Here is a 60,948-nt window from a genome sequence, read left to right as displayed (position 1 = left end):
CAGAAAAATGCACTGCAAAAATGGTTTGACTAATCCCTATTACGAAAATAGAAACGCAAGGTACCTGCTAAATTTTGAACCTGCCTCATTCATTTATTCATACCATTTTTGTCAGGTTCTACCCAAAATTAAATAAAAACTGATTTTCTTCTAAAAATAAATTCTACCCCTTCATAGCATCTAATTCCTTTCCCCCACCATAATAAAATCTCTTAAGGCGTCACATATTTTTTTTGCAACAAAATAGGCCTCTAGTTTATGTTTTTTTTTTTTCTTGCATTTACATATGGGATTGTAGGCAAAAACTAAAATTGTTAGTCTTCAGGTTTACCTGAACATTCTTAGTGACATTCATATATTATCCGTAGCAGTTTTCCTCAAGCTATTTACAATTTCATTTAAAAAATTATATACATTAGGCATAATATGAGGGAGAAAATGGACATTAAAGCTTAAAATCAAATAGAACGCAAACCAAACATGTTTACATCTATGAAATGGAAGTTTAAATTCTACACACTATACAAGAAAATCAGTCTCCTTATTTTATGGTTAGGAATCATATGTTAATATATTTCCCAACAAAAACAGTTAACTAAGTAGGAAGGCTACACCAGTCATGTGTTCATCCTAAAAATACTTCACCAATCAAGTCCCACTTTATAAAGTGAATGTTTCTTTCCTAGGCCCTTTTCAAATATCTTGTAAAAATTCTAACTGCTAACTTAAACTTTCATAGTATAACCATGAGCAACAGCAATATTGTGTGATACAGTGAAACAAGTCGAAAATTTAGCAAAGTAAACTGTCCCACAAAATGGATCAGTATTTGTAGATTTTCCTCACAGGCTCACAAGACACGATCTCCCAGCCTAAGGCTAAAGCTCTGCTCGAACCTTATGTTCTTTTGCTGCTTCAAAACCAAATCTTTCTCGCACAAAACTATCATATATTGACTGTGTGCATACCACACTCCAACACTCAAAAAAGGAGGCAAACATTTTCAGGCGTGTTAATGCTTTAAGATCACCATTAGTTCATCAAAAGAAGATAATTGAGATTGGGAGGTCTAACCACTGAGTTCAAAATAACACCAAGATGTGACTCTGGCTGCAATACTCAAGTGAAATAAGTGGGATTAGTGTTAATTATTTCTCATCTGGACAAATAGGTAAATGTCCATCTTCCAGGCTAACCAGGGGAAGTGAAAACCTGAGACTATGACTCAAAGTTATTTTATGTTTTACGTTTTCCCATCTGTTCCATTTAGTTCTCAATTTGGGTACCCAATTAAGCACTTGTGCAGGTTCCTTGCAGAATTTCTTTGTATGTACATTAAAATGGTATATAGAGTTGATACAGTAAGTGTAATAATTTGCTTTGAATATCCCATTTAAGTTGACTGAATTAATTATAATGGCATGTATAATTTGAATTACAAAGCAACCAGAAAACAAAAGCCAACACAAACAGCAAAATATCTTGAAAAACAAAACTAAAAACTTTATATCCTTTTTGAAAAACAAATCCCTATCTGAAATTTAAGAATTTCTTGAATACTAGGGCCTCCTGGAAACCCTGGTAGCATAGTGGTTAAGTGCTGGAAGTTCAAATCTACCAGGAGCTCCTTGAAAACTCTGGGTGGCAGTTCTACTCTGTCCTATAGAGTTGCTTTGAGTCAGAATCAACTCAACGGCAATGTTTTTTTTTTTCCTGGTATGTTCTCCTACCCAGTTTTCAACACTCGACCAAAAAAGCGGTGGACACCTCTATTTCTCTAGTTCTGGTGTATTCAAGGGAACCACTGGTGGCATAGTGGTTAAAGTGTTACGGCTGCTAACCAAAAGGTCAGCAGTTCAAATCCACCAGGCGCTCCTTGGAAACTCTATGGGGCAGTTCCCCTCTGTCCTATAGGGTCACTATGAGTCGGAATCAACTCGATGGCACCGGGTTTGGATTTTTTTTTTTTTTTTTTTTAGTGTATTCAGAACAGAACAGGCAGCCTCCCAATCAGTTTCAAAGAAACAGAGAACAGAGATGGTAAGGGAATCCAGGGACAGCATTAGCAATAATTGTGGTATATGAGAGATTTGGAATTCTTTACACAAATGTCAGGAAGCTGGAAATTTCCGTGTATTGATCATAGAAAATGATAGCTTTTTAAAAATTTTTTTAGTTGACTCTGAATGAGATATTAGTTAATCTTATGTGACTCAACGTCATAGAACCAATCTTCACCTTCTCCAATGAGACTCTAAGCTGACTTTAATGTTGGCATAAGTCATTATTAGGCTAGGAACATCTTCAAACTTACTAAATACAAGGTTTTGTCTTTTTTTTTTAATAGAAGTGCTTGGTCAAGGGCTCTTGTTTTAATTTTAGCACCACTACAATAACTGGGATTCACTGACAATGCATTTTTGAATGGCTGTTTTGGGGTTCTTTGTTGTTGTTAGGTGTCATCCAGTCAGTTCCAACTCATAGCGACCCTATGCACAACAGAATGAAACACTGCTTGGTCCTATACCATCCTCACAATTGTTGCTATGCTTGAGCCCACTGTTGCAGACACAACCTACAGTTGTGTCAATCCATCTCTTTTTCACTGACTCTCTACGAAGCATGATGTCCTTCTCCAGGGACTGATCCCTCCTGATAAAATGTCGAAAATATGTGAGACATAGTCTTGCCGTCCTTGCTTCTAAAGAGAATTCTGGCCGTACTTCTTCCAAGACAGATTTGTTCCTTCTTTTGGCAGTCCAAAATATTCAATATTTTTCAATATTCAATATTCTTTCCCAACACAATCCAAAGGCATCAATTTTTCTTCAGTCTTCCTTATTCACCAACCAGCTTTCGCATGCATATGAGGTGACTGAAAAAACCATGGCTTGGGTCGAGCGTACCATAGTCCTCAAGGTGACATCTTTGCTCTTCAACACTTTAAAGAGGCCTTTCAGCAGATTTTCCCAATGCCATGTGTCTTTTGATTTCTTGACTGCTACTTCTAAGGGTGTTGATTGTGGATCCAAGTAAAATGAAATCCTTGACAACCTCAATCTTTTCTTCATTTATCATGATGTTGCTTATTGGTCCAGTTGTGAGGCTTTTTGTTTTATGTTGAGGCGTAATCCACACTGAAAGGTGTGGTCTTTGATCTTCAGTAAGTGCTTCAAGTCTTCTTCACTTTCAGCAAGCAAGGTTGTGTCATCTGCATAACGCAGGTTGTTAATGAGTCTTCCTCCAATCCTGATGCCCTGCCCTTCATGCAGTCCTACTTCTTGGATTATTTGCTCAGCATACAGATTGAATAGGTATGGTGAAAGGAAACAACCCTGATGCATGCCTTTCTGACTTCAAACCATGCAATATCCCCTCGTTCTGTTCGAATGACTGCTTCTTGACCCATGTACAGATTCCTCATGAGCACAATTAAGTGTTCCATAACTCCCATTCTCCACAATGTTATCCATAATTTGTTATGCTCCACAGTCGAATGTCTTAGCATAGTCAATAAAACACAGGTAAACATCTTTCTGGTATTCTCTGCTTTCAGCCAGGATCCATCTGACATCAGCAATGATATCCCTCATTCCACATCCTCTTCTAAATCCAGGTTGAATTTCTGGGAGTTCCCTGTCGATGTACTGCTGCTGCCGCTTTTGAAAGATCTTCAAAAAATTTTGCTTGCATGTGATATTAATGATAATGTTCAGTAATTTCCACATTCAGTGGGATCACCTTTCTCGGGAATAGGCATAAATATGCATCTCTTCCAGTTGGTTGGCCAGGTAGCTGTCTTCCAAATTTCTTGGCATAGACAAGTGAGTACTTCCTGTGCTGCATTTGTTTGTTGAAACATCTCATTTGGTATTCCATCAATTCCTGGAGCCTTGTTTCTCGCCAATGCCTTCAGTGCAGCTTGGACTTCTTCAGTACCATCGGTTCCTGATCACATGCTACCTCCTGAAATGGTTGAATATCCACCAATTCTTTTCAGTATAGTGACTCTATGTATTTTGGGTTCTTAGGTTTTAAAATTCTTATCACAAATCTTGCCAATTTTTGTTTCTTTAATTAAATCTGCCCATACAACTAGGATTCATTATCAATAGAAAAGGACAAATAAAAGTCACCTACCAGATTTACTGGATCTCTCAATCAACACTACAGTCTTAAGCTTTGGCTCTTAGTGCTGCACTTAAGGAAATCCCTCAAAATATTTAATATGTAATCACATCCCTGTCAAATACTCCACAGATGAGAATTGCTTACATATGGTGATTACTTTGTAAGTACTTCTATATCCAGTAAACAATTTTTAAAATTTTGGATTAGAAGAGACAGCAGCACATCATTAGTCCTAGCAGCACAGAAAACCAAATGTTGAGGAAAACTGTCAAATGTCAGCCTAATCAAAGCAACATACTGAAAAGAAAAAAAGAAAAGAAAAAACCCTTTGCCGTCAATTCCAACTCACATCGACCCTATAGGACAAAGCAGAACTGCCCCATAAGGTTTCCAAGGGGTGGCTGGTGGATTTTTAACTGCTGACCTTTTGGTTAGCAGCCGAACTCTTAACCACTGTACCACCAGGGGTAAGTATTCAATAAATTGTTGGCCTAGAAAGGCTCCAAGAGGTCCCCAAGACTAATTCATTGATTTTACGTGACTATTCAACTATCCTTAACCTATAAAGCTTTAAAAGCCTCCAGAGAAGAATCTACCATCTCCTTCCCTTAACAATGCCTTATCTGACCATCTCCAACAAAGTTCATCCAAAATTATGCCCTTCATAAATACATTTCTTATGCCACTACTATTCACCTTAAAATCTGTGGATGGGTAAGGAATAATTCTGCCAGTTCTTCAGTTAAAAGGTATTTTCAGATTTTAAAAAATCAGTATGGGACTTAAGAAGAAGTTTTTGTTGTACTTTTGTGACAAGATAGGCAATTTGTCACTCAGATACAGCCAAAAGTTCTCAAACAATCTTGTCCTTGCTATACGGTTTTTTTCTTAACAGGACACTTACACTTTTAAGAATTGTCATTTGATTATTAAAATTACACCCACTCCTCACTCATTGATGTGGTTAGCTGCCAAAGACCAGCCCGTTATGTGTAAATCAGCATTATGCAAAAATGGCAGATGACCACATCAGACCACAAATGGAGAGTGATTACATCATTACAACTGCCAAATTACATCATTACATAACTGCCAAACCACTGAGAATCATGGTCCAGCCAGGTTGACACATAACCTTCACAGCCAGTGTTACTCTTGCCTTGCACCTTGGCACAAAATAGTCAGATAGTACATTTTTTACTATTGTCGTAAATGTGAAATGTTGTATAATGAGACTGTTGGTAAGTGAGGAGTAGGTGTATTCACCTTTTGTGCTATTAAGAATGAAGATGAATAGAAGTTACTTCATAATCCTCCAAATTAAATTTTTGATGGGAAGAAGCAGCAGCACAGCATTAGTCCTGGCTGAGAAGAGCCAAATGTAGATGAATAGCAACTGCCAAATGTCAGCCTCATCAAGGCAAGGCAACACTGGGAAGGGGCATGCAAGAGGCATATTCCTGGCTCATGGGCTGATTTTTTACCATAGGCTTCATTCTATTTTCTCCTGCAAAAAGGCCAAGAGGGGACCTAGAAAATTTAATACTATAATATCAAAAATATCCTTTAAAGACACTGGAAAGAATATTAGAAAATTCAGATATTAAGCTATCTTCTGGGCTTGTATCTTCAATTCCAGGTAGGAAAAAAAGGATCCACGCTCCCAAATTGCAAAGTGCATTTAGAAATGCATGAACAAATTATTTTAGAAGAGAAGCATTTGTTTAAAATTAGAAACACAAGTATTTTTTTTTCTTCATTACATGTAATGCTAAAATACTTAAATTTAGGAAAATTTTGCTCAAAATTGTCATTAATTTTTCTTGAAAAGGGAAAGGCCACTAAAGTCAGACATAATGTGTAGTATGAATTTTGGTACCCAATCTTTAATATATTACTGTCAAAGATGAATAAAAATCACAGAACAGCAACATACTAGACTTATTGTCTATTATGAAGTCAAGTAAATTATATGCTCAATGAATCCCAACTTTTAATTATTAAAATCTAAGTAGCAGATTTTGTAATTCAGAAAAGAGTACTTAAGGATCTACTCAGTCCCTGTATCTTTAGATATTAATGTGAAGCTTCTCCTGGACACCACTAATCTACACCCTTTGCTAGAAGATCTCAGCATCTGAAGAGATCACATATAAAAAAGAAAACCAAACTCACTGCCATCAAGTCATCCGACTCATAGCCACCCTACAGGACAGAGTAGGACTGCCACATAGAGTTTCCAAAGAGCACCTGGCAGATTCAAACTGCCGACCCTTTTGTTAGCAGCTGTAGGACCTAGAAAAGTCTACAATGGCATGCAAGTCATATGATAAATTTCAAGTTAGGGACACAGATCAAATTACTTCTGGAGATTAATATAAATGGTAATTATAAGGGTAAATTGTATTGTCTGGAGATCACATAAGCTCAATGATCTAGATTCCGGGTAGCATTTATAATATAAAAATTGCAAATTATGTATTAAAAGAAACATTTATTTTTTCAAATGTCCTAAACATTTGGCACAATGCATAGTTTGCCTTATTTAGAAGCTACTTGATAAAAGTAATGAATTTTTAAAACTGTTTTTAAAAAGTTATCAGGTTGTAAATTCTTATATCTGACTTCTACACTATTCGTACTTTCCTTCCCTATTTCCCCAATTTTATCTTTTCTCCCTGAAAATCTAAAAGTTAAATATCCTTCTTATTTTAATGCCAAATTAAAAGTACTCCACTTATATGGCTAATATTAAGAGATTTCAATTTAGCTGTAACAGTCATGGCTTTAGGGCATTCTCAGGAGATACCCCAGAATAAAACAAATTGAAACACCCATATTTCATATGCTTTTTTAAGATTATTGCTTACTCAGATTGTGTAACATACATTTTTTAAAATACTCTTCCTATGTAATCACAAGGAAACCCGGGTGGCGTAGCTGTTAATAGCTACAGCTGCTAACCAAAAGATCGGCAGTTCGAATCCACCAGGCGCCCCTTGGAAACCCTATGGGGCCGTTCTACTCTGTCCTATAGGGTAGCTACGCGTTGGAATCAACTTGACAGCAGGTTTTTGTTTTTATGTAATCGCAAAGCAAAACAAGCAGACTACCCATTACAGAAACAATGATTGTGTACTTTTAACATAATATTCAGGTATTTTTTAATGCCTACTTAAACGAATTTTTAATTATATATGTTACACTCAACAGCTGAAAAAAATATTGGGCTTACCTACCTACTACTTTTACTACAAAACATGGTAACTGTGTCTTCTTCCTAATAGCACAATGATAAGGATAACAACATAAAAGATATATATCAGGTTGGTGAAATAGCAGAAAAATTTCTTCAGCCTTGATTTAATGTCTTTTTATTTTCCTTTGTATATACACTGTAATTGATTGGTCCTCTTACATTATCCTTTCACCCTATTCCTAGTCAGAGGGCTTTTGGGCATCAGGGCAATGACAGATAAACCATATTATCTACTGATGCTACTGAATTGGCCTAAATCATAGGTAAAAAAAAAGAATGAAATGCTTGAGGTTAAGAAAGATACACAGAAATTGAGACAGAGTAAAAAAAAAATATATATATATATATATATATATATATATGATGTACGAAGAGTGGTTGTAGTCTACCTATAATTTTCAGGGAAATCTGAAACAGAGGTTTCTATCTGTACTTTATACCATTAAAATAGGGTCAAAAATCAAGTTTGCAGCTCACTATCAGGCTTTATGACTTTATTTTTTGGAATAAAGTTCAATTTTATCTCTAACTAGGTTTAGACACCATATGTAATTCCAGTAGAGAACTTATTTACTATCTACAGCAGTAAGACTGGCAAAACTTTCTTTACTCCCTCATAAAGAGCCAGGACTGGGTCGGGGCAGGGGGACAAAAACAAAGTTTCCTGTGTCTACACCCATGATTCCCACTGCCTCCGCAACCCCCACCCCCTCCCCGTAAACGCTAGCTTCACAGAGAACCAAGAGATACAGAATACAGACATGCACTGCATAACGTCCATTTGGGCAACATCCAACTGTGTATGCCTGTGGTCCCATAAGGCTTTCTTTTTTTAAACTGAAAGCTGCTCTCCTTTTGTTATTTCCCCCTAACAGTTTTAAAGACAACCCCAAAACCCCACAGTGAGTAAGCAGTGGGGCTCCAGGGTGCATTCCAATCCCTGCAGCATCTCTCCTCCTCCTCCTCACTTCATTCACCTGCCCAGCAGCCATGCAGCCATTCACTCCCTGCACATGGGCTTCCAGCTCCAGGTGGCTGCACATGATCAGGACGTGGCTTTATCAACAGGGCTGCATCAACAGGACGGTGGCAGCCCAGCTGCACTCCCAGCACCCGCACACCACCTGGTCCCCGCCCTGCACCTGGAGGTGCAAGGTGTGCAAAGCCCGGCCACCAAGTGCATACCCGGCAAGGCTGGCTGCCTGTATCTGGTGAACACAGCTCAGGAACAGGCAGGGCTGCGGGGCCTGGGCTGCTCTCGCTCCTCAGGGTAGTGAAACAGTGGGTGAGGCTGAGTACATAACCCGGGGACTACGTGTATACAATTTGGTGTTCACACAGCGTCCAGATGGCATAACGTCCTATTACACAGAACATATCGTGGACTTTACGAGACACGTAACCATACAGTCATCCCATAAAAAGGCAATTTCAACTTATCTCCTGACTCTTCCTCCACTCACCTTCCTCAAACACACAGAACAGAGAAATCAGTGTGTTGTTTGGCAAGGAAAATAATTAAAGAAGGTAAAATGAAGGGTCACAGAACACTTAATATTTTTAAGTCAAAATTCTAACATCATAGCATCAGGGTGTCAATTCATTCAAATTTTAACCTATTTGAGAATGTTGAAGCTATTATTTAAAAATATGATAGTACTTTTTCATTAACTTTAACCTTATACCCTCTTAATTGCTCATGCTAACAGCTTTATTGCATACTACTGCTTCTTGTAAGAAGTAAATCCATGGACCATTCCACTTTATCTTAGACATAACATTTACTAGTTTTCCAAGCATGACAGAATGGAAAAATATATATATTAGAACAAGAACAATTTATGTTAGTTTCCACAATCTGTGTTCCTTCTGTGAGCAGTGCCTAATTCTATTAAAATTAACAAATTTAAGTTCAGTTCTATGCTTGAAAAAAACCTAATGAGGGACTAATTTACAAAGTATACAAGAATATAATTTTATAGTAAATCTTTCCAGTGTTTGCTATAACTGCATTACATGAAATATTTCCCTTCACAAAAACACAGAAGGATAGCTCTTATAAAATGAAACGAAACTTTCTGCGTCCATCTCTGGCAAGCAATGAACAAATACAATTTGCTCACAAAAGAATCTAAAAGTGCTGCCTCAGGAGCATACACTATCACTAGCATGCTGTACGAATGAGCCTTGGTGAGTGGCTTCTATGTAGGAGCTCTTTCTCTCACACCAGTGAACCCATTTCATATAAAGCCGAAGAGAAAACTAAAGCCATTGCAGATGTGAAACTCAGCATGCTCCACTCAAATACTTCTAAAGTAACCATCCTAAAACAAAATTGGCAGGTGTCATCTCTTACCAAAAAACAAAATAAAAAACACAAACCCAAAGGCAAATGCTGCTGTTCAATAATCAGATGGACTTACAGAGGCAAAAAAATGTGACAACAGCAGTAGTTCAAGTAAAGTGTGTGTGAAAATTTAAACACGCCCACTTTCAAGTTAAGACAAAAGTGAAGGGGAGCTATGATCTTTGTATCAGATAGAGTGAAAAAGCTTAGGCATTATCACCAAATGTTAATTCACTTTACAGTCATCAATGAGACTAGTGTATATATTTTTGCACCTTGCGCTTGTAAAAGCAGATAAAGTATTTAATATGTAATTTACAATGTATTTTACCAGCTCAGCATAAAGGATGTATATAGATTATATCAAAGTAGTAGACAGTTAGGGGCCTGTGCAAACCCTGCAAAAATAGTACTTCAGGTATCTGCTAATTAAAAAAACAAAAACAAAAAGTTTGCTGTTCAGAAGTGATACAATTCAAACTACCACAAAATACAAAGGGCTGCAAAAATGTATATCATTCCAACAACATATATAAGTTATTAAATAAAGATCTGATTTAAAAGAATATAAATGAAGCCTTTAAGTAGGTCTTTTCTACATGCATATTATTCCTCATTAAAGAAAAAAATATGTAAAAAGGCCATCGGTAATTGCTTTGTTAACATTTGTAGAAAATGCCAATTCTCTGGTCACAAATTTTCACTAAGTTTAGCACTTAAGGTCTCTGCAGTGTTATAAACGTAATTTAAAATACTGTTAATTCTGTAACTCCATTGGTAAAATAACATGACTTGGAATATGGCAGTCTTCATGTTGAGGGCAATGATCCACAGTGTGTGTGTGTGTGTGTGTGTGTGTGGTGTGTGTGTGTGTGTGTGGTGTGTGTTTCAATTTCTCATGTGTGAACAGTTATCCAGAAGAACAGCACCCTCCACCACCGCTCTGGGCTTGAGGCTCATCGTCGATAATCTGTACGCCTCGCCTTGTGGTTCCTGGCTGACTGGAGCCATTCCCTTTTGCTCTCTCGTCCACTTGTGCTGTTTCTATCATCCCTAAGAAAGAGAAAAAGCAGAAATTATTAGAGCTGTAATCTTTGAATTTTCTGTTTCTATAATTTCAGTATAAAAAGTATGATAGATATTTCTGACTTTCAACCAACAAGGAAACTAAATGTAGTAAAGGTTTTGTCAGGTCACTAAATAGCTTTACCTGAAAGCTTTTAAAAAATTAGTATCATGCAGCAAGTGTATTTGTCCAATGGTATGATCACAGTGACATCAATACAGAAGAAAATTTTTTGCTATGAACAAAGGACAATGTACAAGTATTATCCTTAAGATTTTCCAAACATACTTTGAAACATGTCTAAGTTCAAATCATTGTAAGCAGAACAGATTTTAAGGTACAGGATTTATTCTACTAGAAATGTAACACTCTCAAGAAAATGCTATTAGAAAAGAACAAGTTTTGGATGAGAAAGAAAAAACAAAGCTGGAGGAATCTATCTGATTTAAAAACTTAGTATAAAACTGCATTAGTCAAGATTTTGATATTGGTGGTGGGAGACACACAGAGATCAATGGAACAGGAAACAGAGTCCAGAAATAAACCCATGTATATAGTGGCTTGATTTTTGATACACATGCCAAGGTTATTTAATGGAAAAAGGATCATCTTTTCAAGAAACAGTATATGTCAAACATAAACCTCAACCCATACCTCAAACCACACACAAAAATCAACCAGAAATGAATTACAGACCTAAACGTAACACCTAAAACATAAGATTCATAGAAGAAAACATAGGAAAAAAAATTTTGTGACTTTGGGTTAGGCAAAGATTTCTCAGATAAGACACAAAAACATAAATCATAAAAGAAAATTTGATAAAATGGACCTCACCAAAATTTAAAACTTCTGCTTTTTCAGACATACTGTTCAGAAAAATGAAAATACAATACATAGACAGACAAAAAATATTTGCAAAGTACCTATCTGATAAGGAAGTAACTGAAGGAGCCCTTAAAACAAAACAAGAGTTCTTAAATTTTGGGTCCAGAGACTGTCTCCAACAATGGTTTTCAAATTGAGGTGTAGAAGGCAATCCACTGAGACGAAATAAGAAAATATTACAAATTCTATTTCTACTTATTTTTCCTTAACTTTTCAAAATTTCTATTTTTATGTTATGTTTTATAATGTATAAAGTATACTAATACTTGTACGTGGCATATAATTTTTAAATGGGAGTACTCAATTTTTTTTTTTTATGAAGATGTGAGATTTATAACAATTGTAAACCACCAATTGAGAGTCATGCTACTTAAAGTATGGTCCAAGGACCTGCATCATGACTACCTGGGAGCTTGCCAGAAATGAAAATCTCAGGCCCAGACTGGATCTACTAAATCAAAACATGTACTTTAAACAAGATCTCCAAGTAATGTATATGCCCACATTAAGGTTTGAAAAGCACCAATCTATAGCAGTGGTTCTCAAAATTTAGGGTGCATCAGAATCATATGAAGGGTCTGTTAAAACAGATTCTGGGTACCAGCCCCCAGAAATTCTGATCCAGTAGAAGTTTGGGGTAGGGTCCAAGAATTTGCATTTCTAACATGTTCTCAAGTGATGATGCTGCTGCTGGTCAGGGACCTGACTTTGAGAAACACTGATATAGAATGATCCTCAGGGATTCATAAAACTCCTGAAATTTACCTAAAAGTTTGTGTACATGTACATTTTTCAGGACAGAAAACCAGTGTTTCATCAAATTCTCAGAAGTATCTGAAGTCTATAAATTCAATGATTATAATGTGACAAAGCCATTTTAATCCATTATTCCATACACTAGAGTTTCCCTAAATATAGTATTCTGTTGGTGATATGAGAGGTAACTTTCAGGTTGTATGTAAAAAAAAAAGGAAAGAAAGAAAAAAACAAAGTTAATGTCCTTTCTCTTTTTAAAAAACTTTTTAACATGGAAAATTTCAAACATGTATAGAAGTGGAAAGAATAGCATAATGAAAACCCACATGTCTATCACCCAATTTCATCTATGTTGCTGTTAGTTTCTGTCCAGTCAATTCCAACTCATGGCAAGTCCATATGTGCAGAGTAGAACTGCTCCACAGAGTTTTCAAGGCTGTGACCCTTCAGAAGCAGACCGTCAGGCCTGTCTTCCAAGGTGCCTCTAAAAACCAAACAGTTGCCATCAAGTTGATTCCGACTCATAGCGACCTTATAGGATAGACTAGAGCTGCCCCATAGAATTTCCTAGGAGCGCCTGGTGGATCTGAACTGCCAGCTTCTTGGTGAGCAGCCACAGTTCTTAACCACTATACCACCAGGGTTTCTGAGGCGCCTCTGGGTAGGTTCAAACCACCAAACTTTAGGCCAGTAGTCAAGCACTTAACCATTTGTGCCACCGAGGGACTCTATAAAAAAAGAAAACCTAAACCCGTTGCTGCCATTCCAACTCATAGCAACCCCACAGGACAGAGTGGAGCTGCACCATAGGGTTTCTAAGGAGTCGTTGGTAGATTCAAACCGCTGACCTTTGTGTTAGCAGCCAAGCTCTTAACCACTGCACCACCAGGGCTCCATAGCCCCATATATTCCCGTCGTTATTTTCAAGTAAATCCCAAATACATATAATTTTATTTGTAAATTATTTTAATATGTTTCTATAAAAGATAAAAACTCTTTGTTTAAGCATAATTACAATACCATAATCATACCTAAAAAATAAACAATAGTTTCTTAAAATCAAGTGTTCATAATTCCTAATTGTTTTATAAATGTTCTTTTTCTCGTTTGTCAAATCAAGATCCAGATAAGGCACATTCACTGCAACAGGTTGTGATATTTCTTAAATTTGTCTTTATATATCCCACCACCTCCATTTTTACTTTCGACAGTGATGCATTTATTTTAATGCATTTAGTGAATATACACACGATTTCAATGCCATTAATTACTGCTTGAAACATGGCTAACATAGATATTTAAGCTTTAAAAAGTGAATTAATGTAAAGAAAAAATATTAAGTAAATAATAGCACCAATAAACATGAAAAGTTTTCAATGTGGTCATTAACAGAGGTTGGTAAAACACCACTTTAGGAATACTACCAACATTTTTAAAACACATTAAACCTAAAAATACCTACTTTTACAAAGGTCAAGAAAGAGTTCTTCGATTCCTTTGTTCTGTTTGGCTGAAGTGTGATAATGTTTTGCTCCTACAGATTCTGCATACCTAAAACAAAAAGGTAACTTTAGTGACTGATGTAAGTTTTTTCATGTTTTTGTCATGACTGCGGTTTAAATATTTTACAGTAGCAATGTTCAGAGAAATAAGATTAGACAGTTGTGTAACATATTTCTATACATTGAATCAAATTTTACGTAAGAGTACAAATCTAACAAGATTTGAAATTTTTATAGATTAGTTTGGAGCCCAAACACTTTAGAAGTTTTTGTGACTCACTACCTATTTGATCATGATGGCTTTCTTTTACATCACTCTTGTGTTTTTTTTTTTTTTACTGAAATAAAACAGGAAAGAGTGGAAAGTCTTTAAAATAATGCCAAAAGCTCAGAAATTACCAAGGTAAACATGCTTTCCTGAATCCAACAGATCAGTCTACATTAAGAGGTTTGAGACTACCTAAATGGTAAAGCACGATGTATAACAAGGAAGATCCCAACGTCTACCAGGGAGTGATGGGGGCGTAACACTTACGATTCTGCTTCTTGAATGGAAACATGTCTCTCCCTTTCCAAATCTATTTTATTACCTAATTGGGGTAAAAAAAAAAAAATCAATCTTTAATGCTGTTTGATTTTTATAATGAAAAATAAAATTAAGCCAACTCATAATACATAATGGCCATTTTGATCACCTGTAAAAATGATACAAATCCCCAATGTGACTTCTAAATATCCTATAACTGTAAAGTTAATCCTGTGTGGGTTGATCATGGCTGTCAAGATAAATGCCTTATCTTCCTTCAAAGGGTTCAATCGTCTCTCTCCTGAAAGGTACGCCCTCTGTCAAAGGAAACAACTTTTCCAAAGAGAGGAGCACTCTTCTTTGATTTAGGGTACACGATGAACTAAGACTTCACAGGAAAACTAGTGGATAAATCTATGATTCTTAGCCAAGTGCAAATGGTAAAAAAAGAATTTTCTATAGTCCTCAATCAACTTAAAAACCCATTGCTCTTGAGTTGATCCTGACTCACTGCAACCATATACGACAGAGAACTGCCCCATAGGGTTTCCAAGGAGAGCTGGTAGATTCAAACTGCTAACCTTTTGGTTAGCAGCAGTAGTTCTTAACCACTGCACCACCAGGGCTCCCATCAACCTAGAGACAGTAAATAATTATGGAAGGTTTGTCTTACAGGTTACGAAAATATACTAGGTTAGCATCTTGGTTCCTAAGAGTACTTTGTTTTCCTGGCTGATATAAACTGGTTAAAATAAGAATTAAAATGTATGGATTTTTAAGCACTCCATCACCATGATGGGAAAAGACACTTTTTTTGCTGAAAAGACACTAGACAACTTAAGATGTGTATTATCATGGACATTGAAAATTGCTGAAAACAAGTTTAACTTTCCCTAAACAATGGCACCAAACTGAGACTACAAAAAGCCAGCAGAACAATGAGGAAGATTTCAGGTGCTATAATAATGTTTCTTTATCTTGATACTGGTCAGACAGGTATATTTAGTTCATCAATTAAATTTATAGATTAAAAAAAGCCAAGAGACAAAAATGAAGGAACTATAAAATGCTGAATCCTTACTGCATAGCAGATAGAAGTTAAGCTGAGTTGGTTAAAAATACAGGTTATGAAAGGTATTAGAAATAACAGATAGGAATGGGGAAAATATCCTAAAGAAGGCCACTTAAAAAAATATTTTCATTTTTTCTATTAAGATTTCTAGGAGGAAAAAAGGAAACACTATAAATGAGGTTACTTTTTCTTGGGGCGTTAAAAAGTCTAAAAGACAATTTCAGATATCAATATTTCCCGAACATTGAAGGATTCAATAAACAATGCAATACCTAGAATGAAATGTTCAAGCCCAGGCGTCCCATGAAAGACCTGAAATAATTTAAGCATCTAATTGCTAGCAGGCACAGGAACTATCTGAAACCCAGAGCCTCAGGTTGCAAGGAAGGGAAGTAGGCTGTATATACTAAAGCTCAACTGGTACCAATGAATTCAGTAATGATTTCTTCCTTCTTTGAAGGGTTATCTGTCTACCTCTGCAAGAAGTGCCATATTAGTTCTGATGTCCTACACTTTTTTTTTTGTCAGTAAAACTTTAATTTGCTAAATATTATAGCCAAGTTCTTTGTTTTGTGCTACAAGAATGCAAAATGCACCACCTAGTGGCCGGTGGCTCAAGCAAACAGAGGCACAAGATTCTTTCACTCTAAAGAGGTAAACAGAATTGTTCCCCTTTAGATGGCAAGGAGGCTTTTGCTCAAATTAACTAAAAGTGTTTTTTTTTTTTTTAGATCTCTAATACCTCTTGTTCCAAATTCCACTTAAAAAAAAAACAAACCCGCTGCCATCGAGTCAATTCCGACTTGTAAGGACCCTATAGGACAGAGTAGAACCGCCCCATAGAGTTTCCAAGAAGCACCTGGTGGATTCGAACTGCCGACCTTTTGGTTAGCAGCCATAGATAGCACTTTACCACTACACCACCAGGGTTTCCCCAAATTCCACTAGAATCACCAAACCTATAAAAAGAATAAGGATAGGGAAAGTAGACAATCACCTTACTGCCTCAAATGAACACTTGGGAGAAGTTATTCAGATACTGCTTTATTATTTAACAGTATTTTAAACTATTTTAATAAGTTGGTAGGTTATTATCAAAAGAATTAACTGTTTTCATAACAAGTATTATTTTAAACTTAATCTGTTAGTGAATGTCTTTCCAAAACTCAAAAATCTTTTCAGCTTTCATATCCTTTGAAAACAGCTAAGGGATTAAGGCTCACACTTGTTTCAATACTAGAGTACAGCTAAGACGGTGCTGGGATGAGAAAGAAGCATGTGTGGAACTTCATTTTGTGAAAATGTATTTTGCAGCTAAGATTTGTGTACTTTTTTACATATACAGCTTACATAAAAAGTTCTAAGTAAAGGTCACATGGAGTTTGATTTCAGCCTAAATGTGAGAAAAACACATCAAAATTAGTAAAAACGTAGCTGCCTTTCTGAAAAGAGGATTGAGTCATCACCAAAAGCCTTCATGCAACAGTAACATGACTATCTACATGAGACTGTGGCATCACATGAAACTAGTAAGTTGTTCCCGACACCTGTGTATGGAGAGGCTAAATCAGTATTACAGCACAGAGCCTGGCACAAAGGAGCCACTCAAAAATATCTGTGGAAGAAAAGAAGGTGGGTTGAAAGAGAAAACTAATTAATTCCTAATCCCATCCACAGAGGTTCTGATTCAGAATGTCTGGGATGAGGCCTGGGAGACTGTTCTTTCTAAAGTTTCCCAGGTTATCCTGATGATAAGCCAATTTTGAGAACAAGGGACTAAGTGGGCTTTTAAATATCTTCCTACTCTGAATTCCAACAAAATTCCATGTCACACTTGCCAACAGGAAAAAAAAGAGGCAGAGAGAGCTTTTTATACTCCATATTAATCATTAATAAACTAATAATTATTAATTTAAATAAAATTAAATGAAGACTATTTGACTGTACTTGAGGTAATAAGCTACTAGATCCAACATTTCTAAACTTTCTTGTAATATGAAAATAAAGAATATGAAGTTTAAATGAATGATCTGTTGAACTCAGGTAACTCAGCTAATTTTTTATTAATGTTACTTTGTGACCTTGGTCAAGTAACAGGCTTCTTCAACTTTCTCAAGCATATATTAGTTGTTTCTCATCTCTCTTCTGAGAGATGGCCAGAATCCCAAATAATCAAATCTTCAGTCATTCACCTACTATGGTCACACTCCTCCCAGCAAGTCCAATATACCAGACAAACCCAGGCAAAACTTACTAATGACTAGCTGAAGTTTTGGCCCCAAACTTCAATGTAATCTCCTACCCCAGAAATTACTCTCACCATCTAGTCTAACATATAGCATCTAGACTAAGAAAAAATATATATATAGAGAGAAGCAGGCCAAATCATTCACCTTCTTGGCCTTTTCACCCAAGACTTGTACCCCGATCTGTGACTGTTACATTTACCAATCTAAGGATGACAAGACACCAGAAAAGTAAACTTAAGTTTAAAAAAAAAGTTCTCAGAATTTTCCCAAGCTGACCATTCTTTTCTTTCATTTCCACAAATTTGTCTGCCCTCCACTAAAACTACTCTGGTTTCTTCCAAGCCATTGCTATTACACCAGCCATTTAAAAAGGAAGAAAGAAAACGGAAAGTGGTTATACATCATAAGGGTTAACAGCTTAAGCAGAGGGACAGAGACTGACTCCAATTCAGCTTCCATCTCTGAGAGCTGGCTGATATTGGGCAAGTTATTAAGTATTTACAAGCGTCAGTTTAGCTTCCTCTATAAAGTCCTCATAGGATTATGAGGATCACACGAAATAATGTGTAATGAGTAAACAGCATAGCATATGGTATACTTTTCCTACTCAATAATTTTTATGTCATAAAAATAATAATCTAAAGACAAAAGGAACCAGAAATTTCAAAAATGAGTTCTAGAGTTCCTTTATTCCTCCCATTAAGAATATTCTCCACCTAGAATGAAGAACACCAAGGACACAAGGTAATTACAAACCCAAGAGACAGAAAGGGCCACATGAACCAGAGACTACATCATCCTGACACCAGAAGAACTAGATGGTGCCCAGCTACAACCGATGACTGCCCTGACAGGGAACGCAACAGAGAACCCCTGAGGGAGCAGGAAAACATTAGGATGCAGACCCCAAATTCTCATAAAAAGACCAGGCTTAATGGTCTGACTGAGACTGGAAGGGTCCAGTGGTCATGGCCCCCAGGCCTTCTGTTGGCCCAGGACAGAAACCATTCCCAAAGCCAACTCCTCAGACAGGGATTGGACTTGAGGTAATAAGTTCAATGGGTTGGAAAGGGATGCTGGTGAGGAGTGAGCTTTTTGGATCGGGTGGACACTTGAGACTATGTTGGCATCTTCTGGCTGGAGGGAAAATGAGAGGGTAGAGGGGGTTAGAAACTGGTGAAATGGACACGAAAAGAGAGAGTGGAGGGAGAGACTGGGCTGTCTCACTGGGGGGAGAGCAATTGGGAGTATGCAGTAAGGTGTATATGGGTTTTTGTGTGAGAGACTGACTTGATTTGTAAACTTTCGCTTAAAGCACAATAAAACTTATAAAAAAAAAAAAAAAAAAAGAGTGTTCTCCACCTTAGCATCATGATCTAATTGTATCCTTGGAGTAAAATTTGTCTTTGACTCAAAAATATGTATAGTCAAATATATAAAACAAGAAAACTGGCTTAAGTCACTGAATTTAATTTAAATATAGTTCCTGCGCTGTTTATTTCTAAGCAAAATCTTATGGTAAAAAAGTAAAGGTCTAATTGAAGCAAGGCTGAAGGACTTGAAGCCTCATATTTTTAGCTTCTCCCTTGCTCTCCAGGGCAACCCTTTAAGTACCGACTTTGAATCTCCTGGAAGATAACATTCAAATCCTGAAGTATTCTAAAATATTAAATATTAAATGCTGCAATTTTTCCTTTCTCATATAACATTAAAATGAGAACTACTTGTTTACTATTTCTTTAGGAAAATATTAAGGAAACAAATGACATATTTTTAAAAAGTAATGATGCTTACCAACTATACATAAACAGATTTCATTTCCCAACATTTTCCGTAATTCTTTGACCCAGTTTTTTACCTGTGTATACAAAAAAGCAGATATGAAAACAAATCCTGTTACAGCAACTACCATTAACAACACCCCAAAACTCAACACTGTCAGAAAATTTCAGAATTTTATCCCACAGCCATATATTTAGTTACTACATGGAATAATTCACTGTAGAATCATTTATTACCAGCTTATGTTGTAAACCACACACACACACACAATATGAGTATTTTTCCATACATCTATATGTGGATACATACAGAAGCACCTCTAATTAAAATTTTTCATAAATCTTCCAGAGATCCAAGTAAATCTATTCACCAGAGCAAAATCTTATCAACTCCGGCCTCTGCAGACACTTGGAAAAGACACTTTGGACTTAGGAATAATACATGGCTTAAAGCAGCCTTTTGAACCATAATTTGTTCCTAAATAGCAGGTCTAGGAGCGTCTGTGTTACACACTTAAAAAAAAAAATGTTTATGGGCACCAAAATAAAAAGTGTGGCAAATAAATTTTCATCATTGAGCATATAACAGGGTTGCTCAACTGTAACATCACTGACATTTTGGGTCAGATAAGTTCTTTGTTTTGGGGGCTGTCCTATGTATGTGATGTATGATGTTTAGCAACATCCCTGGCCTCTATCCACTAGCAGCCAGTACCACTTCTCCAATAGTGAAAACCGAAAATGTCTCCAGACATTGTCCCCTGGCAAGCAAAATCAACCCTGGTTGAGAACCACTGGTATACAGTATCTCCAGTAACAAACTAATTCCCACTATGGCTCAAGCATAGCAGAAGGTAGAGCTGGAATAAACTAGAATTAGGTAAATCAATTTTTTGACTAATGACTTTAAATATTGTGATTATAATAAAATTCCAGGATAAAGAACTCTGACACTTTTCATTTTTTATAATAGAATTTAATCTATATGTAATCAAATCAGAAAGAATTTACACACCTTCCTAAAAAAAATACACATGCATCTATAAATACAACACTACACTACATCTGTGGTAAGCACTTACTGGGCATCTGGTTCTATGGTACGAACGTGACAGTTTCACACTCCTATGCTCTGCAAGAATGCAGAGGAATCCTTATAAATCCTTATAAAAGCAAAGGTAATCAATATCACCGTTTTGTCTTTCTAACAGCAATGAACCAATTTTCTAGTGCAGCCTCATCTTTTTGTTTCACTCACATTTATATACAAAGTTCTCAGCAAACCATTTAAGTACCATCTTAGTTGGTGGTACTGGTATAAACTGTATATCCTCATTACCTCAAAAGAAATAAGCCCAAATCCTATGATGTTATTACTCTACTCTCTGTACATATAATACCAATTTACTAATCTAACCAAGTTTTTAAAAATTTCTTATGCATCTCTAATTAGATCCTACCTATTCATTATACCCATACATTCCATGGTGATTTAAAGATGGCCACAAATTCTTTACCACTCCTGAATCTGAGCTAGCCTTGTAATCTATTCTGACCAAGAGAATGTGGCAGAAACGATCCTGTGCAGTTCTAGACCTAAGCCTAAGAAGCAGCTTCTGCTTTCACTCTTGGGATCTAGCTGTCATGTAAGAAGCCTGGGCTGGAATACAGAATAATGAGAGCAAATGTGGAAAGAATCCCTGGAGAATGAGAAACCCATGGATGTGAGGCCACATGGATGAGAACTAGGCCTTCTTAGATGGTCCAGCCACAGCCAAGCTCTCAGTTTACTTGTAGCTGCATGAGTGACCCCACTGAGACCACATGAAGCAGAGAAACTGCCCAGTCAGCCCATAGAATAGTGAGAAATAATAGATTGTTGTTTTAATGCAGCAAGTTTTGGGGAATTTGTTATATAGCAGTAAGTAACTTTTCAACCTAAAAGACTCATCCTCTTAATAAAATAAACCATTTCTTTTCATGCATAAAGTCAGGAAGGAATCACAAATAGCACCAAACAACAGCTCCAAAATAATTTTAAAGATCATTAGATCTGCAAGCTACTTGTTTCATTTTTCTACTCCTTGTACTAAGTTTTTCTACTCATCAATAATAATCCAAGGACTAACTTGTATGTCTGCTCCACCAGATTCAACTGGAAAAACAAACAAACTAGAAAGGCAATCAATTGCAGCATGAACAAACCATAACTCAAGGTTAGAAAAGCTTTTGCCTTGGAAATTACCCTCTTTAGTTATACATCCCTGACTAATTTATTCAAAGAGGGATTTTAGGAGAAAAGGTCAAATAAGTAACCCATCCTGACTGTGAGGAGAATTCAGAGATAAGTTTACTGGCAACTCATTTTTGATCTCCACTTTACAAGTCCTGTATTTGAAGTGTACTTGGAAGATAGGTGAAAGAAATAGAGGAGCTTTAAGACAAACAATACCCAGCCTGTTCCTGTAAAATTTTATTACAGTCTCCAGGATTTTTAAGGAGGAGAAAGAGCTTAAACTTGACTCAGTTCCTCCCTTTTCCTCTTCACAGTAAGAGAGCCTGTGCAACCACACGAAGTTTTCAGGTGCCCAGCGGGTGTATAACAAAGAAATATTTATGATTTTTCTTTAATGGGGAGGAAAAAAGTCCCTATATTTTTCTGAAGCTCTATTCCTAAATATGATAATTTCACTTTTCCTAATTTCTGAAAAAGTGTGTATTAACTGTAATATGAATTTTAAAATATGAATGGTCACCATTTATGTATAAACTATATACTTTACCTTTAAAACCAAGACTAATCACATGAACAAGGTATGCTAATGGAGACTGGAAAAATCAGTGCTGTTCTTCTGATTAAGTCATCTACCCATAAGTAAATAGAATACCTTCTGAAAAGAATCTTCATCTGTTATGTCATAAACTAAAATAGCTCCATTTGAATCTCGGTAGTAAATTGGACCCAATGCATGAAATCTCTCTTGACCTGCTGTATCCTAAATAAAGCAACAAACACTTATTAGATCAGAAGAAAAAATATATACATTGGGTATATTTCAACTATGGTGAACTTATGTCTAATTGGGAAGTGGGGCATGGAGTCACAGAAAACCCCTATTAAAAAAAACAAGGTACAAAAAAATTTTAAGAGCCAAATTATAGCCCAATATTTAATGCTTTACTGTTTTACAAATGTCATTTTCCCCCTCCCAACCCAATTCCTCCTCAGCAATCTCCCCAGCCCCACTGAAAAACCAGTTCAGATGCCAGAGAAGCAGAATGGCCGCACTATAAGCCAGCTACCATGGAATAGGCCCTGCCCTAAACCCAGATTCCCTGAAGATGAGGGGGATAAGGACAGGCAGGCTGTTGGCCCACTTCGTCTTCTATCTGAAGTGGAAGCCCTTTGACTTGACCCTTCCCAGATGAAAAGTTATGATACCAATATTCAAATATTAAATTCTTTTCAACATATAATTCTTAACCAGATTTTAGAAAAAAATGGGTTTTTTACCCCCAACCCCCCACCAAAACAAAAGAACAAACAAAATTTTTGGCTAACCTTCAGTTAACAATAACGACCACAACAAAATAAAATCCAAAAATTAAAATTCCTATTCTCCGAGCCAATTAAGTTATTAGAGTACAAAGAACAGGCAGAAACCTTCACACATAAAGTTGAAAAGATTAACTTACCCATATGGCAAGGTTTACTCTTTTTCCACCAATATTTAACTTCTTTGTTAAGAAAGATGCCTAAGAAAAAAGAAAGATATGTTAAACAATGTTTCATATAAAATAATGTTTCTAATCTTGACAACTATATATGAATAATCACACCAATGTGAAACTCAAGCTATCTGGGAGAAAAAGTGATCACTGAGTTTTTATTAATGACCAAACATTTTCAGTGAAGACAAATTATTGACATTCTTATCTAAGAAAAAGATATTTTAGTTCATGAACTCAAATCATAAAAATACACAGAAAAATGTAATTAAGTACTTTTTATTAGTTTTTCCCCTATATATACAGAACAAAATTTTTCTTAGAGCATTTAATTTGATGCCACCTTACCTACTGAATATAGAGTCTAATCTTAAGATATATAAGTAATGTTTATTGGTGGTTTATTTAACCATATGAATGCCAATATAATTCAAAATGTTTCTGCAATTATTTAATAATTCAATTATTTAACATATACAGTATTTAATAATTGTCACAGGTACTGATAGCACAGATATGAAAGGACATAATTCCAGGTTTCTAAATTCTAAAATTTTTTTTTAAAAATTCAATACCGTGTGATAAATGCTAAAATGAAGAGTCTTGCCAAGTATATTCTAAGGAGAGTGCTGAAAAAGGAAACGCAAAGCCTGCCTGGGTGAGTCTAAGGAACCTTCAAAGAGAAGGTGGTGATGGCTCCTTTTGTGGCAGGTCAGATGGGTGAAGCCACAGAAGCCGACACAGGATCCCACGCCTTCCACCATACAGGGAACTCCAAGTTGGTAAGGTCAGGACCAGAGACGAGTCCGCAAAAATGTGCAAACGCTGAATCAAAAAAGGTCCTAGAATTCCATGTCTAGAAGCAGAGACTTTAGCTTATGGTTCTTAACAAATATGTCTTGAAACATTAAACATATACCAAGAAAAAAAAAACTGTACGGTCAGGTATATTTGCCAAATGCTGCATATTGTCCTGTGTCCCCTTTGTAGATTGACATGCACATTAATACATGGAAGCTGGCTAACTGCATCTATCCCAGCATTTCTCAAACTCATTTGACCACAGTCTCTTTTTCCCTGGAGAAATATCTATTGCATCCTAAGGAACAGCTGTTAAGAAACAGTACTGTTGACAATCAAGAATAATGAAGGGTTTTAAGGAGCAGGGAAATAAAAGATTTGTATTTTAGGAGACAACTCTGGGATAGGAGTGGAGATTAGACGATAAAGGATAGGACTAGTCCTGGGAGACAGAAGGCTATTACAAAATTAGAGAGAAAAACAAAAACGGGCCACAACTAAGACCATGAAGAAAGAAGAGAATCAAGAATTAATGAAAAGAAAATGTTCTCAGAATCCAGAGAGTGAGCTGACATACTTAAAAAGAAATAGAGAGCAGAGTTCAGAGATGTATATAGATACATTTGGGTGTTATCTATTAGCAGAAAAAGGAGTCCTGGTGATGCAATGATTAAGCATTTGGCTGCTAACCCAAAGGTTGGTAGTTCAAACCTACTCAGCGGCTCCATGGGAAAAAAGACTTGGTGATCTGCTCTGTAAAGATTACAGCCTAGAAAACTCTATGGGGACAGTTCTACTGTCACACTGGGTCACTACAAGTCAATGGCACCTAACAACAACATTAGCAGAAAGTACAGAGAAGGAAGACAGATAAAAAGTTAGGCTAGTGAGTTACTGCTGAAGTAGCAGGAACCTAGATTTCAGGAAGGCCTTTTTGCTATCAGCACACCAAGGAAAATTACAACAAAGAAAAAGTCACTGGATTGGGTGATTAACTAGAGTCTACAGATAGATAAAAATGGCAGAGCTGAGACCAAATCAGGGAAGTCTACCTTCAAGGCCCAAGATATACTACTCAATATGCAATGAAACAAAAAACTATACAGGAAAGGGTAAAAAAATATATAGCAAAAGAAACAACTTGGAAAATAAGAAGACCAAATATAAGTAATAATAAACGCAAACAAGGACTTCTCTCACTCATGTAACGTATGGGCTAAGGATATGAACTTTGGAGGAGACAGACCTGGAATTGAATCTCAACTTTGCCACTTAGTAGCTGTGTAATTTATTTTACCTCAAGCATTTTCATAATTTCAGTATCAATGCTATGCAGACGAAGCTCAAAATCTGAATCCTATCCAAATACTTAACGGATAGGCCAATTTAGATGTCTGTCTTCTTTCAGACATATTTAAAACTGAACTGATCTCTCCAACATTGGCTTCCCATTCTGACTTCAGTACTTTGATCATATCCTTCAAGTCACTGAGGTTTAAAATCAGAATTATTAAGTTTTTTCCTCCCTTGCCATTCCGTATCTCCCTATTTCCTCTGGGGCTCTACTACCACCCATCTCATATTATGCCATAATGTAAAAACCTCTGGTCTTCCTTCACACTCTGCTCTGCCCCTGCCCCGCATGCCAGATTATCTTAACAAAGTCTCCCTGACTAAGAGAAAAAAAAAATATATATATATATATATATATATATATATATATACACACATAAACTCATAGATGGGTTCCCTAATAAGTTTTCATTCTTAAACTATCATTTAACCATCTTTTTACACTCTATCCCTAGTGGCAGCTACCAGTATAATAAACTTTTTGTCATAGAGTTTTGTGGGGATTTTTCAACAGAGGGAAATGCATTACAGCTGGTAAAGCTCCTTTATTTCCTTTCTACTATCCCCTCTGAAACTTGCCACCACCCTCCCACGAATTTAAGGCATAGTATAAAGAAAGTCTCTCCTAAGGAACCATGAACATACAAAATAATTTTACTGAAAGGTTACTCAACACAGTGTAGACTATAACAAAAATAAATGTAAATAACCTACATGTCCATTAATAGGAAATTAATTAAAAAATACACACATGGCTCATCCACACAGTGAACCACTACACAGCCATTATTCTATCACTACTGCTAATCCCAGCTAACAATTATTGCAGCTTACTTTCTGCCAGGCACTTTTTACAAAATATTCATAAGCTTTTCTTTAAGGGAGTAAAAACTGGAGAGCCCTAACCTAAAAAGTCTTAAAACCTTTGTATCCAAGGACCTCCACAATTTGGTCACATCTATCTTCCTAAAATAATTTCTACTATTTTTCTACTTACTCTCCAACTTATATGGTTGATTCACATTCCCTCTAATTCTGTTCATAAAATTCCCCTCTAACTAGCCCCATTCTTTTTTTCTCTCTCTGAACTCCACCTACCCAAGTCCAGTGCATGACCTCTTCTTCTTGAACCTTTTAAGTTTTCTTATACTACCCACGAAATCCACACTGAATTTCTCTATCCTGAAGAATTTTAAGGAAACTAATCTTGTAATATATAGCATACATTAACTTGTACAATGAGTTATCTTTTCATGGGTAAAACTCTTCTATTCAACTGGATTTCATACTTTTATATATTTAACACTTTCATAGTGCTTACAATGAACCAGACAGTGTTCTAAGAGCTTATCATTTAATTCTTCTAACACCCGTGAGGCAGATATAATTACTCCAATATTATAGGCGTGAAAACTGAGACACAGGCAGTTAAGTATCTTGCCCAACATCACACAGGAAGTAATGGAACGAGACTTAGAATCCAGGCAGTCTGGTTCCAGATGTAACTGATAACTGCCAAACTATAGTACCTTCCAGACTGAGGTCTCTCTATTACTTCTCCTCCAGTAAAGGGCAGAGAGCCATAAGGTCCCTGCCACAGGAAGCACCCAAATATTGTTATTGCAGATAAACATGACTACACCACGTGCCTAGGTAGATCAATGAAGGCATAACTCAATTTACGTAAGAGATGTGCTGCTATAAATTTCCTTACACACTAAATTATTTCAACTCAAATATCTGAAAACACTAGCAATACACACTATCAAAGGATCCCTAGTTAATATCCCCCCTCCCAATAATGAAAAACTTATGCCTGACCCTATGGAAAGATTCCTTCTGTAATATAAATCATCTCATTTTATATATATCTTAAATTTTTAATATGTTATAAATATCTTAAAGAACAAGTACCTTCTGTTTAAGAAATATTACTATATTTGAGAATAGAACTGAAAGACTTTATGTAATATCAAGATAGCAGCAGCCAAATGGCTGAAATTTATCTTTACTTTAATCACCTTTATGAGGCATACTTAATTTGGCCAGACTACTGAGATATCATTTCAGTTTATAATACTCTTACTCAGTGGCTATGTGGCAGTATGATGGGGGGCGGGGGGAGGGTGATTACGGACTTCTTTCAGAATCTGATGAAAGCTATGAAACCACTGACTCCAAAGAAAACTGCTCATATGCATATACCAAAAACAATTTGCACACATATCCAATAGATTAAAAAATCCCTGGCATCCCTGTGAAAAACTCCCAATCTAGAAAGGGGAGGGGGAAAATGGCATTAAACCCTATCAATGCAAAGGCTCTGGGAACATAGGAAGAAAAAATAGTACATATTATGTGTCAAGCACTGTGTTTAGGGCTTTCTCACTTAATCTTTACAACTCCGTGAAATGGGTAATTAGCCTCATTTTACACTTGTGAACCTGCGACTTAAAGAAATACAGGGACTCACCCAAGGTCAGACAGCTCAGTCAGTGCAGTGGGTGGAAGCCTGTCTGACTTCACAGCGCCTTTTCCCACAGCTGCCTCTTCTAGGACATACACATACATTTCCTAACCTAGGACTTCTCCACTTAGACGCTAAGAGTTCCTGGACACCAACTTATCTCCCAAAACATTCTCAAAGTAAGGAGGAACAAGGTAATGGTACATTTCCCACCCTACTGGCATAAACTGAGATACAGCACCATCACCCCTTCTAATCCAAATCATTTCATCTTCCATACTTTGAGTATTAAAAAAATAATAATAACAATAATAACCTCATTTGTCATTTGCACCTGATGCTTTACCAAACATCTTATCTCAAATCATATCAGATGACTTAAAAAAAGAGAGAGAGAGAAATAATAGGAACAAATTATATCTGCCAAATAAAAGTCTTTTTAATCATTTTTTTGGTTAGCAGGATCACTTACTGTGTTTACGGACTATTGGCAAAACAAAATATCTAAAGTAGCATTGTGTAACTGTAAGGAACTTGTTGAAAACAACATAGTAACTAAATTGTGAACAATTCAAATAATTCTCTGTCTTCATCTAATATCTACTAAGTTCAACAGACTTTCAATAATAGGTAGGGGTATATGTGAGTATGTGTATAATAGTTAAAATATTTTTGCAAGAGTCACTAAAACTATTTCAGGCTTAAGTATTTAAAGTATCTATTACCATTTCTAGACTTAAAGACACCAGAGGATTCAGGCAGATAATTTATAAAAATTAGTTCTCTGTAACAAGGCAATAAAAATTAGCTATCAGAAAACTAAGTTGGTGCTTCAGTACTTCTGTATTTAACTTTAGGTACTAAAAAAGGGTTAATAATCAGCTTAGAGTCAAGTGAAAAACTTTTGAAAGGACAGCTGAAATCACTTCTAAGGAGTAGCTCAGAGTCCCTGAGTGGTACAAACGGTTCACATACTTCGGTGCTAACCAGAAGATTCAAAGTTTAAATCCACCCAGAGATGCCTCAGAAGAAAGGCCTGACTAACAATTTACTTCCAAAAAATCAGCCACTGAAAACCTCATGGAGCACAGCTCTACACTGACATACATGGGGCCTCCATGAGTCGGAATCGACTTGACAGCAATCGGTATGGTATGGTAAGGAGTTGCTGGGAGCACAAAGCAGAAAATGGCAGTAAAATATGAAATGCTAATATATTAAAGATTCATAGCCACAATTCAGAAAACCTGTCTTAAAAAACCAAATCACCCAACCCTCTACAGTCCACATATACGTAGTAAAATACTGAGGGAAGAAAAAGACATCACCTATTCTATTTTATAAAGATATTATAATGAATTGCCTGAATCAACACTGATGTGGCTTTCAGAGCTACTTAGAAGTTATTTCAGATTTTTAAAATATTAAGCTTACTAACAAGGAAACCAAGATTTCCAGGCCAGAGACTATGATACAAACTGTAAAACCAACTCCTAGGACTTGAATGCCAGGTTTTCCTCAGGAAGATTAAAAAAAAAAAGGGCAGTAGACTTAGCTTAAGATAAAGTTCTACACCATTACTATTTGTGTGACCTCAGAAATTTAATCTAAGTTTTAGGTTCCTCATTTGCCAAACCATCAGGATACTACCTACTCCAGCAACCTAACAGCACTGCTTTGCTAGTCAAATGGCATGCACCTATCCTAGACCTCAGGAGGCAGACAGGTGGAATTCCACTAACAGAACTCTAAAAGGAAAGATGACTATACGTTTTCTGACTATGAACAATATTACCTTCTACATAGTGTAGTCAAAGGGTGAGAAGGCACTTAAACCTGAGCACATAATCTCAAGATGCGATTTAATAAGGAAAAAAAAGGGGGAAATGAAAGAATTGATGATACAGGAGCAGATATAAAGAGGGCACACAAAAGACAAGAGGTAGATACAACCAAAATGGCACAATCATTTAACAATAAAGGCAAGATGGCTAATTGATGGCTAATGTAATGTCAGAATAAATTATGAACAACGAGAGCTACCTCCCTTCAAGTAATGTTTGAAACAAAAAAATTAGAGTCCAGTGCCCCTACTAAACTGTTAGCCTTCGCTAAAAGCTCCCTGAAGGCAAGAGAAAGACTTTGCACATCTTCAAATCCCTCAGCTAGCGCAATGCTTGATATATAACAGGTTTGAAACGTTTCTTGAATTTAATTGCTTAGGTTCAGTAGTATTGCCTTAATAAACATCAAAGAAAAGCAGAAACTCCCTTGCTCCAGTTGTCTTTCTTGTCTGTCAAGTTTATCAAAGCCTCAAATCGGGAGGAAATCAAACAAGAGGGCTTGGATGCTCTATATGAGTTCAGGTTTCCGCAGACCAGGTAAAGGATACTGAGTTCTCAGAGAGCTTACCTACAAGATTACTCCAAAACTATAACTAACCTATGAGGACCTCTGGGAAAAGGAAATAGTACTGAAACATCAAATCATGGCAAATACCACCAATTTTTTAATGTAGTGCTCTCTTGGAGACAATATAGGTTCTCAAAATAATCCATTTGAAATTAATCTCATTACCTTTTTTGACTGAGTTACCACAAAACAAACAAATTAAGCACCAAATATTCAGCCAACAGCAAACATTTATTAAACACACACATGCCAGGTGCTGTGCTAGGCACTTTGCATATGATGGTTCTCTATCCAATCCACATAACAGTTCTATAAGGCAGGTGGTTGTTGTTTCTTAGGTGCCATCAAGTTGCTTCTGACTCACAGAGATCCTATGTACAACAGAACAAAACACTGCCCGGTCCTGCACCATCCTCACAATTATTGTTATGCTTGAGCCCACTGCTGCAGTCACTGTGCCAATCCATCTCGTTAAAGGTCTTCCTCTTTTTCACTGACCCTGTACTTTACCAAGCACGATGTCCTTCTCCAGGGACTGGTCCCTCTTGATAACACATCCAAAGTATATGAGACGAAGTCTTCCATCCTTGCTTCTAATGAGCATTCTGGTAGTACTTCTTCCAAGACAGATTTGTTCATTCTTCTGACAGTCTATGGTATATTCAATATTCTTCTCCAACACCGTAATTCAAAGGTATCGATTCTTCTTCGGTCTTTATTCATTGGAGGTAACACCATCTTATAAATAAGAATCCAATTTACTACATTAAAATAACCTGCCAAAATCACAATGTGTATGAAGTGGGAGTCAGAATTCAAATTAAAGTCTAACTTCAAAGTTCTTTCTCTTTCCATAACATCATATGGCCTCTTCATAGATCTGGGTACTTAGTAAACATAACAAGTATATCTTGTCTGCTGCAAGCATTTGACAAAACATCTCATGATATCCCCTGTGGGCAAGACTGATGTGGCTAGGGCTAAAAAAGTCAGGACATTTGTAATGCTGGAATAAGCGCTTTCATTAAAAGATCTGTGTCCAGTGGCTCATAGCAGTCGGTCTTAAACGGTTTTCTGCTCCCCTATTAACAACTGTGTTTCTCACTCAAGGGGAAAGAAGAGGGGATGGGCTGCGGCCCATGTGTAGTCTGAAAAAGCCCCATCCTAAGATTCTGCACTGCTAAGGATTAATGCACCTCTAGTTATGCATGCCTGGTGGCATAGTGGTTAAGTGCTACGGCTGCTAACCAAAGGGTCGGCAGTTCGAATCTGCCAGGCGCTCCTTGGAAACTCTAAGGGGCAGTTCTACTCTGTCCTATAGGGTTGCTATGAGTAGGAATTGACTCGACGGCATTGGGCTTTTTGTTTGTTTATTTGTTTAGTCATGCATCAGAAGCCCTGGTGGCACAGTAGTTAAAGCGTTCGGCTGCTAACCAAAAGGTTCATGGTTCAAACCCAACAGCTGCTCCAAGGGAGAAAGATGTAGCCAGCCGTCTGCTTCCATAAAGATTTAAAGCTTTGGAAACCCTGTGGGGAAGTTCTACCCTGTCCCAGAGGGTCACTATGAGTTAGAATTGACTTGATGGCAGTGGTTTGATTTGGTTTGGTCATGCATCACTGGAGACTTGCTGCAAAGCTCTGTACTTGGCCCTCTTCTGTTTCTTTTAATGTCTTTGTTAATAACCTGATGAGAACACTGCAGTAATTTTCATCAAATTTCGAGGTGACAAAGTTAAAATGGGTAGCTCATCTAGACAGTAGGGATCACGCCTTATTCCTCTTTGCATGCCCAGAACTCATCCCAGTGTCTGATTCAAAGGAGCTCAACCAATGTTTCCTGGATTACAGAATCAAGATTTAAAAGGACATTAACAGGCTTAACTGTTGGAGCAAATTTAGCAAAACCAGGTCAAAAAAATCAGGGATTTAAAAAAAAAACCGTACAATCACAGAATTTGAGGGATATCTTTTTTTTTTTCCAGAAATTAAGACTAAGATGTTTTAATTCACAGCAAGCCCAGTATTAATAGATGCGACAGCTGCCCCAAAAGCTCACAGAATCTTTTCTAACCTTATCATTAGAAAAGAATTCTCAACAGAGATGACAGCCTACATTTCTCTCATTCAAACCACACCTGGAATCATTTCAGCGCATCAGTGCAATCAGTGCATCAAACTTTAAGAAAACACATATCAAAATGATGAAATGATGTAAAATAATGTCATAAGAGGTTCAGTTAAAGGAACCAGAGCTGTTTACCCAAGGCAAGACTCAAGTGGATACGATAGCTATCTCCAACTATCATAAGAGATGTCATGTGAGAACAAGATTAAGAAGGCAGAACTAGTACTAGAAACTACAGGAAAACACATTTTGGCTTTACATGTGGAAACACTTATTTGAAATTAGACCTGTCTAAAAATGAAATGGGCCACATCAGGACATAGTGAGTTTTCTACTTTCTGTATCAGTTCATCTCACTCCAAGATGTTCACACAAAAGTGGACAATCATTTGACTGGAATACTAAAAGACTAAAGTAGTGAACCATAAACTAGCTCAGGTTCCTGCCAGTCATAAGATTCTCTGAAATACAAATGCTGAGAGTGTACTTTGAAAAACATAGTGTATTTTACAAAGGTGCATAGTTTTGTTGACAAGACTGTATCTTCTGATACACGATATACAAACAGATCTCCCCTCCATTTGGAAATTAAAAACATACAAGGTTGACTTATCAAATTTCTCTGGGGAAAAAAAAGTTAGGAAAAACGAGATGAACTAATATATAAGAGAAAGAACTTAGATATAGTACTGTTTCCATACATTAGAGTGCTACAAAATCCTGTATTCTGTAATATAAGCCAGACACTGTTTGTGATGAGTTATACGAATATTATGATTAGGACTGCTTGCTTTTGATACTGGAGATCTATCATAACTTCACCCTCTCAGGGAGACTGCAGTGGCTTCTCTCAAATGTTTAAAATCCTTTAGTGTGCTTTTAGCTTCCAAGATATTTAAGTTCCAATGAAAGCGTAATTTTTAGGCTGAAGGGCTAAATTATCATTAAAAAATTTTTTTAACTAAATTATGATGGTTTTCTTTTTTATCTTAAATCTGTAGCACAACGAAAAATGCTAAATGGATTGTTTACCAGTATCCAGAGACTGTGAATTAATTGCTCAAGATGTAAAATCACGCCTGGATTCAAATCTGAGCTCGGACCACTTAAAGCATCTTGACTTGTGGCATTATGATCACCAGCAAATCTGTTTCCTCACCTGTAAAGTGGGGCTAATAAAACTATCCACCTCATAGGCTGTTGTAAGACTTATTTAGTGCAATAACAACTCACTAGATGTTAGCCATTATTACTTTACCTAAATAAATTTGTAAATATCCAAATGACCACAGGTATTTATCCTACAAATTTCCTTGGTCCAAAATATAGGCTCTCACTAGTGACATTCCACAATGACTAAAACCCACTGCCATCGCGTTGATTCTGACTCATAGAGACCCCATAGGGGTCTGAGGCTGTAAATCCTTACGGAAGCAGACTGCCACATCTTTCTCCCAAGGAGCTGCTGGTGGTTTCAAACCACTGACCTTTCCATTAGCAGTGGATCGCTTTAACCTCTGCGCCACCAGGGCTCTTTAAATTTGTAAACCTCCAAATCATCATAGGTATTTATCCTACGAATTTCCTTGATCTAAAACACAAGGCTTTCACTAGTGACTATAAACCATTAAAATTTTATACGTGCTCTTTTACAAGCATTTAATTAAAAAAATGCAGTTTCCTGACATTTAGTTTTGAGATATTAGGCTTTACACAGGAGGAGTAAAAATAGAACATGGAATCAGAACCTGAGCATCTTCCTGAATTCTAGACGCAGTTTAATAATAGCACCAAACAACAAATGTCACAACAATTAGGGGATTGGGCATTCTACAAAACAGTGTCCCCGTTCTTGCACACTACACAGTCACTAACTAAGATCTATTGTACATTTAGTGTAGTAACAATAAAGACAGAAAACTTACACTGGGGCCAAGTCTTAAGTGCTTTCATATATATTTGTCCTGACAACTGTCCTATCAACTAGGTACTATTATCTGTCCCATTTTAACAAAGAAACTCAAGCAGAGAGTGGTTAAGTAACTTGCCCAAGGTCAAACAGCTAGTTAAATGATGGAGGTAAGATTTGAATTTTAACAAAGAAACTCAAGCAGAGAGTGGTTAAGTAACTTGCCCAAGGTCAAACAGCTAGTTAAATGATGGAGGTAAGATTTGAACCTACAGAGTCAGGCTTAAATGTCCAACAGATTCTACTGCCTCTTACTAAATTAATCAAGTTGGAATAGCAGGATTTTTCTTCTAGCAGGTGTGAACTAATGGGGGAAGGGGGAATTACAACTCCCTCAAATGCCTGAGTTCACTCCCAATTAACGATTGCATTTTAACACTTTTCTAACTACAATGTAACTGCAAATGAAAGCCGGCCCTCTGTTACAGGTACAGGAAATAAATAGCCATCAGCAACTAACCTTTATTTTGGAGACCAATTGTCGGCAAGTATTTACATGACGTTTCCATGTGGGTCGACTTACCTCGCAGAATATGACTGACCCACAAGTCAGACCCGCGCAGGCAACTATGAAACTAACTGCGTAATCCACCTGAGCAAGCGGTCATTTCAAAAACCCTCCAGAGACGAATGTCTTGCCAATCAGAACCTTACTTGAGAAAAAAGCAGGACAAAATGGAACTCGTATAAACACTTAGTCATGAGTAAGCGCTTAAGTTACAAATCACCTAGTTTGCAAAATCAAATCCGCGGATAAATTCCTAATTCCGAAAGAAAGAAAAAGGGCTGATACTCAGTGACTGAAGAGTGAAGGCACCTAGGGCCCAAGCGGAAGCGCATCAAAGGGGAAAATCCAGCCCACCGGTGGGGACTCCACAACGTGCGCAATCACCACGGGGACACTGGGGACTTTTCAGGGCCCTTCCACTCCCCTCCCAATAGCCTGCCCTCATGCCTACAAGCTGCCCTGACCCTGTGCGTCCCCAAGGCGAGTACAGCAAAGGCAATCCTAAGGCGGCGGTGACAGGCCAGAGATTTCGAGCTCAGCTCCAGGGGCCAGGGCAGCAAAGTCCTCACAGCCCCGGAGGAGCCGGGGCCGCCGAGGCGCCACCTCCAGCTACGGGGACTGCCGGCCGCCGCCTCTACCTCCGCCCGCCCCGGATCCGCACCTGCAGAGTGGTGATGTGCTTGTCGTTGAACTTGTTCTCGCAGTAGCGCAACACCAGCGACGTCTTCCCCACGCAGCCTTCCCCCAGCAGCACCACCTTGAACGAGTAGGCTCGACCAGCCGCCGCCCCGCCGCCGCCGGCCGCAGCCATCCCGTCGCTTCCCCGCCGCCCGAGCCCTAGAGCCGCGCCGAGCTGTCCACAGCCTAGACAGAACCTTCGCAGCAGAGGCCGGCGCAGCCCACTCCACACCGGCCCTGTGGACCCCGAGCGCCGTCTCCACTCCCTCCTCAGAGTGAGGCCTGGAAGAGCCGAGGGCAAGTCCGAGAATGAGGAGCCCCAGCCACCACGTCAGGAACCGGAGGAAGGGCGAAGAGCGTTCCTTTTCCACCTCCCTCTAATGGCGTCTCCTTCCTCCTACGTCACATTGCGGGTCACGTGACCGCCGCGGCCCGGGGCGGCCCCTGGGCCAGAAGAACGCGCCTGGACCTGGGCGGGGCTTCTGGGGCCTCTTCCTGAGGTGGAGTTCAATGTCGCGTCTAGCGCCCACCCACAGTCTTCTACCTGCCTTCCACCACTGCGCTGCAGTGGTAAGAGCCTATGAGAATAAGGAATCAGTCATTTGAGGCAAGCCCAGCTAGGTGGAATGTTGAAATGCAGAGCCACCGCGTTCTTGCCCTGGGAATATTCACAAGGCTAATAACTCCTCACACTAGGGGTCACTGTAAGACAAATCTGCCAAGATGCCCTTTAATCTATTCTTTGTAGGATCCCTAATCAGAGTTATTGAACTTCTTTCAGTTCCCCAGACCCCCAGGTTTCCTACGCATTATCCAGGTCTCTGCTTAAACCTCAAAGGCTCTCCCGACCACCCGATCCCGTCCCCTTCGCTCCTACCCCCCCCCGCCCCCGCCCCACTAAGGTATTTATAACACCGGTACTTTCGTTGGCCACCCGGTCCCAGTCCCGTCCCGCCTGCCCCCAACTAAGGTATTTCATAACACCAATATTTGCCTTACCAGCGCTTACCACACTTCGTGGAAATTGCTTTGGAAAGTATTTCTCTTATTTGGTTTAGATTTGTTAAGGGCAAGCGCTGTGTCTGACTGACTTACCTCTGAATTCCCAGCCCCCAGGACCAGACACGTAATGAACCAAAACAAACCGGTTGCCACTGAGTCGATTCTGACTCAAGGAGTCACCTTGTGGCACATTTTAAACAAACAGTTGATTGTGACTCCTAGTGACACTGTAAGGCAGCGTACAACTGCCCCATGGGATTTCCAAGGAGAGGTTGGTGGATTTGAACTGCTGACCTTTGGTTAGCAGCTGAGCTATTAACCACTGTGCCACCAGGGCTCCATGGCACAACAGGCACTCTATAAATATTTGTGAATGAGTGAATAAATGATACATCTTAAACCAGTATGCCCTGGCTCCGCAGTTTTTTCTGTCTTCTCTGAAGCTTCTGATTTTCCATATTGACTCCACCTTGATGGAACTGGCTTGCTTATTGCTTGTATTTACTCATCTGCTTCCCATTTCCTTTCATGAAACCTACCTACACTTTTAAGGAACCATATTGGTGTTTCCCAAACTTTGTAACTAGAAATCCGATGTCAGTTGGGCAAACATATTCTCTTTCATCTGACTGCTTTTTACACCTCAAACTAAAAAAAAAAAACTAGGCTTAAAAAAAAAAAAGTCTTCCATTCACAAGTATTTGAGCGTGCCCACCATATGCCAGGCACTATGCTGAAAATGGTTGGAGGGTCAAGTCCACTCAGGGGCACCTTGGAAGAAAGACCTGATGATCTGCTTCTGAAAAATCAGCCATTGAAAACCCTGTGGGGCATAGTCCTACTCTGACACACATGGGGTCGCTATGAGTCAGAGTCCACTGGATGGCAATTGGTTTTGGATCCCCGAGTGGTACAAATGGTTAACATGTTTGGCTGCTAACTGAAAGGTTGGCAGCTCGAGTCCACCCAGGGGTGCCTCAGAAGAAAGGCCTGGTGATCTACTTCTGAAAAATCAGCCATTAAAAACCCAATGGAGTCACAACAGCCAAAAGGTAATAACAACCTAAATACCCATCAACAGATGAATGGATAAACAATATGTGGTACACACATATGATGAAATACTATTCAGCCAGTAGGAGAAATGAAGTCTTGATGCATGCCACAATGTGGATGGCGCTTGAAGACATTTGCTGAGTGAAATAAGCCAATGACAAAAGAACAAGTATCGTATGACCTCACTTGTACAAAAAGACAAGAAAAGGCAAATGTACAGAGACCAAAGTTTATTAGTAGTTACCATGCGCGAGAAGGAAGAAGAAAGGGGGAGAGGGTTTATTGCTCATGGAGTACAGAGTTTTGGTTTATGGTGACAGAAAAATCGCATTGATTAAGGGTAGGGTTGCACAGCCGATTATTGTAAATGCTGTCAATAAGTTGTACCCCTGCAAAAAGTTAAATTGGTGAAAGTTGTGCAATAGATATGTTTACCAAAAAAAAAAAAAAGAGTAGCTGCTGAGGCTCATTGCATACAGCCGAACACCTCATGGGATTTGGTTCCTTGGTTTGGAAGTTTAGGGTCATAGTTTCATGAGACATTCCAGTAAATAGGCCTAATAACATGTTTAGTGCTTCTCTTCTACCTCCTAGTTTGTTGTATAGTGCCTGGGGTCTTAAAAGCTTGCAAGCAACCATCCAAGTCACAGCAATTGGTCTCTATTCACCTGGAACAACAGAGGAAGAAGAGTCAGGAATAGGAGGAGAAAATAGAATGTGTGGCTAATTGCCTCTCTGAAAAACTACCTCCTTTGCCATGAGACCAGAACTGGATGGTGCCCAGCTACCATTACTGAATATTTTGATCAAAGATTCCGTAGAAGAATCCTAATCAGAAGGGGGGAAAATGCAGAACAGAATTTAAAATTCTTATAGAATCCAGGCTTTCTGGAGGCTGGATGGACCTGAAACTATTGCCCTGAGATAATCTTTAAACCTTAAACCAAAAATATCCCCTGAAATCTTCTTAAAACCAAACAATAGTTTAGCTTAATGAGTAAAAACTGTCTGCCGTGAGCCTCATGCTCTTTTAAGAACTACCTGTATGGGATCAAAGTGACAACAGCAACTAGAAAGATTAGATTGGAACCTTAGGAGGCAATGGGTTTGTGTTAATGGAAAAGGAACAACTCAGAAAAGGAAGGTGAGAATAGTTGCACAACTCCAAGAATGTAATCAATGTCACTGAATTGTACATGTTGAAATTGTTGAATTGGTGTATGTACTGCTGTATATATTCTCAACAACAAAATAAATTTTTAAAATTTTAATGAAAACAAAAAACAACCCTATAGAACACAGTTCTACTCTGATACACGTAGGATTGCCATGAGTCGGAACCAAACTGATGGCACCTGGTGCTGAATAAGTCTTTGTCCTCATAGAGCTTACATTTTTAGCAGGGGAGATAGACATAGTCAATTATACCGATAATGCTTTCATCACAATCATGATAAAGCAGTTTAGAGTATTTTACATATTGGGCTCCAATTAGGGTAGCTTGCCAGAGACATCTTCCTGGAGAAAGTGACCTTTGGGTAGGAGTAATCTAGGCAAGAAGGGGAGGAAAGTTTTGCAAGCAGACAGGACAGTGTGCCCAATGGCCTTGAAGTAGGAAGAACATGTAAAGTTGCGGAACTGAAAAAAGGCCTGTGTGACAAAAATGCAGACAGGAATAGAGCTCCAGATGAGACTGGTGAGGGAGCCAGGGGTCAGGCCTGACAGGACCCTTAACCAAATGAAAGGTTTTAATCAAGGGGACTGACATGATCAAATCTGCATTTTTAAAAGATCACTTTGTAACTTGAAAAATGAATTAAAGAAGGATAAGATTACTTAGATTTACTACTTACAATCAGCTATTAAAGTGATCCTTTGTTTTGTAAAATGTTCTCCTGAATGTTATGTCTCTGCTTCCTTTCTTTTTTTTCCTTTCTCAGGGCCTTTGCACATTGATGAACACTTCAGGGTACAGACTTCTGAGGGGGCCAATTCCATTGCCCATTCTGAATTCTTCCTCGTATTTGAATGAAATCTGCCTCTTTCTAACTGCCTGCGATTAATTATTCCTAAATCAACCTATATGGCACATTATCTAATTCCTATTCTCTGGGAAAGCCCTTCATATATGTGAAAGAAGCTATACGATTACCTGTTAAACCCTTCTTTTACAAGTTATTATAACTAATCCTTTCAACCACTGTTCAAATGATATGGATTCCAGATCATTTAATAGCCTGGCCACTTTAGGACCTATGTGCAATACTTTGCATTTATTCTTGAACAATTTTTTTTTTTTTAACTTTAAAAGGAAATTTTTTTTAAATTGTACTTTAGGTGAGGTTTACAGAACAAAGCAGGTTTTCATTAAACAGTACACATATTGTTTTGTGGCTTTGGTTACCAACCCCATGACATGTCAACACTCTCCCTTCTCACCCTTGGGTTCCATATTACCAGCTTTCCTGTCCCCTCCTGCCTTCTAGTCCTTGCCCCTGGGCTGGTGTGCCTCATTTTGTTTTATGTTCCTGTCTAATCTTTGGTCGAAGGGTGAACCTCAGGAGTGACTTCATTACTGAGCTGAAAGGGTGTGCGAAGGGCCATACTCTCAGGGTTTCTCCAGCCTCTGTCAGGCAAGTAAGTCTGGTCTTATTGTTAGAATCTTGCTCTACATTTTTCTCCAGCTCTGTCTGGGACCCTATATTGTGATCCCTGTCAGAGCAGTTGGTGGTGGTAGCTGGGCACCATCTAGTTGTACTGGACTCAGTCTGGTGGAACCTGTGGTAGTTGTGGTCCATTAGTCCTTTGGACTAATTAAAATAAAATAATTTTTAAGGTAAAGAGAATTTTCCAAGTTTAGCTTACGCTGGTGCTTAAGGGAAGTATTGGAAACATTCTTGTATTGCAGTAGGTCAGTTTGGCATAGCCTTGAGCACCAAAAACCAAAAACCCAGTGCCATCAAGTCGATTCCGACTCATAGCAACCCTATAGGACAGAGTAGAATTGCCCCATAGAGTTTCCAAGGAGTGCTTGGTGGATTTAGAACCGCCAACCCTTTAGATAACAGCCATAGTACTTAACCACTACGCCAACAGGGTTTCCATAGTCTTGAGCAGAGTAGGTAAATCTAGATATAAATTGTGGTGGGCAGATAATGACCCCCGAAGATATCAGGTCTTAATCTCTGGAACCTGTTACTTTATTTGGAAAGAGTCTTCGCAGCTGTGATTAAATTAAGGCTCTTAAAATGGGGAGATTACCCTGGATTGGAGCCCTGGTGGTGCAGTGGTTAAAGCACTCAGTGCTAACCAAAAGGTTGACGGTTCAAACCCACCAGCTGCTCCAAGGGCAGTCTGCTTCCGTAAAGATCACAGCCTTGGAAACACTATGAGGCAGTTCTACTCAGTCCTACAAGGTTGCTATGAGTCGGAATCGACTGGATAGCAGGATTGGTTTTTGGTTGTTGTCCTGGATTATCTGGGTGGCTTTTAAATGCAATCACAAATATCCTTATAAGAGGGAAGCAAAGGGAGATGCTACACATAGAGAAGTGGAGAAGGCAATGCGACTATAAAGGAAGAGATTGGAGTAATGCAGTTACAAGCCAAGAGATGCCAGCAGCCACCAGAAGCTGGAAGAGGCAAGGAACATATTCTCCCCTCGAGCCCTTGGAGGGAGTGTGGCACTACTGCCTTGATTTCAGCCCAGTGAAACTGATTTTGGACTTCTGATGTCCAGAACTGGAAAACAATAAATGTGTGTTGTTTAAAATCACCCAATTTGTGATAATTTGTTACAGAAGCCATAGGAAACTAATACCATGGCTTTGAACAGGTTCATTCTGGTTTGAACCCCTACTGAGAATTTGTATTTCCACCCCAGGTATACTGAATCAAAATCGACAGTTTAACAAGATCTCCAGGTGATTCTATGTATAATAAATTTTGAGAACCACTACTTTTTTTTTTACTCTACTAGTGGTTGTTAGAAGTGGCCCCTAGCCAGCAGCATCAGTATCGCCTGGGAGCTTGTTAGAAATGCAAATTATCAGCAGGGGTTTGAACTAGAACAAACCAGTTCATGGTCCTGACTAATACATAAGCTTGTGGTAGGAGAAGCCTGCTTTAGTCCAAGCATTGAAATAAATTTAGGCCAATTCCACGAGAACTGGAACTCCATTTCTTTCTTAGAAGTGCTGCAAAATATGAGAACTCTTCAGTGAATACATAACTGAAGATAGATTCCTGACTGATGAGGGCTGAGGCAGGTAGAGTGCAAATTCCAATGCATATAGCCACTTCCCACCAAGCCCCCCCACCAAAAAAAATTCCAAACATAATTATCGAGGAATCCAAAACCAAAAACCCAGTGATGTTTAGTCAATTCCGACTCATAGTAACTCTATAGGACAGAGTAGAACTGCCTCATAGAGTTTCCAAGGAGCACCTGGCAGATTTGAACTCCCAACCCTTTGGTTAGCAGCCGTAACCACTATGCCACCAGGGTTTCTGTTGAGGAATCAGGTAATACTTGTTTGTTTACGAAGGAGGAGGGATTTTCAATGGCTTTTTGTACTTCTTTGGTTCATTCATTCATCACTGAAAAAGTACTTATTCAGCATCTACTATATGCCAGGCACTGTGCTACAAATGGAGCCTTGGTGGCATGGTGGTTAAGAGCTTGGCTGCTAACCAAAAGGTCAGCAGTTCAAATCCACCAGCCACTCCTTGGAAACCCTATGTGGCAATTCTACTGTGTTCTTTCTATAGGGTTGTTATGAGTTGTAATTGACTCAACGGCAATGGGTTTTGTTTTTGGTTTGGTGCTACAAATGCAATCCAGTCAGACATGACTTCTGCCCTGTGGAGCTTAAGGTCTAACGGGAGCCACATAAAGTTACAATAAAATGTGGTTAAATGATACAATAAAACATGTACATCAAACTGTGGAATTACATAGGAGTAGCACCTAACTCCTTCTCTCCTAAGGAAGATAACTCAAATCTACACACTTTTTTGTCTTTGATTTTCTCAATATTACAGCATGTTTGACTGAACTGACCATTCTCACCTTCATGGCACATGTTCTTCCCTTGGCTTCCAGGTTATCACAATCTTATACTTTTCTCCTATTTAATCTGTATTTAAGGTTTTGGTTTTTTTTTCCCATAGCCCACATTAGCATTCAGAGTCACTGCTTGACTAACAAATATTAGTCAAGAAGAATTGAGGGAAAGCAAGAGAGTTAGACACTGGTGAGTGTTCCTGTGGAGAATGCTGAATGTTGCTCAAACATTCCAACCTCTTCTCCCTTGCCTTCCTCTACTATAGAGGGAAAAAGAGAAACACCTAATTCATAGTCTCAGAGTTTCAGTAATCATCTTGCAAATATAAGGATAATCACATGCTAAGGATGGCAGAGCAGTAAGATAAAATTAGTCCTGAGTAGACATCCTGTTCCTGGACTGCCTATCCCCAGATTTCTTATTGGATAAGACAAACACTTATTTAATCTACCGTAGTAGTGTTTTCTATTATTTTCAGCACAATATATTCATAATGAGAGCATCCCAGATAGTTTTGGGGGAGCCAAGACAAAAGCAAACATATTTCTCTCTTCCTCAATGAAGCCCAAGAAGGTAGCAAGCTTTGTGAAGTTCTTCAAGAGCCATAGAGAAGAGATGGATGCATGGAGTGCCCAGGTAGAAAGCCTGATATAGGCTCACAGAGTTTCCTCCATGCTAGTGCTACAGAGTCTTTAAATGCTTCTTGCAAGCTGAAGAGAAGCATTGATGAAGATGAAGAAAGATTTGGATTGAAGTTAGGATGACCAAGCATCCCAGTTTGCCCAAGACTTTTCTGATTTTAGCACTAAAAGTCTTGTATCCCAGGAAATCCTGAGAAAGCTACTCGAAGGTATTTATTACTGGGGCAAGGAGGACACACAGGTCCCTGAAGACTTGCTTTGTTGATGAGACAAGGAGGACAGCAACACATGAAGGCTGAGTGGGTGTGAGGATGTGGATAGATGGTGGATGCCAACATGTATAAATGATGACCACTGAGACTCTACTGACCAGCATTTTAGAACTTCACAGGCCCCTTTAAACATAAACACAACCTGGGCAAGATGTGGAGGGGAGTTTGAATTCACTGAGACTACCCAAGCTGAGATACAGTTTCTATTACCCAGTGGAATAGGAACCAAAAAATTAGGTTCAATTTTAGAAAAAGTTTCTCACGTACCTGAATTTGTGGACCAAGATTTTGTACTTTCTAATAAAATAAGTAAATGATCTGCAAGTTGAAGGAGGAGTAGGTATCAGTCAAGCAAAGAGGTAGTTATTCCCACTTCAGGGCAGAGTATGCCATGAGACAAGCACCAGGGATGAAGTGTACACCACTGAAGAACTGAAAGTCAGTGAGGCTGGAGTGTAGGTTGCAGGGGAGTGGTGATGGATAAGTGTAAAGAGGTAAACAAAAGCATATTGAACCTTGAAACTCATGTTCATAAGGACAATGAGGAGTCTTTTAGGACAATGCTACACATTGTAGTAGGCAGACCAACAGCATCAGCTGGAAGCTTGTTAAAAACGAAGATTTTCAGCCTCTTACACCCCACCCCATGCTAAATTTGAATTTCTGGGGTAGGGTCCAGGAACCTGTGTTTTAATAAGCCCTCCTTGTGATTCTTAGCCATGTTAACATTTGTAAAGTACTAATTTAGGAAACAGAGTTAAAAAGACATGGGGGACAAGGGTTATGGGAGGTGAGAGAGGCAGAGAAGGATCTAAGATAAATCCCATGTTTCTGGTTTAGGCAGCTGGGATATGATGATGCCTTTCACTGAAGAATGAATACAGGGAATAATTTTTTTTTTTGGTATGTTTTTTTGTTTGTTTTTTTTTTTTTTTTTTTGGCTTTGGACATTTTGATTTTGAAGTGCCTGAGGAATTCCCAAGTAGAAATATCCAGTAGGCAGTTGGCTCTATGGGTTTATATCTTAGAAGAGAAACCTGGGCTTGAGATAAGGATAAAGGAGTCATCAATGCAGACAGGAAAGTTGACTCCACACAAGTTTCTGACGGTTTATTTAGTGGTTCTCAACTAGGGGAAATTTTGCTCCTCAGAGGACACTGGCAGTGTCTGTTGACATTTTTGGTTGTTACAACAGGGGGTGGAAGGGATGCTACTGGCATCTAGTGAGTAGAGGCCAGGGATGCAGATAAACCTACAAAGCACAAGACAGCATCCCACAACAAAAATCATCCAGCCCAAAATGCCAGTAGTGCTGAGGTTGAGGAGCCTAAGAAAGTATGTTTATTTTTTAGCCTGTCATAATTACACATTCTCTGAGTGGATTGTATGACAGAGCAGAGTTTATAGCTGAGCAAGTAATGAAAGAACAAGAAACTCAAGAGCTCAAGAAACTATTTCTAACTTTACCACTATTATCTATGTTTGTCTTTTAAATACTTAAGGATTTTCTCAGCTCCGTTTCTTCATGTAGAGTCATCAGATCCCTAAGGCATTTATAACCCTTCAGTGAACATTGGTTCCCTTTAGCAACTATTACAGGGAATACATTTTTATTCTAATTAGATTTCTCCCTAAAGACAAAAAGGGAATTCAAAAACACTTGTATAACCACTTACAGAAATTCTTGTACATGCAGATGTACTATTTCTGTACAAGTTTCCTACAAATACAACAAGTTTGAATTGAATATACTGTAATGTGCAATCATTTAAAAAAATAGAGTAGTAGAAGACAAAATAGAGAAAAAAACAAGAGTGGAATAAGAAGGATAAAGAAAGCTGAAGAAAAACTAAGTAAACTAAAGACATTCCTGCAGCTTGATAGCAAGGCAGGAATTTTTGATACAGTCTGATGTGTTCTCCTCTGCAGGCTGGAACTGTGTCTTTCACATTTTTATATCTCCAGATCCTTGAACAGAAAGCTCAACTGTTGTTGTGTGCTGTCAAGTTGATTCCAACTGAGAGTTACCCTATAGGACAGAAGAGAACTACCCCATAGGATTCTTAGGCTGTAATCTTTATGAGACTAGATCACTGGGTCTTTCCTCCCATAGAGCAGCTGGTGGGTTGAACTGCCGACCTTTCAGTTTGCAGCATAGTGACTAACCATTGCACCACCTGGGCTCCTTAAAGATCGACTAATATTTATTCATTAAAAACAAAATAAATGAGCGAAGCTAAATTCTATATATTGAAAATGAAGTTTCAGAAATGCTCCTGATCATGTGGGGCTTTGTTAAATAAGATATATTTACTCAAAGCATTTTCCATCTTAAGCAACTGATAAGAGTATTTTTAACAATAGAAAGAATAATAACTATCACCTCTCACCTACTGTGCACTTTCCATAAACTAAACCCATTCATTCCTTTATTTGCTTAGTCATTCAACAGCCTTTGTTAAGTGCCAGGTAAGATGTCTGTGCCTTCCTGGAGCTCATATCCTAGTGTGGGAGGCAACATAGAAGCAATAATAATACTGTGTAATGGTTTGATGCCAACCTGGCTTCCACATCCCTTTCACCTTTCAACAAGTATTTAGTTACTGCTAAGAAAAAAAAAAAAAATTTTTTTTTTTTTTTTTTTAAGGTATCTGCTCTCTCCAGTGCAGCCCATTCGCCCTCAGCTCCACCTTGGTTTTCATCTCATCTCCCTGTGGTTCTCTCCAGATTTCAGAAGTCGCTATTCGTCCAAGTGAAGCAACTTGTTAGGCAAATGCTTCTCACTGGCCAACAAAACTGAGCCTGCAATTGTAAGCACTAGCCACAAAGGGGCGCCAGCCGCTCAGTGAAATTTACCAAGTTGGTCAGCACACTTTGAAGACTGTGTAACTCAGATGTCCTTCAACATTCAAAAGAAAGAAATCATCGGGAGATTTTCTTCCAAAAAACACAATATTCTAAGAAACAGAAGGGGGAAGGAAGGGACAGTTCCCAAAAATTTATCTCTAGGGTGACAGATGATAACTAAAAGTGTCTCAAGAAACATTACACATTTTTGCCAAAGAAGGCATTCAAGCCAAATCTTCAGATACTCAGAATTTACCAATTTCTACTAAAAATATACAATCTCAAGAGGAAAAAGGGAAGGACAGGCAAGGAAGCCAAAAACTTTGCTTAACTGTAGCATGTATATTTTATTTTTGCATTTATAAATTGTTATTTGAAATAAACAGAGCAGGAAGCCTACTTATTTGTATCAGATGCAAGGGTATATTTGAAATGATTGGCAATAGAATTGTGTACCAGCAAGGTTTCTAAATTATTAAAAAGGTTCAGTTTAGCATGGCAACAACTGAGTCAGTGTGTGATATGCCCCACTTTTTTAAAACTTGATGTCAATAGTTCTACGGAACTGGAAATTCTTCAGAGCTTTGCCAACTTAAACTAGGCCCGAATGATTATACTTTTCTATCTTGAGAAATAAATCCGTGTAGAAGATGGAAAAGTTTCTTAACAGAGAAATTGCTTTGCCCTGGTGAAATTAGTTGGTTGAGGGTTCTTATGGGAGATTTGTGATGTTGACACTGGAGAGCTTTTAGATAGTTGTGAATGGACTAATGGGAAATTTGTAAGTACAGGTATGTAATAAGGATTCAATATCATTCAATACCACTTGTATGAGTGTTTTCTCCTACTGGCTATTCATTTCTACTTGGCAAAGGTCTCATATAAAATCTTACCACTCTTCTATACTACTTTTTAAGTACTTCATAGCAGGTATCATTAACTATTGCAATTACCTATTCATCAGAACTACAGCTATATACTACTTTATGCAAGTAGATTTCTGTCTGCCTTGCTTACCAATATATATCTCCTGTGTCTAGAATAATGTCTGGGATATGGTAGATGCAAAATAAATTAACAGACCTCCCAAGTTCTAGTTCTTTTATGCCTTCATTTTCAATACTTTTTACTTTTTTTTTTTGCCTTTATAGAAACCTCCAATTTCTTGAACTTCCGTCTCCTCGCTCCCAGTCCATCTATCAGCCATCTCTTGGTCTCTCTCCATTTCTTCTATTTCTAGCTTCCTCATACCCCCACACTCCTCCAGTACTACTAGGTTTGGACTTCATAATGAGCATAAAGGCACTCACTGGCATCTTTGATTCTCTTATGCCCTTATATTTCCATTGCATTACCACAGAGCATTGGCGGTATGGTGGTTAAGAGATCAGCTGCTAACCAAAAGGTCGGCAGTTTGAATCCACCAGCTGCTCCTTGGAAATCCTATGGGGCAGTTATACCCTGTTCTGTAGGGTCACTATAGGACTATAGGGTCACTATATATGGTTACTATAAGGTCACTATAGGACTATACAGTCACTATAAGGTCACTATATACCCATCAACTTCATTCCGAGGACTACCTGTCAGCTCCTTTACTTTTATGGCTCCAGCTTCCTCTCCCATCCCTCTTTACCACTATTTTAAACCTTCCTCAATCTAATTCTGGTCCTAATTAGAACTGTCCATGTTGGTTATTGCTGTTAGGTGCCCTCAAGTCGGTTCTGATACATAGTGACCCCATGTACAACAGAATGAAACAGTGCCCAGTCCTGTGCCATCTTCACAATCACTGTTACGCTCGAGCTCATTGTCGCAGCCACCGTATTAATCCATCTTACTAAGGGTCTCCCTCTTTTTTGATGACCCTCTGCTCTACCCAGCACAATGTCCTTCTCCGAGGACTGATTCCTCTTGACAACATGCCCAAAGAGTTGTCCATAGTATAGCTTTATTATCCTTTTAATGCCTGTGGGTCTGTAGTGATGTCCCCTTTTTAATTTCTGATATTAGCTACTTATGTCTTCCCTCTTTTTCTCTTGCTCAGTCTGGCTAGAAATTTATCACCATTATTGATTTTTTTTCTAAGAACTGTATTTGGATTCACCGATTTCTTCAATTATCTTTGTGTTTCAATTTCATTAATTTCTGTTCTTATATTTATTCTTTCCTGCCTTCTATTTGCTTTGGGTTTAATTTGCTCTTTGTTCTCTACTGTTTTAAGGTAGAAGCTAGATTACTGATTTGAAACCATTATTCTTTTTTAAGTAAGTATTTAATGGTACATATTTCCCTCTAAGCATTTAGCTACATCCAAAAAATTTGATATGGTGTGTTTTCATTTTCACTGAATTAAAAATATATTTTTTTAATTTCTCTTGAGGCTTCCTCCTTGACCCATGGGTTGTTATTATAGGCAGAATAATGGGACCCCAAGGATGACATCTTAATCCCCAGAACCTGTGAAAATGGTAGGTTATATGACAAAGAAGAATTAAGTTTGCAGATGAAATTAAGGCTACTAATCAGTTGATCTTAAAGTAGGGAAATTGTCTTGGATTATCCAGTAGGATCAATGTAATCACAAAGGTCCTTAAAGTAAAATTGAGAGTCAGAGTAATTCTGTCTGCCATTGCCTTTGAAGATGTAGGAAGGGGATCTCAAGCCAAGGAATGTGGACCACGCCTAGAAGCTAGAAAAGGCAAGGAAGAAGATTCTCTCCTTGAGCCTCCAGAAGGGAATGCAGCTCTCCTGAGACATTGATTTTAGCTCAGTGAGACCCAGGTTGGACTTCTGACCTACAGAACTGTAAAATAAAAAATTTATGTTGTTTTAAGCCACGACTTTTATGGTAATTTGTTATAGCAGCAATAGAAAACTTAATAGAGTTATTTATGTGTCATTTAATTTCCAAATATTTGAGGGCCTTCCAGATATCTTTCTGCTATTGATTTCTAATTCTGTTATGGTCTGAGAATATACTTTTACATGATTGTACTCTTTAAATTGTTCAAGTTTGTTTTATGGCGTATCTTAGTGAACATTCTATGTGCATTTGAAAAGCATATGCATTCTGCTACCGTTGAGTCAAATTTTCTATAAATGTCAATGAGGGCAAGTTGATTGATAGTTTTTTGGATCTTTTATAGCTATTGGTTTTCTGTCTGCATCTTCTATAAATTATTAAGAGAGGAATGTTGAAATCTCCAATTACAATTGTGGGTTTGCCTTCACCTCCTTTTAGTTCCACTGGTTTTTGCTTTGTGTATTTTAAAGCTCTGTTGTTAGGGACATCCATATTTAGGATTTTTATGTTATGTAATGTTAATGTCCCTCTTTATCCCTGATATTATACTTGTTGTGTTAGTCATCTAGTGCTCCATAACAGAAATACCACAAGTGGATGGCTTTAACAAAGAGAAATTTATTTCCTCACAGTAAAGTAGGCTAAAACTCCAAATTCAGGGTGTCAGCTCCAGGGGTCAGCTTTCTCTCTCTGTCGGCTCTGGAGGAAGATTCCTTATCCTCAAACTTCCCCTGGTCAAAGAGCTTCTCAGGCACAGGTGCCCCAGGTCCAAAGGACATGCTCTGCTCCCAGTGCTGCTTTCTTGGTGGTATGAGGTCCCCCATCTCTCTCTGCTTGCTTCTATCTTTTATATCTCAAGAGATTGCCTTAAGACACAATCCGATGCTGTAGGTTGAGTCCTGCCTCACTAATACAACTGCCACCCATCCTCCCTCATTAACATCATAGAGACAGAATTTAGGATGTATAAGAAAATCACACAATACCTGGATCATGGCCCAGCCCAATTGATACACACATTTTTGGGGGGACATAATTCAATCCATGACACTTGTTTTGAAGTCTTTTTTATCTGATAGTAATATAGCTATTTTAGCATTCTCTTAATTAGTATTTTCATGGTATGTCTTTTCCCATCCTTTTACTTTTAACCTATGTTTATTGGTTTCTTATAGACAGCATATAATTGAGCCTTGCTTTTTTATCCAGTCTTATAATCTCTGTCTTACAATTGGTATTCCTGATCCTAATTACCCCCACAACACGCAATCTCAGTAGATGACTTTGCCTCCTACATCACTAAAAAGTGGGTCAACAAGTATGTTCTCACTCAGCTTCCAGCTTTCCTACCTAATAATGATGGTAATAGCTAAAATTATTAAGTATTATTTTGTGTCAGGCTTATATTTACATAGCTAACTAACTTAATCCTAGTAACAATGCTGCAAGGTAGGTACTATTAGTATCATCCCCAATTTACAGATAAGAAAAACTGATAACTGATGTACAGAAAGGTTAAGTAACTTGACTAAGGCCACACTAAAAAGGATCAAGTCAGATTCCAAATGCAAACAGTATGGCTCCAGATGTTAATCTCCACACTATATTGCCTCTACATCTTTAAAGGAGTTTTCCAACTCTAATCAACATATCAAGAAGGATAAATCTTTATGCAGTCTCCACTTTTTCACTTTTCAGACAACTGCCATCTGCCTTCCATAGGAATATTCTAAAAGAATTAGCAATGAGCTTCATGTTGCCAAATCCAATAGACACTTCTCATTTGTCTGGGTTTTTCTGCTGCATTTAACTTTATTAACTACTCCCCTCTAGGCTGGATTAAGTGTCTATTCTTTCTGCTCCCCTAATGCCCTGTATACGTTCTTATTTTTTTCAGTTACGTAATGTCATAACTAAATGTTCAGGAGCCTGTCTGCTCCGTATCTCATAAACTCCCTTTATCCTTTCTGTGTCTTTATTGGGGCATTTAGTCCATTTACATTTAGCATAATTATTGATAGGTATGAGTTTAGTGCTGTCATTTTGATGTATTTTATGTGTGTGTGTTGTTGACAGTTTCTTTGTTTCACTTAATTTCCTGGGCTGAGTCATTTTTCTTTATGTGTTTTCTTTTCATCTTTTTTGTTGTTGTTGATTTTGTATTTGCTGAGTCTTTACATTTTTCTTGTTTTTTATTTTGATGTATAGGATTGTGGTTTCTTTTGTGGTTACCTTAATATTTACCCCTACTTTTCTAGTTTAAGCCGATCTTTTATTTCTTTGTTTTTTATCACCTTGACTTCCTCTCCATATGAAAGATCTATGGCTACATTTTTTAGTCCCTCTTTTTTTGTTTTAATGTTGTCATCTTTTGTATATCGACGTGTCTGTTTCCCTATTTTCAGTGTTTCAGCTTTATTTTTGTGACTTTCCTATCTGGGTTGATATCTGATTGCTCTGTCCTGTGTTCTAGTCTTGGGTTGTTATCAGATGTTATTGATTTTCTAACTGGAGGACTCCCTTCAGTACCTCTTGTACTTTTGGTTTGGTTTTTACAAATTTCCAAAACTTCTGTTTATCTGGAAATGCCCCAATTTTGCCATCATATTTGAGAGATAGCTTTGCTGGATATATAATTCTTGGTTGGAAGTTTTTTCCCTTCAGGGCTTTATATATGTCATCCCATTGCCTTCTTGCCTGCTTGGTTTCTGCTGAGTAGTCAGAGCTTAGTCTTATTGACTCTCCTTTGTAGATGACTTTTCCTTTCTTCCTAGCCGCTCTTAAAATTCTCTGTTATCTTTGGTTTTAGCAAGTTTGATTATAATATGTCTTGGTGACTTTCTTTTGGGATCTACCTTTTGTGAGGTTTGATGAGTGTCAAAGATTGAATTGTGCCCCTCCAAAAACTTGTGTCAACTTGATTAGGCCATGATTCCCTGTATTCTGTGGTTGTCCTCTGTTTTGTGATTGTAATTTTATGCTAAAGAGGATTAGGATGGGATTGTAACACCGCCCTTACTCAGGTCATCTCCCTGATCCAATGTAAAGGGAGTTTCCCTGGGGTGGGGCCTGCACCACCTTTTATCTCTTAAGAGATAAAAGGAAAGGGAAGCAAGCAGAGAGTTCGGGACCTCATACCACCAGAAAAGAAGCACTAGGAGCAGAGAGCATCTTTTAGACCTGGAGTTCCTGTGTAGAGAAGCTCCCAGTCCAGGCAAAGATTGATGAGAAAGATCTTCCTCCAGAGATGACAGAAAGAGAAAGCCTACTGACACCCTAAATTTGGACTTTTAGCCTACTTTACTCTGAGAAAATAAACTTCTCTTTGTTAAAACCATTCACTTGTTGTATTTCTGTTATAGCAGCACTAGATGACTAAAACAATGAGCATCTTAGGTAGATAGATATCTTCTCATCTTTCATGGTATCAGGGAAGTTTTCTGCCAACAAATCTTCAACAATTCTCTCTGTATTCTCTGTTATCCCCTCCTGTTCTGGTACTCCAATCACTTGTAGGTTATTCCTGTTGATAGAGTCCCTCATAATTCTTAGGGCTTCTTCATTTTTTTTAATTGTTTTATCTGACTTTTCCTCAAATAAGTTGGTGTCAATTGCTTTATATTCAGTCTCACTAATTCTGACTTCCATTTTCTCAATTCTGCTCCTATGACTTTCTATTGCATTGTCTAATTCTGAAGTTTTAATCTTTTGGATTTCTGTTTGCTGTCTATAGAGTCTTGCAGCCTGTAAAATTTGTCATTATGCTCTTATATAGCCTTCTTAAGTTCCTCTATTGCTTTGTCTGTATGTTCCTTGGCTTGTTCTTCATTTTGCCTGATCTCATTCCTGATCTCTTAAAGATTTCTGTACATTAGTATTTCAAATTCTACTGCCAGTAATTCTAAGAAGTTATCTTCCTCCAGAAGGTTTCTTGATTCTTTATTTTGGTGCCTTGCTGAAGTCATCATGGTCCATCTCTTTATGTGATTTGATATTGACTGCTGTATCTGAACCATCAATAAGTTATTATATTTATTTGTTTTGTGTTTGTTTGCTTACTGTGTCCTAGATTCTTGTTTTGATATGCCCAAATAGTCTGGTCATGTGAGCTAGTTTGATTATTGGCATCTTTGAAGCTCTCACGTCCTGTGTCCGGAAGGCTAGAGCTGTTACTAGGTATGTGAGCCCAGATGTCCATTCACTTTTCTTGTACGGATTCAGCTCAGGTTTCCAGCTGTTCGTCACCGAGTGTGTGGTACAAGCTCTCACGTACAGTCTGGGATGAGCAGGGGTGATTGGAGTAGGCACAGGTGTCTGGCTGCAGTAGGGGCTTATGTGCTGATCAAGGCAGGGGCTGACTGCTGCCCCTGAGTGTCTGGGTGGAAGGCGTGCCTCTGTTCCCTAAAGCATGTAGGAAGGTGGGTTTTGCAGCTGGACTATGGGTACCCAGTGCTGTTGGCTGTAAGGACTGGGAGTCACCACTTATTCTTGGACTCTGTCGTGGGTGGGTCAATGAAGTAGGTGGAGCCACCAGTCCTCAGGCCCCTGATGTGGGTAGGTGAGGACCCTTCTAACAGGCAGGGCAGTGTCAAATGTCAAGAACCTGCCACTTCCCCTTATAGCAGATACAGATGAAAATAGGCTTCAGGTATATAACCTGTTACACTATGCTAAATAGGGTCTACACTGTTGAAATGGGCTCACACAGATCTATGGAGGAGTAAAAGACATTCAAAGTCCATGGACCCCTTATGCCTGTGCCTAGGCAAAGGGGTTGTGCCTGCCCTGAGTTCCCGGCTTAGGGGAGTTGGCAGATTATTTTTTCCTGTTTGCTAATTTGTTCCCTCTCCAAAGCTGGGAGAATGGCTTAGAGCATGCGACAGGTCCTAGTTCTGCCCCAGGGAGTGCAGCAATTGCTGAAGAAGACTGGGACCAGAGAAGAGCAGGGAGGGGACAGGTAAATGGGAGAGAAGTACTTCCCAAAAGGTTTTTTTTTTTTTTTAATCTGCATGGTAGGTTAGACTCTTGTACTTATCTTTCGCTGATAGAGCGCTGTTTCTTGCTGGTTCTGGAGGTTTCAGCAGACTCTCCACTGCTCGGTTTCTCCCAATATGGAAAACGCGTCCCGGGTGCCAATACTCGCTTCACCACTTGTGCCAGCCGATCCAGCCTTCAAGGTGCCAGTGCTCGCCAGGTCAGGTCTGGCAGCTCCTTGCTGCTTCTGAACTGTCTCTCCCTCCCCGTGCTGCTCAGTCCAATTCCTCAACTTTGTCTTTGATGTTCAGGGCTCTTAGATTGTCCTATATAATCAATTCACTTGTTTCTTCAGATCTTTATTGTAAGAGGGACCAAAGGAAGCATCTGACTACTCCACCATCTTGGCCCCACCTCCTTAAGCTCCCTTAACAAAACCCAAACCAAAGCCACTGTCATCGAGTCAATTCCAATTCATAGCAACCCTATAGAACAGAGTAGAACTGCCCCATAAGGTTTCCAAGGATTTTCTGGTGGATTCGAACTGTCAATCTTTTTGTTAGCAGCCATGTCTCTTAACCACTGCACCGCCAGGATTTTCTAAGCTCCCTTAAAGAATAGACCATTTCTTATTTATCTGTATATATAAAAAAAAAAAAAACTAGTTTTTTTTTTTTTTTTTTTTTTTACTTAGTGCCTACCATGGTACCTGGAACATTGTAGGCATTAAAAAATATATTTTGTTAAGTCAACAAATAATTGAAGGCCATTTACTGATAATAGGTATATTATTTGTTTTCACGTTCACATGGGCAAACAAAAAGCCTCTCAAAGGCACAAATTTTATGACTACATAATTTACTATGACTGAATAAGAAGGTGGTGCAGCTTGGCTAAAACTCAACAATTCCCTTCCCCAGTAGGACTCCTTAGGATGTTCTGGTGGACCGGGATGGTGGGGGAAGGAAATTAACAAAACTTGGCTTCTTCATGGCCTTATGGTAATATCCCCTAGTGTTGTTTCCATTAGAAAAACTACTTTCAGTGAACTCTGTGTTTGACAACATTAATAGCATCTTTACTGAATCCATCCTTGTGCATTTTCTCCACATTCTGAAACAAAGAAATTTTCATCAACCATTTTCAAATACGACTCTCTAAATCCAAGAACATCAATGGCTACCACTATGAACCAGTTTGATTAGTAATACAAGGTTAAACCTCCACTTCTATGCATGACTGTGTAACTGCTGTAAGACTTGCTCCTTCATCTACTATAAACAACTAGAAAACTGAGAAGAAAAGAAACAACTGGAAAACAGGTATCACATGATGGAAATCTCTGAATAAAGGGAAACAAACTAGATGAGCATTATGATTACCCCAGATTTCTGCCTGGAGAAAACTTCCCAACCACAGTGTAGGAAGGTGGAATCCAAACAAAGCCCAGATGTCTTATTGAGATGAGAAGCTGTATTTCAGGAGTGTCAAGGCAGCTAAAATTTGTGCGACAGCAAATAGGAGAGAAGAGAGCTAGAAAAAGATCTCCAGAAATTTATGTAGGGGTTCTTCCTTTAAATCTTTGAGACCAAATTCCAATTTGTGTGTGTGTGAAGGGTAAAACTCCACGCAGTGGGGAAAAGAATAACAATGGCTAAGGAAGGAACAATTACAGAGGAGCTATAATCCAGAAAATTCCAGGAGCCCACACAAGGCTAGGAATCATTTTAGTGCCCATCAGACAGAGTGGACAGAAACTCATTGAACATGTAGATCATTCAGGAGAGATCTCAGAAGGGTCAGATCTAAGTGGTGGATCTAAACTGGTCCTACAGTAAAGGCTACTTTAGATACACCTTAAAATGCTTACAGTCAAATCTCAGAGAGATGAATTTGATTAAAAGTAAGTTTACCTGCCAGAATAAAGTCCAACATTCTTTAAAGTAATACTAGAAAAACTTTTAAAGAAATATTAAAAAAAAAAAATACTGTGGAAACTAAAATTAGAGTTCAGGGAAGTTGAGGTTACTAGAACTTGAAAGATAGAGAGCCAGAGAGGAGGATACTACACTGAGAGAGACCTCTGGAGATCTGTAGAGGGGTTCCTTCAAATCTTTGGCTGAGTACTTATTTGCACAAAAGCTAAAGAAATCTGGGACTAGCTGCTGGAAATAAGTAAGCAGAACAATTTCTCATATAGGGCAGGGAATAGTTTGTGTTCTTACCAGTCATAGTGGAGAGGCCTCATCATACACAGGGCTTTGAGTACCAACCAAAAACCAAACCCACTGCTGTCAAGTCAATTCTGACTCATAGTGACCCTAAAGGACAGAGTAGAACTTCCCCTTAGGGTTTCCAAGGCTGTAATCTTTACAGAAGTAGACTGCCACATCTTTCTCCTGAGGAGCAGCTGGTAGGTTCAAACAGTTGACCTTTTGGTTAGCAGTCAACTGCTTTAAACACTGCACCACCAGGGCTCCTTGCTTTGCGTACAGCCCTCAGAAAATTCAGATCTTAATAAGAGAATAAATAGTTCAGACCAAAGTCTTCTTGTTTATAACTATTACAAAGGTTATAAACAAGCCTCAAACGGATCAGGCTGACTCTCAAATATGAGCATCATAATAAAATTCAAAACTGTTCAAAATGATACAACAAAATCCAGTACTCAACAATATAAAAACACAATGTCCAGCATCTAATACAAAATTACTAGGCATGCAACTAAGCAGAAAATATACTAGGAGAACAATCACTCAATAGAAACAGAACAAGAAATGACAGAGATGATGGAATTAGCAGGCAAAGACATTAGAACAACTATTTTAAATCTTTAGAAGATGCTCAGGAATGTAAAGGGAAATATGAACATCAAGAAAAAAGCGGAAAATATAAAAAGATGTGGATCTTTTAGAGATAAAAATACAATATTTTAAAATAAAAAATACAGGTTAGACATTGCAAAAGAAACAGTGAGTTTGAAGACATAGCAATAGAAACTATGCAAAACAAGCACACAGAGAAAAAAAAAGAAGATAAAAATGAACTGAGCTGTGGGAAAATATCAAGGGATCTAATATGTAAGTACAGTCCCAAAAAAATAGAGGAGCAGAAAAATAATGGTCAACTATTTCCCAAATGTGATAAAAACTATCAATCCTGAGCCCCTAAAAAGTAACAACTCCAAGCAGAAGAAACATAAATAAAATCACAAGAGATATCAAATCAAATCGTTGAAAGTAACTGGTAAAAAGAAAATCATCAGACAGCCAAAGGAAAGTTTTCTTGTTTTTTTTTAGTAGTGGATTTCTCATTAGAAACTATGAAACAACAGACCAGAAAACAATGAAATGTTATTTTTAAAATGCTGAAAAAAAAAGTCAACCTGTAATTCTATACTATGAAAATCTTTAAAAAATGATGGTAAACCAGGACACCTTTATTAACTTATATTACAATTATGTCAGGAAGACAAGTACAAACTGGGACATCCTGGGCAAGCCAGGACATACAGTCACACTCGTTATGAGACAAAGCCAACCCCCACAATTTACTTGAGGATGCCTCAAGGAGGAAAAGGAATTAAAATGTGTGTCTACTGATTTTGAAGAGTGAGTACATGTTTGAGGAAAAAAAAAAGATTGGCAGGGACTTGGTTACTAAAGTAGTCCCTATACTCACCCCTGGATTGAAGTAAAAATAAAAATTTATTTATGCGTGAGTTTGAATTAGTTCATAGCAGCCTCAGTGGCACAAACAGGTAAGCATTTAACTACCAGCCAAAAGAACGGCAGTTTGAACCCACAGAGAGGGGCCTTTGGAGACAGACCTGGAGAACTACCTGGAGGGGTCATAGCCTTGAAGACCCTATGGAACAATTCTCGTCTGTATCCATGAGGTTGCTGTAAGTCAGAATCAACTTGTGGCAACCAACAAGAAGAAGCCTAAGAGCCCTGGACATATTTTACCAGGTCTGAAACGTATTGTTGACAAAGACATCAAAGACAAAATGATCTCCAACTGTATATTGTCTACAGGACTTCGGAAGGGAATCTGCCAGGGCTTTGAACAAGTTTTTTCCAGGCAAACCCCTGCTGAGAATTTGTATTTCTAACAAGTTCACAGGAAGTTATACATAAGAATCACTTGGGGTTCTTGTTAAAATGTAGATTCTGATTCAGTACATCTGGGACAGAAATGGAAATTCTCAGCAGGGAACTTGTTATAAACGCAAATTCTCAGCAGGGGTTCAAACCAGAACAAATTCGGTTCAAAGTCGTGGGATGTGCCCCGCAGAGGCAGCTGACGAAACAAAGGGAAGGAAAGAGAGAGAAGAAAGTGAACATATTCAAAAATATTTTTGTGATCTGCTGATTCATTTAATGGATGCGATAGACAAGTACTCAATCTGCTGTCTAAATACACATTTCTTTTAATAAAAAAATGATGTCACAATAAATATTGTTGAACATATATCTGATCCAATCCCTGCTTTCAAGTCCCTTGGGTATATACCTAGGAGTGAAATTGCTGGGTCATATGAATCACCAAACTGTTTTCCACATTGGCTGCACCATTTTACATTCCCACTAGCAGTGCAGGAGGGTTCCAATTTCTCCACATCCTCACCAACACTTAATTAGTTTCCATTTTTGTTTTATTTTGATATGATAGCCATCTTAGTGGAAGTGAAATGGTATCTCATTGTGGTTTTGATATGCGTTTCCCTGGCTAGTGACATACAGCATCTTTTTGTGTGCTTGTTGGCCATTTGTTATCTTCTTTGGAGAAACATCTGTTGCAGTCCTTTGTTCATTTTTTAATTGGGTTGTCTTTTTGTTGTTGAATTATAGTTGCTTTCTTTTTGTTTGCATTTGGTTATGCCCATATCTTTTGCCCTTTCCCTTTACAGTCAACTTTGATAGTGTTTCTAAATAGTTTTATTTCTTAAATAATTTTATTTCTTAATGGGGTGTTGTCTTTTAAATTTAGTATGATTGTTGTTAGGCTAGATCTTATTTCTTCCTTTATACTTTATATGTAATGTTTATATTTTGTTTTTCAATATATTTTTCCATATTTTTGCTGGTTTGATCTTGTTACTATTTATTACTCCATTTTCCCATCTCAACATTTCAGTAATTCTATTAAAACTCCTCATTTCACTGATGATTTACTTCCCTTCCCTTATTCTCACAACTACATACACATTTTTCTAAAATTATATGGAGACAAATATTGCTCCCATTTAGACAAACTCTTTCCCCTACTAATGTACTATGTTTATGTTTTACTTCTCTCTACCAATATGTTAATGTCTTTAGAATAATTTCACTTCTTCTCTTTATCCATGAGGCCTTCCAAAAACCTACTGCTGTCTAGTCGATTCCAACTAATAGGGACCCTATAGGACAGTATAGAACTGCCCCATAGTTTCCAAGGCTGTAAGTCTTTACAACAGCAGACTGTGGCATCTTTTTCCCATGGATCTTTCAGTTAGTTAGCAGCCAATCATTTAACCACTGCACCAGCAGGGCTCCTCCCATGAGGCCTTGTTGTTGTTAGGTGTTGGCTCTGACTCATAGCAAACCCATGCACAACAGAACAAAATCCTGCCAGGTCCTGTGCCATCCTCACAATTGTTGCTATGTTCGAGTCCGTTGTTGCAGCCGCTGTATCAATCCATCTCATCAAGGGTGTTCCTCTTTTTCACTGACCTGCTACCTTACCAAGCATGGTGTCCTTCTCCAGGGACTAGCCCCTCCTGATAACATGTCCAAAGTATGTGAGACAAAGTCTTGCCATCCTCACTTTCAAAGAATTCAGTGGCTGTACTTCTTGCAAGACAGACTTGTTTGTTCTTCTGGCAGTCCATGGTATGTTCGATATTCTTTGCCAACACCATAATTCCAAGGCATCAGTTCTTCAGTCTTCCTTATTCATTGTCCAGCACGTGCGTGAGGCGACTGAAAATACCATGGCTTGGGTCAGGCACACCTTAGTCCTCAAAGTGACATCTTTGCTTTTTAATGCTTTAAAGAGGTCTTTTGGAGCAGATTTGCCCAATGCAAGTGTGTCATTTGATTTAACTGCTTCCCTGGGCATTGATTGTGCATTGAAATAGAATGAAATCCTCAGATTTGGTTTTCCGAAGTCCCTGGGTTGTGCAAATGGTGAACACGCTAACCATTAAAGCGCTAACTGAAAGGCAGTCTGAGTTCACCCCAAAGCTCCTTTGAAGAAAGTCCTCGTGGTATGCTTCTGAATAATCAGCTCTAGGGAGCACATATTCTGGCACAAATGGAGCCACCTGAGTTAGAATTGGCTTGATGGCAGCTAGTTTTACCCTTTGTGCTAGCGATGGTAAAAGCAGGCAGGTTTTCATCTCACTTCTGACTCCATAAATAGAGGTCTTGTAACAAAGTTAGGTAAGAATGTAGACTTTGGAGCCAGGCTGGGTCAGCTGAAATCCTGGCTCCACTGTTTACTAGTTATGTGGCCTTGGGCAAATACTCAAACTCTGTGTCTCAATCCCCTTATCTTTACAATGGGGAAAATAAGAGAATTCTTTTTGGGTTGTTGTGAGAATTAGATGAGTTTGCATTTGTGAAGAACTAACAGTTCCTGGCAAGCAGCATGGCCATTTAAAAAATCTTCTGAAAATG

At 38.3% G+C, this 60,948-nt stretch overlaps 1 protein-coding gene across 1 annotated transcript; it reads right to left on the bottom strand.

The window, feature by feature from the left end:
• Positions 1 to 256: 256 nt before the first annotated feature.
• Positions 257 to 36,044, bottom strand: RAB21 (RAB21, member RAS oncogene family). Its single transcript, XM_049883904.1, has 7 exons — positions 35,603 to 36,044; positions 23,274 to 23,333; positions 22,466 to 22,573; positions 19,591 to 19,654; positions 14,485 to 14,539; positions 13,910 to 13,998; positions 257 to 10,790 (listed from the first exon to the last, which is right to left on the bottom strand). Exons 1-7 carry the CDS (start codon positions 35,750 to 35,752, stop codon positions 10,648 to 10,650), a joined length of 669 nt encoding a protein of 222 aa, XP_049739861.1. The 5' UTR covers positions 35,753 to 36,044; the 3' UTR covers positions 257 to 10,647.
• Positions 36,045 to 60,948: the final 24,904 nt, after the last annotated feature.

The sequence above is a fragment of the Elephas maximus genome, chromosome 4 (assembly GCF_024166365.1).
Source record: "Elephas maximus indicus isolate mEleMax1 chromosome 4, mEleMax1 primary haplotype, whole genome shotgun sequence".
NCBI classification, from domain to species: Eukaryota; Metazoa; Chordata; class Mammalia; order Proboscidea; family Elephantidae; genus Elephas; species Elephas maximus.
This window is presented reverse-complemented; position numbering and strand designations above follow the sequence as displayed.

Bases quoted from the DNA above. Each gene is read 5' to 3' on its own strand.
- RAB21 (XM_049883904.1), bottom strand. From the start codon at position 35,752: ATGGCTGCGGCCGGCGGCGGCGGGGCGGCGGCTGGTCGAGCCTACTCG. The intron at 19,655-22,465 runs GTATTCTATTTA...TTGTATACACAG, and splicing joins ATGAAGATTCTTTTCAGAAG to GTAAAAAACTGGGTCAAAGA. The intron at 13,999-14,484 runs GTAAGTGTTACG...TTTTTGTTTTAG, and splicing joins TCCATTCAAGAAGCAGAATC to GTATGCAGAATCTGTAGGAG.